The sequence below is a fragment of the Rosa chinensis genome, chromosome 2 (genome assembly GCF_002994745.2).
Source record: "Rosa chinensis cultivar Old Blush chromosome 2, RchiOBHm-V2, whole genome shotgun sequence".
Classification (NCBI taxonomy): domain Eukaryota; kingdom Viridiplantae; phylum Streptophyta; class Magnoliopsida; order Rosales; family Rosaceae; genus Rosa; species Rosa chinensis.
In genome coordinates, this window is record NC_037089.1 from 22,487,092 (window position 1) to 22,559,180 (window position 72,089).

Below are 72,089 nucleotides of genomic sequence, written 5' to 3' on the forward strand. Positions count from 1 at the left end.
AATTCTGACAACTGTTGGAGACGGTCAAGGTATCAATTTACATCTAGTTTATATGTATACTTATAGGATTAATTTCAGTTTACCCCCCCTGAAGTTTGGGGGTGTCATCATTTCACCCCCTGTACTTTCAATTTTGAATTTTTACCCCCTAAACTTTCCAATTTCAATCAGCCGTGTCCAATTTTTACTATTCCGTCCAAATTGGATGTTAAGTTTGACTTTTGAGGGCTAAAATGGTCATTTCAACATAAAGAAATTAAAAAATAAAAAAATTAAAAAAAAATTCTGTTTTTTTTTTTTTAGTTTTTTGTTAAAAAAATTTTTTTTTTCTGTTTCTTCGTTTTATTTATTCATTTATTTATTTTTTATTTTGTCTTTAACCTATTCACCACAAGTTATAATAGGTTTATAAAAACAAAAAAATACTCTAGGTAGTTGAAAGCCGCTAGCTGGTCTACGATATTTGTGACATATCTCCGATAAACTGAAGAATTTAGGATAAATCCCCAATAAAGTGAAGAAATATCTGTAAAAAATAATTATACACTTTATCTGTAAATAAATATCTGTAAAAAATGATTTTACACAAATATTTCTTCACTTTATTGGGGATATACAGATATTTACAGATAAAGTGTAAAATCATTTTTTACATATATTCATTTTTTACATATATTTCTTCACTTTATTGGGGATATATCATAAAATTCTTCAATTTATTGGAGATATATCACAAATATCGTAGACCAAAAATGATTTTACACAGCTATTTCTTCACTTTATTGGGGATATACAGATATTTATTTATAGATAAAGTGTAAAATTATTTTTTACAAATATTTCTTCACTTTATTGGGGATATATCCTAAAATTCTTCACTTTATCAGAGATATATCACAAATATCGTAGACCAGCGAGTGGCTTTCAACCACCTAGAGTATTTTTTTTGTTTTTATAAACCTATTATAACTTGTGGTGTATAGGTTAAAGTCAAAAAAAAATAAAAAAAAATTTAACTTTTTAATTTTTTTTAAAATTTTTTTATGTAGAAATGACCATTTTAGCCCTCAAAAGTCAAACTTAACGTCGAATTTGGACGGAATAGTAAAAATTGGACACGACTGATTGAAATTGGAAAGTTTAGGGGGTAAAAATTCAAAATTGAAAGTACAGGGGGTGAAATGATGACACCCCCAAACTTCAGGGGGTAAACTGAAATTAATCCATACTTATATTTCGATCTTAGTTAGGATATGTAAGGATGGTGTTTTGGAAAATCTTGGCCACCGCGTTTCCTACTCGCTGTGGCAATTTTGGGTCTTAAATGACCCATCTTCGACAATAATTTAGATCTTAAAAATATGCATTGATTCATAATACCCACAAATAGCGCCAACTGGTGCTGTCGATTTTTGTATACCGAGTACAATCTACATACAATTTTATTTTTAGGTGCAGTTGTTATCATCTTACTAAATACTTAGTTCACCCTACAATCAATTTTTTACCCATAAAATTCCAATTTTGCCCTCACAAGTAAATTGAAAATAATTACAGAAAGAAATGAAAAATAAACATTTAAGAACACAATCGTCTTCCACCCAGACCTCCAGTCTTCTCAAATCATATGATCCTTTCCTTTTATTCCTATATATGCTCAGAATTAGGGTTATGATAATCACTATTAATTATGGAAGATTACATAAGTAGGAAGATGATAGTGAATTAGAGTTATTTCAATCCTCTATTAATTGTGACAATCATCCAGACCTCCATTATTGAGTATGATGGATGCAATTAACAATGATAGCATCAATTTTCTTTGGAGCTTTTGGGCATGGCTATATATGATAGAAATGCCTCCATAGCAACCATTCACATACCATGCTTGACATGCACCTCAAACAACTCGACCTCATAGGCCAAGGAATTGATTGCGTCCTCCACCCCTGGTCACATTGATAGAGGTACGCCTGCGTGCGTTGGTTATGGCTACTGCAGTTCTAGTGTTGAATAACTAATTATCAATTGATTTGTTCAAATTTTTTTTGTATTGATTAGATATTTTACATGCACAAGGGCAACAACGGAATATTTACAAAAAAATTAAAATGTAGAGTGAATTGAGAAGATAATAGGTGGCAATAGCCTCACTTTTTTTTTTTTTTTTGAAAGGATCTACATACAAATTTTAGTAGTACTACAAGGGGATGTTTGTTTCACAGGACTATGATGCTCCTCCTTAATTTCTATAACTGTCCTGGACTCTTATAACCTGGGTTATGTTACTTTAAAATCTGACCCATGTTTGGTGTTGCCTAGGACTAAAGCTTGCAATCGAAATCCATCATCCTTGCACCTCCTTCTTGTGGTGCCACTGGAGCTATAATAATCAAACAATGCAATCACGCCTGAATCCATCTATAAACTTTTTGCAATCACACCTTTTAATTGAGATTTCAATTCTAGATCTACTGCTCATCTTTATCTAACCACTAACAAAGTCTTTTTCATTCACATTGGATAGAAATAAGCAACACAAAATGAGGCTACTTCTTCCTCAAACCGTGCCTCTGCCAGACGCCGCCGGACTTCCCACCGGTTCCCAGACCTGCCAGTCCTTTTTCTCCGACCTGCTGTGCAAAGCACAGTCGCAGTTGCTTCTGACCTTCGATTGCTAGAGATGGACAGCCTTCTCCGCGTGAAAATTGAAACCCAGCACTTCGGATTGGGAAGACACGGAGCTACGAGGAAGTATCCTTCTAACTGCCACTCTTGGAAACCTTGCATACTTTCTGGGTTTAATTTCTTGATTCTTCTGTTCAAAACTCTCTTGAAAGTAGACATCCACATGATGATGACTTTACCGGCGTCGGTGGTGAGCTACTGTTTCATCTGCTCTAACACTTCTTACTTCATCTCATCGTTGCTTCCCATTCTTCCTTGAGCTATGTTCTTCCATAGAGGGGGTGGAGTTGAATTGCAGGTTTAGGTGAGAATGTTGAGAGAATGACAAACTGAAAGGAAGAGTTGAACAAGTGAGAGAGGCTTTCACAATCCCATGGTTTTTGGTGTCATTGTGGTAGAAGGTGTTTTGGAGATTTTGGGACTCTATAGTCTCATTTAAAAGAGTCCATGTTGTTGCCAAACATGGGATAAGTCTTGTTTTATTATATAAGACAGTCCAATCCTATCCAATCCCACAAAACAAACATCACCCAAATGTTTTTTTAAGAATATGTTTCACCCAGTTAAGTTAACTATGAAGTTGGGACTTTAATCTGATTAGCCATCACTATGTAAAGTTGACCGAAATTTAGGGGCCCAATCCACAAGTTCCTCCATTTTCCGCACACACTTTTCTTACCCTTTCTTCATAATTTTTCAGCTGCTCTCTAACCTCTCTTCATGCTGCTCTTGACCAATACGGTGCACAACCCATAAAAACAAGGAAAAAATACAGCTTAGTCACTGAATTTTCACTTGATTGACACTGTGATCACTCATATTTATAAAATTTCACTTTATTCACTCAAATTTAACTCCGACTATCACTTTAGTTCACCCGTGTATTTTTCCGACAAAAAAATCATGTGACATCTCACATGCCATTTTTTCAGGGTCATTCTTGTCCAATTTCATTTCATCGTATTGACTTGTGCACTAGTCATCTAAAGATCAATTTCTCCATTCCTTCTAATTCGTTTGGTGCAAGGTTCCCATCCCATGTATAATTGAATCTCTAACACAGTACACTGGTCTGGTAGTATTCTTATTGGTTTATTGAGAAGATATTTAAAAGATACTGAGCGTGGTCACTTATTCTTGTCCAATTTCATTTCACCGTATTGACTTGTGCACTAGTCATCTAAAGATCAATTTCTCCATTCCTTCTAATTTCGTTTGGTGCAAGGTTCCCATCCCATGTATAATTGAATCTCTAACACAGTACACTGGTCTGGTAGTATTCTTATTGGTTTATTGAGAAGATATTTAAAAGATACTGAGCGTGGTTTATTGAGAAATTAATTGCTCTATAGCTAACTGCATAGCGCATCCTGCAGACTGCTGTAAATGGCAAAACCAGAAAACATATAACAAATTAACCAGCTGGGTTGTGTAAGTATATTGGGCTATTAGCATTCAACACATGCTTTCCCAAGGTCACTAGGAGAGCAGAAGGTGTAGAGGATTGGGAGAATATTTCTCCTGCCTTTCCGGTGACTCAAGGCGATAAAGGAAGATTGCATAATCGGATCACCAAGAGGAAATCAAGGAAATCTTGCTCACAGATCTTGAGATAAAGGTGTCTTTTAATTCATATCATTTTGCATTGATATGCATATCGGTTAGATTGATTTGATATACTTATCTGCATTAAAAGGTTTTTCAACATGCATATCAGATAGAGATATTGATTGCTTACAGTTAGAAAAGATTTGATTGCATATTAAAAACAGTTTTAAAACCTTTCCATATTTATCTTATTGGGTGTTAAGAAGAGATTTGATTAAGGGGGAGTCTTGCTCCTCTATATAAGGTTTTCAAACTGATTTATGAGAGTAGAGTTTTTTGGTATCAAAAGTTGTTTCCTTGTGTTGCAAATGTTTACACAAATCATTTTCTAAAAAACTCTCTTTGCATGTTATATGTTTCGGTTCCTTGCATACTCTATCACTTGCGTATTTCATTATCAAGATCAGTGAGATGTTAAGAAGAGGAAGATTGGAAGATAGGCTTATATTGATAGTGTAGTGATTAAGTAAGAAGTTAGATCAGTTATAAATCAAGTTAGCATTTGTTGCTAAGTGAAAGTGATTGTTGTGAACAACACTACTTGTATACTGTAAACTCATTTGACTTATAGTGGATTGATTTTCTCGTGTTGGCTACGTTACAAGCCACGCAGTGAAGTTTCCTCAGTGGAGAGGTTTACACTGCGTTAGCAAATTGTTGTGTTATCTTTGTGGTGCATATTTGATTATCAAAGTAGTTACATTTACCATTATGTTCTATCTGATATTTACAATTGGCATCAGAGCTGGTTCTAGACTTTTTCTAGTAGATCGCAAGGACGATGGAACAATCTCGAGATAGAGCTGCTGGTGGATCTGTTAACAGTCCTCCATGGTTTGATGGCGGCTGTGAAAAATATAATCAATGGAAAATATACATGAAATCATACATGTATGCACAAGATGAGCATGTATGGAATATAGTGGAAAATTGCTGGAAGACACCTACAGTTCCAGCTAAAGGTGAGGGTTTATCTGCTATTCTTCCTAAACCACGGAAGGATTGGACTGAAGAGGAAGTACGTGATCTTCAAGCTGACTTCAAAATAAAGAATAACATCTTTACTACTCTCTCTGAACGTGAAAAGCTGAGGATTAGTCATTGTGATACCGCAAAGCAAGCTTGGGATCTGCTACAGACTACATATGAAGGAAACAAAAAGGTACGTGCGCAAAAACTACAAGGTTTGATTTATGAATTTAAGACTATGACTATGGGAGATGATGAAACCGTAGATGACTTTCATGGTAGAATTTTAAAAATTACGGGTCAATGTCATAGTCTGGGTGCCCCTTTTGATGAAGATAAGGTTGTTAAGAAAATTCTTAGGGCCTTGCCCTAAAAGTTTCATTCGAAGGTCACGATTATTGAGGATTCTTTTGACATTGATGACTATCCACTAGATGAACTTATTGGAAATCTAAAAACTTATGAACTGAGGCTGAAACTTGAAAAGAAATCCAAAGGTATGGCCTTCAAGGCTGCAAAAGGGACAGAAGAGGAAGATGAATCACTTGATCTTGCTCTTCTGACTAAAGAGTTCAAAAAGTTCCTTAGAAATAAGTCCTCTTCTCGAAATTTCAATGCTCCCAAGAAAAACTTTGTTAGTAGTGCTAGCAATGATAACAATGTTAAGAGTGGGAAAGGAAATTTTAAAGGAAGTAATTCTGGAAAAATAAAATGCTATGAATGTGGTGGCTATGGCCATATTTCTACTGATTGTGGTAACAGGAAGCATGGAAATAGCAATAACAAATCTCTTCTCCCAACATGGAGTGATGATGAACATCAAGAGGTCGAAAATGTAGCTTTCGTGTCATCTCTCTCACACAAATCTGAAAGTGATGAAGGATTCTCAGATGACGAGACTACTGTCCGTTGCAAACAACTCTATAAATCATCAAAAGCCACATTGCTAAAAAATCCAAGTTTGGAAGATGAAGTTGTGATATTGAAGGCTGAGAAGGAGAAGTTGGAGCTTATGTGGAGGACTTCTCAAACCACATGGGAACAAGAAAGAAACAAGTTCACAGACGAGTTACATAACTCACCAAGCAACAAAAGTCCTCAGACTTGGAAGACTAAACGTGCTGAACTGAAGAACAAAGTCAAGATACTTGAACTTGAGGTAAAAGGACAACATGCCTTAAACTTAAACCTGTTAACTAAAAATGAATCATTGCAGGAAGAACTGAATTCCACTCAAGAGAAGTTCACAAAGTTTGAGATAAGCTCTGGAATTGCATCAAAGTTATTCAGTTCAGGAAAAGCCCATCATGATACATTCGGACTTGGATATTCTGGAGAAGGGTCCAAAAGTACATGTTTTATGAGAGAAACTAATCAAGTAGTAGAGAAAGGTAATTTAATCACTAAGGTCATCAAGAACACTACCACAAGACCTAGGACAAAAGTTGACAAGGAACCAAAACCTTTTCAGAATGTCACTCAGGTAAGGATGGATCAGGGAGCTCCAACTGATCAGAACAGGTACTCAACTTTTAGGTCTTTTATTCCTACATGTCATACTGTGGTAAATTGGGAAATATTAGACCTAGGTGTAATGAGAGACTTAGGTTGCCCTCATCTGGAGAAGAAAAGATATCAGTAGAGTCATTGCACTATGAACTCAAAGAACAAAAAGTCCTTATAAATAAACTGACTGATTTAATCACTAAGGCAAACAGGCACTCTGTAAATAAACTTGTCTGGATTAGAAAGGAAATGAATAATTGCTCTCCCAATCACATTGATTCATCTGATACCATTAATGCTAACTGTCTCTTGGCATGTGTAAGTACAGATATTTCTTCATCACATATTGAAGCAACCTGCCTGGTAGCACTTACTGCCTTGGCAGACAAACGAAAGGATTTCTGGTATGTTGATAGTGGTTGCTCCAGACACATGACTGGGGATAAAGCTTGGTTTACCTTGTTTCAAGATGAAAGCACTACTAGCTCAGTTACTTTTGGTGATGGGAGAAAAGCTAAAATTCTTGCACGAGGAACTGTCAATGCTCCTGGAATTCCTAATCTCAAAAATTTCTTGTATGTTGAAGGTTTAACTGCTAATCTGATAAGTGTCAGTCACTTGGCTGATGATTATGAGGATGTTTGGTTCAACAAGCAAAGATGTGTGGTCCTCGATAAAAATGGTGAAAATATTATTGGAGGTAAGAGATCATTAGATAATTGTTATCACATTCAAGCTAACGAATCTCTGAATGTACAAGCTTGCTTCTCTGTAAGATCTACTGAAGAGACCTTTGAAATATGGCACAGAAGATTGGGACATGTGAACTATCAGGATCTACTCAAACTATCCACCAAGCAGTGTATCAGGGGTCTACCAGCTCTAAGTGGTAGGACTGATAAGATATGTGGAGGATGCAAGACTAGAAAGCAAACCAAGTCTCCCCATCAGGCATTAAACTCTACAACTACCACAAGAGTGCTGGAACTGCTACATATGGATCTTATGGGACCAGCTCAAACAGAGAGCCTTGGAGGTAATAAATACATACTTATGATAGTTGATGACTTCTCCAGGTATACTTGGATTAATTTTCTAAAAGACAAAGTTAAAACTTTTGAATCTTTTAAAGGATTAAGCCAGAGAATGATAATTGAAAAACAGTCCACAAATATGTGCTTAGTAAGAGTGAGGTCTGATAATGGCGCTGAATTCAAAAATGCTACTTTTGCTAACTATTTCCATGAGTTAGGTGTTTCTCATGAATTTTCAGCTCCCATTACTCCACAGCAAAATGGAATAGTTGAGCGCAAAAATAGAGTATTGCTAGACATGGCAAGGGTAATGTTGCATTCTGCTGGTCTAAGCTCAAACTTCTAGGCTGAGGCTATTAGTACTGCATGTTACACCATCAATAGAGTCTTCTTGAGACCTGGAACTAAACAAACAGCTTATGAGCTGTGGAAGGGTAAGAAACCAAACATAGGTCACTTTCGTGTGTTTGGAAGCTCTTGCTATATCTTGAGAGATCGAGAGCAACTGGGCAAATTTGATGCACGAAGTGATGATGGTATTTTCCTTGGGTACTCTATTAATAGTCGAGCATATAGAGTTTATAACAAACGAACTAGGATTGTTATGGAATCTATTAACGTGTCTATTGATGATCATTACATTAGACAGGAGGAAGTTTTTGCAGAAACATCATCTTCTCCCAGTTTAGAGTCTGGAGACACATCAGTTACTGATGAAAAGGAAGAGAATGTTGACAGCATCTTCGAGCTAGCTCCTCAAATGAGAAGGGGGTTCAAGCAAGTCTAAAAGGATCACACTAGTCAAGATGTCATTAAAAAAAATTTCAGATGGCCTCAAAACTAGAAGCCAAGCTGCTTCACAGGTAAGTTTGGATGAGGTAAGTCAAGGCAACGCCTTATTGCTTTGTTTTATCACAGAAAATCCAATCACTATGAATCACTACAACAATTCAAGGCTTTTACTGCGTAAAATTTACGGCGTGCAATTTTTTGTGCCGTAAATGTTACTCTTTTACGGCGTGCAGTAAATAACCTGTCATTTACCATTTTACGGCATGCATATATAGTATGCCATTAATAACCCTATCAACTAGTCTTTTACGGCACGCAGAAATAACATGCCATAATTGTGTCATATCTTTTACGGCGCATATTTTAAGCACGCCGTAAAAACATACAAAAAAAAGTTTATTTACGGCTCGCAAAAAAGCATGCCGTAAAAACATCTCTAAAAATGCTTAATTATCGCTCGCAAAGAAGCATGCAGTAAATAATGATTTTTAAGGCGCAAAATTTTCACTGAAAGATTTGGTTTCCCTCTCAAGTTTCTCTTTCCTCTTTTCTCAACTATCCCGAAATTTACTTACTTTTTAGTTTTCTATTCCAAGAAAGTCATGCCCCTTGCAAACTCCTCACCAGTACGCAATCCCCCAAACCTAATAGTCAAAACCAGACCTTCCTGCGAGTTCTCCCCCGCAAGTTCTTCTTCCAGTCTAATCACCCAGTTTTCTTGCAAAAATCTCAACTCTTCCCCGCCCAAGTTCTTCTCTTGGGCTATCGGATTTCGCGACAGGGGTTGTGTGTTCAATCGAGGACGAATAGAGCATCTCATATTGTGATTTCTAATCATAAATTCAGGTATGGCCATATGATATTGTGGATTCATATGAATTTTGGTAAATTTGATTGGGTTTTTATCTCAAAAGTGAACCGAGTCTGTCTAAAATTTAGGATTTATAGCTGGGTATTTGGTTATCTAAGATGGGTGTCTGCTTGATATGTAATATCTGAAACTTTTGGTTTGATTGAATGTATTGAATTGGTTTGATAGATGCGACAGAGTTTCTAAACTTGGTAGATGACTCGGTTCAAGCATATCAAAGTCTTATGCACGATTTTGATGAGTTTCTGAAGAACTATGACAAGGTAGCTATACCTTCTAGCTAAAATCCCAGACACCCAAATCTAGCTATCTATGCCTTCTGTCTTCTCAAGTTCTCAGTGCAAATTTGTATTTATGATTGGCGGTAGCTCTAGACTCAAATCTATGCCCAGCCACCATTCCCTCAAACTTTAGCGAGAACCAACAAGCGTCGTCATCTCCACCCCTCTCTATTGTCTCGCACTGGTGAAATTGGTATCTCTCTTTCCTTCTATCTCTCATGGGTTTAATTTCGATGGCTCTTAATTAATGGTTTAGGTTTGACTCGAATGAATTTTGGGTATCATTTGGTTTAATTTTTTTTGTTGTGAATGCAATTTGCTTAGAGTTTGTCAGATTGCATTTGAATTTCAAGTACATTTCAAGATTTTGATTTTTCTTTATTGCAGTACCACACTATCTACTCTTTCTCAGCCTCACAAGCTTCTTTATGAAAGCTTCAATCTTTTGTGTGCCAAGCTTGTGTTTCATTGGTATGAGATCTGTTTGAAATTGTTCTTTTTGGCTTCATTGTAGGTAGAGTTGTTCAAGCGATGCCAATTGGAAGTACCATAAGTATTTTCTTGAGGTATATTAACACTCTTAGATTTAGATTTCTTAAAAGTTAATGTTACTCAAAACCAAATTTGATTAAAAGAATTAGAGCCTCGAGTTTTGTCGGGTGATTTAAGTTATGTATTGTTCTAATCCTTTACCATGTTAGTTCTGAGTTCTAACTCAAAATATTCTAGCTTAAAGTGTGTAGTTGTACACTTATTAAATATATTCTTTACTAATTGTTCTTTGTTCTCTTCTATAGTTTGCTGCAAAAACAGGAGTTTAAATGCTAAGAACATATTCTCTAGGTATGTTATTAAGCTTGATACACTCAATCCATATATAAAGTTAAAATTGAGGTAATATATTCAATTCCCATCTCCATCATTATTACAATCTATTCCACTTTAAATTTTCTCTGTGCCTCAGTAGAATATGATAGGTCAAGTATTATCTTGCAATTGGAGTTTTTCTTTGTTACCATCGGCATGGGTCCAATGTTTGGTTTATTAGCTAGATAAGTACTCCTCTAATTTCCTTGATGGTTGCTTTGGAAGATGATAAAAAACTTTTCAATTATATTGATATGTGTTGTTTAGTCATCCATGTTCAGGAAGACACTACTACAAAAATCGAAACACACAACACTCATCACACAACGGAACAAAAATCTGCTGTTGTGTGTTAACACAAACTCTATCATACAACGGTACAAATCTGTTTCTGTTGTGCGAATGCAAGCAAATTGAAAAAAAAAAAAATTTAGGAAGATATTGCACAACTGAGTTTAGAATTTTCTGTTGTGTAAATGTGAGGCCTAGAATGGAGGGAAATGAGCACATAATTCCCTCCCAAAACGAGCTCACCAAAATGGAATTTGAACTAGCACACAACAGTTTTTTGTTATCTGTTGTACAACGAATGTTGTATGAACTTTGAGAAATCCTACTTAGTACACCTAGTGTAAGATCCCCAAATTTGTACAACAGATTGTCATGGTTCTGTTGTCTGAGCATGGAAGCAAGTTGCACAGCGCGGCAAATTTTCAATTTGATGAAACCTATGTAGGCACAGGCGGCAAATTTTCCCTCCCAGCCTGCTTTGTTATCATGTACTCACACAACAGTGCTTTATTTATATGTTGTTGGAAAAACTTGAGACAAATTGAAGTTTCCCACCAAACAACTTAATTGAAACCTTTATCCCCATTTACTCCCACCAAATCCGATGACCACTATTACTCCTTCCAAAACAGCCCTATTTGCTCCCTCCAACCAGCAACCCATATACTTGAAATCAAAACCTAGCTAACCACTTACACCGTTTCGTTTCTCTTCAGCCTAGAAATCAAACCCATTTGCTGCGGATTTCTTGAAACCCTAGAAATCAAAATGGGAAGAATATATGCTCCGGCGAAGGTGGGTTTTGTTTTGGCTTCGTTTTAGTCAAACCCTATATTGGATTGGTTTGTGAGTACAATAGATTGGGGGTTCCAGTTTTCGCTTCCCACATGCCCAAGCGTGAGCGGCCATCAACAGATAGCCCGGACTCTCGACCAGATTGCTCTCTCTTGTGAACCCACTCTCTCAGTCCTCTCTCGTGAACCTCTCTCTCTCTCTCTCTCTCTCTCTCTCTCTCTCTCTCTCTCTCTCCCTTCCCTGACAAAATGTTTGTTTACAGAAATTGAAATGGGTTATGGGTTTGTCATTGCGAGTAATTGTGATTAGATTTAGGGTTCTGCATCTGCTTAGATTGGGGATTTGTTCTGCACTTGTGCATCTCTGTGATTGGGGCTTTGTCTTTACTTGAGATTTAGGGTTTGTTCTACATCCTCAATTACTCCAAATACTCAGCTGGGAACAACACTCCGGCCTCAGTCTATGATGCCCGTCGTTGACCTCAATATTTACTTCTACGACGAGCGCGAGATCGACAGCCTCAGGGCCTTGTTATTCGGCAGGGATGGCCCCATTGACTCCATGCCAACTCTTGCTTGAAAGGCCAGTGGGGCACTTAGGTAAGCATTTGTTATCTGCTAGTTCAATTGATGTAATTTTGAATAAGTTACTTTTGCAACTATGGAGGAATTGTTGTTTGTTTTTACTGTTAGTTCATTTGAGGATTGATTGGTGAAATTGAAATTTAGGTTTATTTGTAGAGATCCATTATTGAGAAGAGTGTTTGTATTTGGTTTATGCAGGTTTCAATTTGGCTTCCCTTGCCACCGTGGTAGTCCAGTTTGTAAGTACAGTTCAAACCTCATATGAACATTCTAAGTTAAAATGCCTCTCTGAACATTCTGGGACAACTTCTGTTGTATCTTTATACAGACTATAACTTCATAATTAACTGTAGTGGTCCTCAGGCTACGATATCCAATGGGACTGTGTATGAGAAGGAGATTGAGCCCCTTGGTCCAGCTACATATTATGTGACTGACACAAACAGATGGGGAGTTAGCAATGTCGATCTTAAAACACAGTTTGTAGGTAATAGTTCTTCATTTTTTTCCCTCCATAAGGAGGTTTAAATATATATATATATATACACACACACACACCATGTAATTTACATGAGCTAAGCTATCATGTACCATTTCAATAATATTAGTTGTCACTATGATAGCATAGTTTAATTTAAACCCTTAAGATTTTAATTAAACATTCTTAGTAATCAGACCAAGTTTCCTCATCAAGTTTGTGCATAGATGTCTTGACTGCCAAAATTGTCTAGTATAGAATAGAAAGTTCTATTTCACACTACCTTTGTCAAGATATTATCCACCTGTTGATCATCTGGCATCTTGTATGAAATGAAAATCTATCCTTGCTCAAGCTTTTACTTTTAACTTAATTCTTGTTAATCAATAATGCCAACAGCTGCATCATATTTGACTGGGACCAACATTCCAAAGTATATATACAATATCCACTTCATCTCCAATCGGAAATACTTCAAACCCTACGCTATTTCAGAGTGCAAGGATCTCTGCTTCATCACTCAGATACTATGGCTTGGGTCTTGAGAATGGAAACTATACCGTGAAGCTTGAATTTGCAGAACAAGCTATCCTAGATACCCTTAAAAGAAAAAGTCTTGGAAGACGTGTGTTTGATATATATATATATATATATATATATATATCCAGGTTTGTACCATCTCAAATTATTGTTATTATTATTTTAATAAAACCATGCTCTAGGAAAGATGCACTTTAAAATCTAATGGATATTGAGAATCACTGAATGAAAAGAATATCGATCAGCAGCAAGATCTTATTTCTGGTCTCGTCTATTACCTTTAACCATCACATATATCTTATATTGCCCAAAATGTCATATTTATCACCAGCAATATCTTATATGTTCCTCATCTATCTGTTTTCAGGATGTTCTTGTTGTTAAAGATTTTGATATACGGAAGGAGACAAATAAAGACATCTTTGCTAGCTATTGAAAAGGTATACAAGGCTCAAGTGGTTTCAGAGAATTACCTTGAAATCCATTTCTTCTGGGCTGGAAAGGGGACTTGCTGTATACCAAAGGAGGGTACTTATGGACCTCTTGTTTCAGCCATCAGTGCTACACCTAGTAAAGTAAATGAAAATTATAGTCGGACCAGTATATTAGTTTATGATCGATGCTTTCTTTCACACTGTACTCCATGTTGTTGACTAAAGAGCTTTAATTTCTATAGAATTCAAACCTACTGTCAGCAACAAGCTGCCAAGTAGTAAGAAGAATAGGACTGGGCTTATTGTGGGAATTGTTGTTGGTTGTGGAGTTTTAATTCTGGTGGTGCTGCTTTTATATACTGTTCAAGGAAGAAAGAGGCACAACACTGATGATGACTATGATGAAGGTAAACTATTTACAAAAGTTTGACTTCTCAAAAGACAAAATAATTATATATTGTATTAGCTAATAGCTATAAGTGGAATCTTCTACTTTTGTTGTTTTATTTCTGTAAACTAGGATATTTTATTTAACTTGAAAGAAAGCAAATTGATTGTGAGAAAAACATAGATGCATACTTTGTACTTAAGCAAAAAAAAAAAAAAAAAAAAAAGAATGCAATTTGATTGAGAGAGAAACATGCTAACAGACATATTCATTGTCAAAAATTTGCAGAGCTGTTGGGAATAGATCTTGGACCTCTCACTTTCAGTTTTTCTGAACTGAAGGCAGCTACAAATGACTTTAGTAGATAATAAGCTTGGAGAGGGAGGATTTGGGCCTGTCTTCAAAGTAAGTTACTATGCTGATTAAGGATTTTCGATTTTTCATGATGTGTCTACTTACATTTGAATGCTTTAATGTTTACTGCTTGATGCAAGAATATTGTATATCTACTTCATATGCATGAGTGTAAACCTTGACATCTTGAAACACCAGATTCTTTGTTTCCTTCTTTTTTCCTAATAAACTTTCTAAAATTTTTTCTTCATGTCCCTTATAAAATATGTTGCTCTTGTATTCATGAAATGGCAACAGTACGCACCTTACCGATCATGAGGTTTGACTTATAATTGGTAGGATGCCAAGCACTTCCATTTGTGAAAATTAGGATGATATGAGAAAAAGCATTATCCTTAAAACAGTTGAAGAGCATAAAGCACATGCATCTCTTGATTTATCTGAAATTTTGAAATCAAAGAGTGTTTGAATTAGGATCAATGAAGTACGAACTCCATCTGGAATGGTATTTAGATGCTTGAAGCTCTATTATGTAAAGTTTGACATATGTTCAGATATGGGACAGCTGTGGGGATGGGGATATGGAGGAGAAGGGCAGCTTGGTCTGGGCTCACGGATGCATATGGTGTCCTCCCCTCATCCTATACCTTGTATCAAGTCCTCTTCTTATGGCCTTGTATCAAGTCCTCTTCTTATGGGATCATGAATTTTCATTTTACAGATTTTAAATGCATCATTGAAGGTTTTAGCAAGTCAACACCTTTCTCTATACTAATACAAATCATTAGTAGTAGGTCGTGTATTAGCAGTTTCCCTTCTTGTTCTAAGCTTTCATCAATGATTGTAGTGAACTAGTGATGAACAAAAGAAGATAATTTTTGTTCTTTATTCTTAGGCATAGGAACTTGTCTTGGAAAAAAAAAGTTTATTTTTATTTAGTTTTTCTCTAGTCAGTGAGCAGGTTGTTAAGCTTCAGGTCTGAAGATGCTCAGACTTTGACATTACAAACCTTAAGGTTTCTCTGACCTATATGTAGCCAATAAACTTATATAGAGTTTGATGTAGACTAACTGGTCTTTGAGGTAGGATTAGATCTTTGTTTGAAATGCACATTTACCCTCATGATCTTGTCTTTCATGTATTTACATTTCCTAAATTTTCTGAAGTTTTATATGTTCTAGTTTATCTGGACAGGTCTCATACTAGCAGTCTCGTGAATGCCTTCAGAAGCAACTTGAAGGATGTTGGTTTGATCATATCCCAGAGGTCATGAGAAATGAATGGGCAGGCTGTAAAGCAGGTACTTTTGTCATATCTCAGTTATTTAGATATGGATGCATCATTTGTTTCTTTTGGGGATAGTGTTGGTATCATTGTCTCTTAAATTTTTCTAACAGTTTATCTATTAATCCTCTGTGTGCAAGCGTATGTTAAGAACTTCTTGTTTCCACACTCTTTCTTCTTGTCTCAAGTATGAATCTTAACTTAGGTTTCTTGTTACTTTTTTTTTTCTGGTGAACTAATTGCTTCAGTAGTTATCTTATATTGATATTTGTTTTGGATATCAAAAGAATTATTAGCTTGTATGATATCTATTTGTTTCATGGATTCTTTTAAGAAAGAGTTGAATCGATTTGATTGAAAGCGTCTATTAGTTGGAATTTGCATGAATAGAATGATGAAGCATATGGAATTGCATTAATATAGGACTAACAGAATTTGATCAAGCCCTTGGTGATGCGTTTTCTGTTACACATTTATATAGGACTAAAGGATATGAGGTATTGAAACCAATTAAGAATCTGATACTTCGTTGGATTTTTTAGAGAAACAAAAAATGAAGGATTTTCCTGGGACTTTGACTAGGCTTCTTCTAAGGATTTCACAATGCGTCTTTGCTAATACTTTATGCAGAAATATGATGCTGAAACAGCAGCAAAGGCAGCTGCTGCAACTGTCTTTGGCATCCAAGTTGGGTGTGGATTCAGGCCTAAGATTCCATGTAGGAGATGAATCTAGAACTAATACTGCACTAGATAATGAACTTTTCCATCAGAATCCTCAAGCATATGCTGCAAAAGATGGAAATTGGATTGCTCGTATTGCAACATTGCTTATGGGTGAGGATCGAACACAATCTTGTATAGCTTATGAAATTGGAAGGCTTAGTTCAATGAAATGTTTAAATGCTTATAAAATTGTATATAGTGAATCGATTGGAGTTTGTTTTGATGTATCAAAGTTACTTTTAGCATTAATATAAAATTATTGATCATTGGTAATAATCTCTAGCATTGATTTTGTATGATTTCACCTAGCATTGATCTCATACAACACAATACAAAATAATGTATTGTATGACTGTAAACGATTTCAAAATTAAGGCTTCTCCTACAACAGTAATTGACTATTACTCAATATGATTACAATATTCACACCACAGCTAACCAAATATAGTGGTTGTGTGAACTAACAACCAACAACAAAAGAAAACAAAGTTCTGTTGTGTGAGATTCGTAACACACAACAGAAATGAAATCATCTCTGTTGTCTGAGTAATCAACAGACAAGGGAGATAATTTCACTTCAGTTGTGTGTTGCATATCTCAGACAACAAAGAATGAGTAATATCTGTTGTGTGTTGCATATCTCAGACAACAAAGAATGAGTAATATATGTTGTGGGTTATGAACCTCAGACAACAAAGAATGAATTATATCTGTTGTGTGTTATGAATCTCAGACAACGGCAAATTCCTTCTTCTGTTGTCTGAATGTGTCGACACATCCCCGCGCATGTCATGGCAGGCACATGCCTGTGCAGAATTCACATAACGGAAACAGGTATTCTGTTGAGCAAAGTATTGTCACACAACGGTGAAATCACCGTTGTGTGATTTTTCAATCACACAACACTCGTTTAGACCACAGTGAGGCTGGTCATCACACAACACAAAATGTCTGTCGTCTGATTAACTTATTGTAGTAGTGAGACATACACTAAAGGGGCAGGCAATGGGATCCTCTATATGCTCTTTGCTCTCCAGGGTAAGATTTATGTTTTTGTATTTCTACAACAATCATGTAGTTATATTTTTCAACCCCTTATGTTTCCTACACTTTTTTGACACGTACTGGGTAGCACTAACAACCAAAGTATGTCTTTGGTGGGTATTATCTTTTCAAAAGAATGTACCTAATAGTTTAAAACTTCATATTTATATTAGAAGGTGCAGGGGGTGAATGGTTTGGTTTCGAAATGTGATGCCCCGGAAATTGGTATTTATTTTCCGAGGATTTTCCGGAATTTAAATTGTGGGTATCGGACGGTTTCGTGGCTCGTGGACGGAGCGGAAGTGTTTCGGACGAATTTTTATTCGTAAAGTGTGGAATTAGGGGGGTTTCAAGGTTGACTTTTGATACGTTGAGATTCTCCGAAAACTTCCTTCAAGAAAGTTGTAGAGCGCGTCGATACGAGTTTGTGGACATGCGGAATGCTAGAATCGGAGTTCGTATGAAGAAGTTAAGGGCTTCGGAAAAACTTTTCATTTTGGTATAAAAGGACGAAATTTTCCGGAAATTGCAAAGAAGGCCAGATTTCCAAACACGGAAACCCAGCACTCTCCCGAGCCCGCGCGCGGCCTCCACTTCGCCGGCGTCATTCTCGCTCCTCCGGCCACTGTTTGCTTCGATTCAAGAGTGGGTTTTGCTCGTCTCAATCCCCTCTTGAGGTCTGTCGAAGGATTGAAGAGAGATTCGAGCTGTGGAGGGAGCTACATCGACTGGAAGTGGCTGCTTCGGGGATGAAATCGCCTTGATCGGAGTAGGAGATTCCGGCCACCTTTGCCGGTGATTCTTGAGGGCTTTTGGAGCTTGGAGGACGTTGATGCTTCCCACAAGGTGGCTTGCATCGATTCAACTCGTGGAGGTCGAATTTTGGAATTGAAATTCTAGGGTTTCAATCGAGCTATTTTATTCTAAGGTAAAATTCGATCGATTGGTTCATATTTGGACTTTGTTGTAGTTATGAAATTTGAAATTTGGGTTGAGATGAAGAACTTTGGTGTTGGGAGTTTTGTCAAATTCCGACTTTGGTCCGGCGGCGGTGCCGCCACTGTGGTGGTGTTTTCCGGCGGTTTTCGGCCACCTCAGGGATAGTTTCGGTTCCTGAGTTCGATCTACTCGTCGATACGAGCATTTCAATATATTGTTTGTAATTTTTGGAGATCGTATGAATATGTTGTGATTTTTACGGTTTCGGACCGTTCAATGATTCGATCCGTGAGGAATTGAGCCTCCGATCGACATGTGAATTTGATATATCGATCGTGGAAGTATTCCGGAGACATTGGGTGGTCTTGGATGTGGTTTCGCCTCGATTGGCGTTACTTTGGGAATTTTGGTTCGATTTAGGGTTTTCGAATGTTATTCCTTGTGTTTCATTGACTGAATCAAGGCTGTACTTCCTTAGGTGCTTGACAGAGGACGTTCTATAAGCAGTCTAGTGGTGTGAAGACGCAGCAGGAGTTTCGAGGTGAGTAATCTCACAAGCTTCATTAATGAACAGAATTACCATTATCGTTTTGGCGTTAATTATTTAACTACAAACTATAGTTGGTATTAGTAGGCATTCCTGAGCGAATGACTAATATATATATATATTCTTGTGGATGATGTGTGATGAATAATATGCATGATAGGTTCATATTATTGTTGAATGGGACTTTTCATATAAACAATATCGTGGAAAAAGATGTTTTCTATTGTTTGAAAAGTATTGAGTTTAATGTTACATTTTGGGGTCAAGCGTGACTCATTTTAAATGTATTGGTCCTTGTACCAAGGGTCACAGATGGTGAGCAGGGATGGGGAAAGCCGGAACTAGATGGTCGTAACGTTTTTAGGTCAGGTGTGACTTACTTGACGTTGACTTGAGACCAGATGGGGTCTGAAAAGCATGGGTCGCAGATGGTGACCAACGGTTGGTTCTAAGACCAGACGGGGTATGAAAACCAAGAGTCACAGACGGTGATAGGTTGCAGATGGTGACCAATGATTTATCTGTGTTATGAGTCTAGTTACCATGTTGTCTTTGAGTTATGGAATTAACTGTGACTATAGATGATAATGGCATTTCTGAGTGAATGATTACGTGTGTGCATATATATATTATGGGATATATATATATATACATATGTATTCATGTATTGGTGGCATTTCTGAGTGAATGACTATGTGTGTACATATATATATTATGGGATATATATATATATATACACACATATGTATTCATGTATTGGTGGCTTCGTGGTGAATCTGTGTTGTTGTGTTGTGTGTCAAGGTTGGACTGATTTGTTGTTGGTACATCATGGGGGGTAGCGGGGAGCTATCTGATGCTCATGAGTGCGTGTTTTTAAAAGGGAGTTTCGGGGATTCTTTCTTTTAAATGTCCTGGGAGGACTTGTGTATCATATTTAATTGTCGGAGTTTTCAATTATTATGATTTTGTCACGGGGTGACTTGTGTTGATTTGAGTACGTGTTTTAAAAGGGAGTTTCAGGGATTCTTTCTTTTAAATGTCCTGGGGGATTTAGTTATCATATTTAATTGTCAGAGTTTCAATTTATATGATTTGGTCACGGTGTGACCTTTATTGTTTCTTTTGGGAAAAGAATGTACTGTTTTGGGAAAACGTGGTATGTTTTCCTTATTCTCGAGTTGAAATGTTTTCCTCGTGTTTAGCGTGAGTTGTGCGGGCTTTCTTCCCGTAAATTGGTGTGAGTTGTTTTGAGTTACTCGTACGGCTTGCAAAAGCTTACCGGGTTTGTTGTGTGGCAACCCGGTACACCATTCCAATGGTGTAGGGGTTATTTCTGCAGGTCAGGTTGATCGTGGCTGATGCTGAGGTAGCGTGCTTGCAGCTTAACGGTAATAAGTCAATTTTGTGACCTTACCGTTATAGAGACTTCCGTTTGTAGTGAGCTCTGAGGAGTATTTACGTTTTATTTTGTTGTTGATAATTTAATTCGTAAACTCGTGTGTTGTGTAACTCTGTGGGGCGAGTCAATATAGAATTTGTGGGTTCAGGGCATCAATATGTACTTGGGTTAAAAGGGAATAAGTTTCTAAGTATTTTGTATTGATGGCTGAACATTTCACGCATATATAATTATGGGGTTATATATCGATTTATTGTGTATAAAATCAGGGGCGTGACAGTTTGGTATCAGAGCGTAAGGTACATATTTGGTGATAATCAGTACTACCCGAGTGATGGCCCGTCTGCAGCGGATCCCCATCTTATGCTCTTCAGTCTTGATATAATCACTGGGTATGTAGGAGTGCTAGTTGTGAGTTAGAGTATAGAATTGTCAGAGCATTGGTTTGCTCTGTTGGTGAAGTTCTGAACCTAGGTGTTGGTTCTTTGAGTTGTAATCATTGAGGAATGGGAACCTCTAGATTGAACTCTGGTGGGGTGATAAGGATTGTTTTCGGAGAAAACTGTATCCTTTCATACGAGCTTAGTTGTTAGATTGTTGAAGTCATGTTGTTTGACTTAATGTGACCTCCTGAACTAAATTATATGCAGGGGTTACTATGAATTGTTTTGCTTGTTTTAAATTGTGATTACCTTGTTTTCTTCTTGATTTGATTGATTGTTGGCTTAATTTGTGTAATGGAACGCTAGTTGAGAATCTAAGCATGAGGCTGTAGTCACCAGTTGACTTATGTAGGCACGATATGGAAGATTAGGGAATTGATGACCGTAAGTGTGAGCTATGTGTATATCGTGTCTAAGTTACGGTGACTGATCACAGATGGTGATATATTGAGTCACAGATTGTGACTGATCACAGATGGTGATCGATATTGAGTCACAGATGGTGACTGATCACAGATGGTGATATATTGAGTCACAGACTGTGACTGATCACAGATGGTGATCGATATTGAGTCACAGATGGTGACTGATCACAGATGGTGATATATTGAGTCACAGACGGTGACTGATCACAGATGGTGATATATTGAGTCACAGACGGTGACTGATCACAGATGGTGATCGATATTGAGTCACAGATGGTGACTGATCACAGATGGTGATATATTGAGTCACAGACGGTGACTGATCACAGATGGTGATATATTGAGTCACAGACGGTGACTGATCACAGATGGTGATCGATATTGAGTCACAGATGGTGACTGATCATAGATGGTGGTGTATTGAGTCACAGATGGTGACTGATCACAGATGGTGATATATTGAGGCACATATGGTGACTGATCACAGATGGTGATATATCGAGTCATAAACGGTGACTGATCTCAGATGGTGATCGAGATTGAATCACAGATGGTCACAAATGGTGACAAAGGCATGTTATCGGAAATCACGTCCTTGGCCGGACAAGTGGTTACGATGTCAGTCAGAGTTCTTGTCTGTCTGCCATGCTAGTTTATGGGAGTAACGGTCGAGGTTGCTGGAGACTCATAAGTATGTAATTATAGGAGAATTCCGAGAGTATTCTTCTTTTATTGTCAAGATGAGACTTGAATTGCTTCTTGATGGTTAAGTTAGCAAATATAACATTGTCACAGTGGTGATTTATGTTGTCCTTTCGGTGGAAAGGATATGGAATGTTAGAAGGAATCATGGTTGCATGGTTTCCTCAAGTTGATATGTGTGAGGATAAGAAGGTACCTTATCTAATTCTGCTTGTGTGCTAGAATAATGTGTGATAGTTGTGTACTTCTTTCCATGTGTTGTGTTGTGTTAGGTTTTCCCTGTTGTCTAAAGTTAGACTTTGAGTGTGGTTTGTGGTGTGAAGCATCCTTCATTGTTGTGGTAGTAGAGGGTCTATACCACTTTGACTGTAATTACAATGACAGGTGATGATGTGTGTGCGGGTCAGGCGGGGCCAGACCTTAGCTTGATTTTGTGTTCCCAAGTTGGGTAGACACTTATTAAGTGGTGATGCATAGGTTCGAGGTGAGTTGAAATGAAGGTTTCATTTTCAATTCTTGTAATGCAAGGTTTGCATTATTGATGATATGATGCAGATACTGTTGTGATAACAGGATTCTGGACTCTTGTGTGATCTGTGTGTAGTGCTGCAGTCACAGAGCCTTTGTTGGATAGTGTACGAGGATGAGATCCATGAAATGATTGGGTTACCACCGAGCGGTGTAGTAAAGATTCCTAGTGTTGTGATACTAGGTAGGGTACCTGTATCCATTATTGACCTAGGGTATTGTACAGCGAGGTGAGAACAGGTTGTTGAGGAATGAGAATTGGATGTGGGGATGATTTATACGTATTGTGGGAGTGGTACGTGTAAATTTCGGGACGAAATTTCTTTAAGGGGGGTAGAATGTGATGCCTTGGAAATTCGTATTTATTTTCCGAGGATTTTTCAGAATTTAAATTGTGGGTATTGGACGGTTTCGTGGCTTGTGGACGGAGCGGAAGTGTTTCGGACGAATTTTTATTCGTAAAGTGTGGAATTAGGGGGGTTTCAAGGTTGACTTTTGATACGTTGAGATTCTCCGAAAACTTCCTTCATGAAAGTTGTAGAGCGCGTTGATACGAGTTCGTGGACATGCGGAACGCGAGAATCGGAGTTCTTATGAAGAATTTATGGGCTTCGGAAAAACTTTCCATTTTGGTATAAAAGGACGAAATTTTCCGGAAATTGCAAAGAATGCCAGATTTCCAACAAGGGAAACCCAGCCCTTTCCCGAGCCCGCGCGAGGCCTCCACTTCGCCGGCGTCGTTCTCACTCCTCCGGTCACCGTTTGCTTCGATTCAAGAGTGGGTTTTGCTCGTCTCAATCCCCTCTTAAGGTCTGTGGAAGGATTGAAGACAGATTCGAGCTATGGAGGGAGCTACATCGACTGGAAGTGGCCGCTTCGGGGATGAAATCGCCTTGATCGGAGTCGGAGATTCCGGCCACCTTTGCCGGTGATTCTTGAGGGCTTTTGGAGCTTGGAGGACGTTGATGCTTCCCACAAGGTGGCTTGCATCGATTCAACTCGTGGAGGTCGAATTTTGGAATTGAAATTCTGAGGTTTCAATCAAGCTGTTTTGTTCTAAGGTAAAATTCGATCGATTGGTTCATATTTGGACTTTGTTGTAGTTATGAAAGTTGAAATTGGGGTTGAGATGAAGAACTTTGGTGTTGGGAGTTTTGTCAAATTCCGACTTTGGTCCGGCGGCGGTGCCGCCACTGTGGTGGTGTTTTCCGGAGGTTTTCGGCCACCTCAGGGATATTTTCTGTTCCTGAGTTCGATCTACTCATCGATACAAGCATTTCGATATATTGTTTGTAATTTTTGGAGATCGTATGAATATGTTGTGATTTTTACGGTTTTGGACCGTTCGATGATTCGATCCGTGAGGAATTGAGCGTCCGATCGACTTGTGAATTTGATATATCGATCGTGGAAGTATTTCGGAGACATTGGGTGGTCTCGGATGTGGTTTCGCCTCGATTGGCGTAACTTTGGGAATTTTGGTTCGATTTAGGGTTTTCGAATGTTATTCCTTGTGTTTCATTGACTGAATCAAGGCTGTACTTCCTTAGGTGCTTGACAGAGGACGTTCTGTAAGCAGTCTAGTGGTGTGAAGACGCAGCGGGAGTTTCGAGGTGAGTAATCTCACAAGGTTCATTAATGAACAAAATTACCATTATCATTTTGGCGTTAATTATTTAACTGCAAACTATAGTTGGTATTAGTAGGCATTCCTGAGCGAATGACTACGTATATATATATGAAATATATATATATATATATATATATATTCTTGTGGATGATGTGTGATGAATAATATGCATGATAGGTTCATATTATTGTTGAATGGGACTTTTCATATAAACAATATCGTGGAAAAAGATGTTTTCTATTGTTTGAAAAGTATTGAGTTTGATGTTACATTTTGGGGTCAAGCGTGACTCATTTTAAATGTATTGGTCCTTGTACCAAGGGTCACAGATGGTGAGCAGGGATGGGGAAAGCCGGAACTAGATGGTCGTAACGTTTTTAAGTCAGGTGTGACTTACTTGACGGTGACTTGAGACCAGATGGGGTCTGAAAAGCATGGGTCGCTGATGGTGACCAACGGTTGGTTCTAAGACCAGACGGGGTATGAAAACAAAGAGTCACAGACGGTGATAGGTTGCAGATGGTGACCAATGATTTATCTGTGTTATGAGTCTAGTTACCATGTTGTCTTTGAGTTATGGAATTAACTGTGACTATAGATGATATTAATGGCATTTCTGAGTGAATGATTACGTGTGTGCATATATATATTATGGGATATATATATATATATATATATATACATATGTATTCATGTATTGGTGGCATTTCTGAGTGAATGACTATGTGTGTACATATATATATTATGGGATATATATATATATATACATATGTATTCATGTATTGGTGGCTTCGTGGTGAATCTGTGTTGTTGTGTTGTGTGTCTAGGTTGGACTGATTTGTTGTTGGTACATCATGGGGGGTAGCGGGGAGCTATCTGATGCTCATGAGTGCGTGTTTTTAAAAGGGAGTTTCGGGGATTCTTTCTTTTAAATGTCCTGGGAGGACTTGTGTATCATATTTAATTGTCGGAGTTTTCAATTGTTATGATTTTGTCACGGGGTGACTTGTGTTGATTTGAGTACGTGTTTTAAAAGGGAGTTTCGGGGATTCTTTCTTTTAAATGTCCTGGGAGGATTTAGTTATCATATTTAATTGTCAGAGTTTCAATTTATATGATTTGGTCACGGTGTGACCTTTATTGTTTCTTTTGGGAAAAGAATGTACTGTTTTGGGAAAACATGGTATGTTTTCGTTATTCTCGAGTTGAAATGTTTTCCTCGTGTTTGGCGTGAGTTGTGCGGGCTTTCATCCCGTAAATTGGTGTATGTTGTTTTGAGTTACTCATACGGGCTTGCAAAAGCTTACCGGGTTTGTTATGTGGCAACCCGGTACACTATTCCAACGGTGTAGTGGTTATTTCTGCAGGTCAAGTTGATCGTGGCTGATGCTGAGGTAGCGTGCTTGCCGGTTAACGGTAATAAGTTAATTTTGTGACCTTACCGTTATAGAGACTTCCGTTTGTAGTGAGCTCTGAGGAGTATTTACGTTTTATTTTGTTGTTGATAATTTAATTCGTAAACTCGTGTGTTGTGTGACTCTGTGGGGCGAGTCAATATAGAATTTGTGGGTTCAGGGCATCAACATGTACTTGGGTTAAAAGGGAATAAGTTTCTAAGTATTTTGTATTGATGGCTGAACATTTCACGCATATATAATTATGGGGTTATATATCGATTTATTGTGTATAAAATCAGGGGCGTGACACGAAAGTTGTTATTGTAGCAGTGTAAGAGAAAGCCATACTTGACAAATGTGAAGCATTAGTGTGGAGCAGCTCTGTAGGTATAATAATATGGCCATATATTTTAACAAACAGTGAAAATACTCTTCTTTAGTAACTCAATATTCAATTATATTTCAAACTCTAGCTTGTATATTCGTCAGTCATAACTATGAATGACTAATGGGATCAATAATAACATGTTTGCTTCCACGGGGTGGAGCAGGGCAGATCCTATTTTCCTGGGGGTCATGGATCTGATCAAGGGTCTTACTGGAACAGACTAAAATATAAACACAAGAACTTAGCGTGCAGCAACTCTGTAGGAGAATGTCCCAAGACATACTGAGGAACTATAGTAAATAATAGGTTGAGAATGATGTGGTAACGTTTGAGCATTGTTCTTAAATAATGTGGCAACTTTTGCTTATGTTATGCTCATTATCTATTTCCTTTAAGCTTCATAGTTAGCACCATCAAGAGCATCATTCACTTCATATAGTTCCTGGCACATCACGTAAAGCTTTCTCTATGCTTGTTTTTCTTTTTGTTATCTTCTGGAAGGTTAAGTATCTTATGTATGTCCATATGAGGTACAAACGCTTGAATATGTGACTCAAAGATCATCAAAGAAAAAATTCCTTGCAAAATGCCATTTTTCTTGTAGTGTAAAGGTAAAATTGATTTGTTGTTGATTATGGTTTAATTGTTTGAGTTCGGATTTGAATTGGGTATGTGAGATTATGATTGATTAGTGTGGTTTTGTGGGGTTGTGCTACTTTTTCTTGTGCAGGAATTTGATGGGGTATATGGACCAGCATGGCACTGCATTGTAGGAACAAATTTTGGGTCTTTTGTGACACACTCAGTAAGTGGCTTTATGTATTTCTCAATGGATCAAAAGTTGTACATCCTCTTGTTTAAGACCACAGTACAAAGAGCAGACTAAAAGTTTTTCAATCATTTTTAGCATAGGAAGAAGAAGTTCTGGAAAAGCTTTAAAAATAGGATTAAATTCTACTTACTACCTTGTACTTTCAAGGGTTCATCAGTTCTGTCCCTACACTTCTAATTTAATCAGAAAAGTCCTTGCACTCTCCAATTTCATCAAATCAATCCAATTCGTCACTATTCCATCAATTTTCGCTATTAAAATGCTGACGTGGGACCTTCTCACAGGGAAAATTCCCAAACTACCCATCGCTAGGCAGCCCGCCGACGCATCAGTGTTGTGAATGCAGATGGGTAGTTTGGAAATTTCTCTTGAAAATTGACAGAATAGTGACGGATTAGATCTATTTGATGAAATTGGAGAGTGCAAAGACTTTTCTGATTAAATTAGAAGTGCAGGGACTGAACTGATGAAACCTTGAAAGTACAGGGTAGTAAGCAGAATTTAGTCCTTAAAAATAAGTTGTAATCCTTTCTAGCTTGTACAGTGTTTAATGCAGCAGGAAAAAGCTAAAACCTTGATCCTTTGTAACTATGTAAAAGACATTTACTTGGTTGGTTGAAGTTGGGGGGCTTGGTAAATGTCTGATTCAGAAATCCTTTTTGCTAGTTCTGTAAGCCCATATGCATCTGTCACTTCTCATTACATATAATATAATCCTTATAAGTCTTTTTTGCTTTTCTGTGACTTTTTTTCTTGCTTTTGGCTTGATCAATATTTATTGCCCTCTGGCCTTGTTTGACTTTAAGCTTTAGTATTCATAGGATGATGGGATCAATTCACCTCAGAAGAGAATGAGAATGCTCAGTAAATGAGATAATATGTTTCTGCAGTTATATTGTTATAGTATTTATGTATGTGGTGGGCTGATTAGGCAGTGTAAATATGTGCTGCTTGCTATCTATTATTTAGTGGCAAAGACAATACTACTTTTGGTATTATATTGACTGATGTTATCTTTGTAGATATGGAAAGGATGTTGCAAAACTTGATCTGTAGAACTGCAAGAACCGGAATCGTTTTCTTAAGGTATAGCTTTTTCCTTATAATTATTGCGATGGTTAAGTAGTTGAAAGTCATTTTGATTTTGCAGGTTTAATTCATGACTAAGTTTTCATTATATTTGGCATGTGCAGATACGCTACGATAGGATTGGGAAAGATGAATTCTTTAGCCATAAAGAGATTATTGTCATATTCGTCCCAGATTTGTTTGAGTGTCTTCCTTCATTGGATACTAGTAGTTAAAATTTATAAAAATGGAACATGAACTTCAGTTTATTGAATGTGAACTTGTACTCATAAGATCTTTGAATCTGATATAGCTGAAATACTTGTTCACCATTTTTTTTCTTTACTGGATGAGCTTGTTGGCAACATTACCTTCAACCCTTTGCTGCAGTGGTGTGACAGATTTGATTTTGTACTCATCTTATCGAGTTAAGTGTAAGAGATATATGTAGTGGCATCTGTTGGGGATGAAAATTTTATGAAGTGTTTCTTTTACATTCGGCTTCTTATATATATGACATGAGGGTAATATGAATATGACATTTGAGCAATATAATTTTTTTTTTGTTTGAAAAAACCTCAGTTACGGCACGCAGAGTGCGCCTTAAATAGGAATTCAGTCACTTTTTTACGGCGTGCAAGGGTATGCCTTAAATAGGAGGTCTTTTAGGGCGTGCAACGTGAGCTGTAAATGACCTCAATAACATTTGTGGAACCACTTTAACGGCCCGTTAATTGTTCTTTTATGACGCATTTTTGCACGCCGTAAAAGACATGGGGTCTTTTACAGCCCGTTTTTGTGCGTCGTAAATAGGCTTTTACGGCACACATTGTGGGCCGTAAAAGACCATTTTTGGTGTAGTGAATGTCATATCTCAGTGTGGGTTTGTTTCTCTAATTGAACCAAAAAATGTCAAGGATGCCCTATTGGATGATGACTGGATTAGTGTTATGCAGGAAGAATTAAATCAATTCACTAGGAATGATGTGTGGTACCTAGTACCAAGACCTGGAAATTGTAATGTAATAGGTACTAAGTGGATCTTCAGAAATAAAAGTGATGAAAAAGGGAATGTAATAAAAACAAAGCTAGGTTAGTAGCATAGGGTTATTCACAGGTTGAAGGTCTTGATTTTGATGAGACTTTTACTCCTGTTGCTAGATTAGAATCTGTGAGATTACTCCTGTCTGCAGCTTGTCATCTCAGGTTCAAACTGTTTCAAATGGATGTCAAAACTGCCTTTCTGAATGAAATATTGCAGGAAGAAGTCTATGTGGAACAACCTCAAGGTTTCAAAGATCCACATAATCTGGACCATGTCTACAGAGTACAGACTCAAGAAAGCCTTGTATGGACTGAAGCAGGCTCCACGAGCCTGGTATAAAAGGTTTTCCACTTATCTTGTGGGAAAAGGGTAGACTAGGGGATCTATTGATAAAACCTTATTTGTAAAACAAGTGAAAAATGATCTTATTGTTGCTCAAGTGTATGTTGATGATATTGTTTTTGGTTCTACATCTAAATATCTTGTCAATGAATTTCAATCAGTCACGGAAAGTGAATTTGAAATGAGTATGTGTGGTGAGCTAACATTTTTCCTTGGCCTGCAAGTAAACCAACTTGATGCAGGTATCTTTCTCTCCCAAACCAAATAAGAATCTCATCAAAATTTGGCCTTGAATCTAAGAAGGTGGTTAACAATCCCATGAGCACCACTATAAAGCTGAGCGAGGAACCGAATGGGAAATCAATCGATTCCACACTCTATAGAAGCATGATTGGTAGCTTGATGTATCTCACTGCCAGTTGACCTGATATTTCCTACAGTGTGGGAGTGTGTGCTTGATTTCAAGCAAATCTCAAAGAATCACACTTAGAAGCTGTCAAGAGAATCATCTGATATATTTTTGGTACAGTTAACTGTGGTATTTTCTATACCTTTGACACTAACGTGGAAATTGCAGGGTATTCTGATGCTGACTGGGGAGGAAACTTGAAGGATAGAAAAAGCACTTCTGGAGGCGGCTTCTTCATTGGGAGCAATCTTGTTGCTTGGCACAGCAAGAAATAAAATTGCATTTCTCTAACTACTGCTGAAGTTGAATATGTTACTGCTGGGAGCTGCTGCACTCAAATGCTCTGGATGAAACAAATGCTCAAGGATTACGGCATTTCTCAAGGTAAGTTGTCCATCTTTTGTGACAACACAAGTGCTATTAACATCACCAAAAATCATGTTCAACGCTCTAGAACAAAGCACATTGATCTTCGATATCACTTCATTAGAGATTTAGTTGAACAAGATATACTCGAGTTGAGCTTTGTGCCCACTGACAGTCAGTTAACTGATCTGTTCACAAAGCCACTAGACACTGCGAAGTTTGAACTATTGAGAAATGCTCTGGGGATATGTTCTAAGTATTGAGGCACTATAATGTCTGTCCACTGTTGGGAGAGAAAATTGTGATCTTAGTGTACTTTGACCACTGTCCTTAGTGGATTGCATATATTTTCAGTTATGTGTCCTTTGTTGCCATGCCTTATCCTGGACAAAAATTGTGTACTAATGTTTAGTTTCTTAATCAGTTACATTTCTTATGCACTGTCACTTATACCTTACGTGATGGCATGTTCCTTGTTTCTTGTTAAGAGAGAATCGGTGAAGTAGGAGAACTGCCTAAAATGCTCAGATGTTTCATTCCCTCTTCTCAAAGTAATCAGATACTAGTTGTGATGAACTTTCTAGGATTTGTTGTAATGCCCGTACCTTAAAATTTTTACAAGTTACATTGTTACCGTCTTTGACCGAAGAGTTGACTTTTTCTTTTGTCTATTGAGTTGAGAAAATTCTTTGAGATTGTTATGGCATACGAAAAATCGAGTTCGTGGACACGTAGTTTGTTTAAATTGGAGTTTTATCAAGAAAGTTATGACCAAAAATAGAAATTACTATTTATAGCATGGTTATTTTTAAAGGTGAGTTTCTAATTGTGGAAAGGAGAAACAAAAACAGAAAACGAAGAGAGAGAAATCGGGAACCCGATCCCAAACACCCCATTTTCACCTTCCAACCCGCGCACCTTCTTCAGGCAAATTTGTCGCCTTCCGGCCACCCCATAACGCGTTGTTCATCATGGCGTGATCCTCTCTTCTTTCTCTTCCTAGTCATGTAAGTTTTTCACCTTGGGTATAATTGATTTTGGAGATTCAAAGGAAATTTTCCCAGAGATGGGAAATCGGAGATCTCTTCGATCTTTAGTTTCCGGTAGGTTTTCTTCGGAGTTTTGGTTGCTAGGGTGATGCTGATGATATCCCTAATGTTTTGCAGCTTGATTTGGCCCGTGGAGGAAGAATCGAAGGTGAACAGTGGTGATGAACAGTAGCTCGCCTGTTTGCTTGGTTTCGGGGTGATTTTCCAGCTAAACCGTGTGGATTTGTTTGTTGTTGCAGGTATAGAAGTTGATGGGTGTTTTGTGGAGATGATTTTGAACTCGTTTGGTTGGCTGGATTTGGTGGTTGGTGTGGTGGCGCGTGAAGCCACGCACTGCTACTGGTGGTGGTGGTGAGGAGGCTCTGTCAGCCCCTCCAAAACCCTTAATTTAAATTTTTGAGTTATGTTTTAGGCTTGAGGTTGTTTGGTTTGAGATTTCTTGGAAACTTGATGTTGGTTAAGGTTGTTTTGAATATTATGGTTTATAACTTTATGGGTGAAATCTCTTAGTTAAATGCTATTGGGGATATTGCGGAATTGAATATTTTTGTTGAGAATTGGAGATGGGAATGTGGAGATTTTGGAAAAGGAAATTATGTTATAATTTGGTGGTTAATTATGATTAAGGAATTGAAATTAAATTGATTAAGTTATTGAAACGATCCTTGTGAAGGTTAAAGATTAAGCGAGGGCGTTGAATTGTTAAGGAAATTCCAAATTGAGAATTGAAATCCTAAATTGAAGAATTGGTTGTTAGAGGAATTTTTGAGTAATGAATATTATTTTTTCGAGGGATCAAGTTTTGTTTCTTAGATTAATTCCTTATTGAGGTTAATTATATTCTGCAAATTATTACAGGACGTACTGATCCCTCGAGCGAGGAGGACACTGGCAGTCAGTAGGATTAGCTGTGAGATTCATCTATGAGTGGACTTTTATTTTATTTAAATAATGCATGCAGCACATTATTAAATTTATAATGGATTATTATGAGTAAATGTGGTTTTTGTGAAAAGAAAAGAATTTAAAGAAAGGAGTTGGCAAGGAGGCTAGTTTCGGTGCATGCATACATTACCTAGTCAGTAGTCCCCTCTAGGTAATAGTCTGGTTGACAGTCCCCTCCAGACTATATCCCGGTCGGCAGTCCCCTCCGGTGAGTTATCTGGTCGGCAGTCCCCTCTAACTACCTGTGGTTAGTCGACAGTCCCTTCTAACCACCACCTCCTAAATCTGGTTGGCAGTCCCCTCCAATGCGCCATCTGGGCGGCAGTCCCCTTCAGATGGCATGAGATGACTAGACAGCAGCCTTCTCTAGTCATCAAACGAGTTTTTCTTAAAAAGGATAATTCAAAAGGTTTGAGTTGGAGACGTTTTGTAAATCTCGCTGCATGTCAGATTTTGTTAATAAGAAAATGGGGAAGCATTCAATTAATTGTTTCATAACTTGTTTAAGTTTTGTCCACTCACTCTAATGGATTTTAAATGTTTTCCCCTGGGCCCTTCTGTTTCAAATGCCCAGATTTCAGATTTGCCGAGATCGCGTCCAGGAACTCAAGGCATAGGATTCAGCGCTTCCGTTTTGACCGTAGGTTAATACTTAACCTACTTTGTATGATATCAACTTAATTATGTAGAACTGCTCTGATAATCTTTTAATTTGGAGAACGTTAATGCTTGAGAATCTGTAACCATAATTGAAGTTAGGGTGGATTTCGTACTTCCTGAATGTAACTTATACACGTGAAATGTAAATATTGGAATGTGTATCTGAGCATGAACTTATTACTATTCATGTCCAGGTTTTGTGAAATTTTGGGTAGCCTATTTTAGGGGAGGTTTTACTGATTTTTTGGTAGGAGTGGGCCCCACAGGCTCGTATCAGGGTTTAGGGGTGAAACTTGGGTCGGGTTCTGTCATTTGTAAGAAACAAGAATGGTTAAATGTATCCCTCCTCTCAAAGTAATCAGGCCCTGGTTGTGGTGAACTTTCCAAGGTTTGCAAGAAACGAGTTGGTTGGTGACCTATGTACGTAAATTGTGAAAATACAAACAACAACTCGACACTCTCTATGGAGCATCCTTGTTATGCTTAGTAGCCTAAGATCGTCTGGTCTGGGATTTACTGAGATATGTCTTGTTACATGAGTTCCTGCTGTTACAAAATAAAGAAGTCTATTGACTCAACTAAAATAATTACTTAGGAACAATGTTTCCTATCTCTCCTATGAGATCTCCTGAGCCCAGTTCATATGTTCAGTTCTCTTTCTTCACTTCTCCTCTCTTTTTCTAAACTTGTTTCTAAGCCCCATGTACTACTTATAATCAGGTTTACTCCTTAAGGTCTAACATTGAGTACCAATCCTATTTGTTGATAGAATACATCATGGTTGATGCTTTGAAATATATTCATTTCACTAATTGATTTGTGCTCGCTGTGCTTCAACTATGCTATATTTTCTCCTTCCATTTTATGCCAAATACATTAAATGCTTCCATACTTGGGGAGGAATATATTGTGGGATATAATTGCAGATTTTGGGAATCCATATTTCTCTTGGTCTCTCTCCTTGACTGCCATCTGTTTGAATCTAATTTCCTTACCGAGTAAGCATGATTTGAGGGGGAGATTTTTGCATGCGTGTATCTAGGAACCATAACTTGTAATGAATTCTCTCCTTCTTGGAGACGCTATCTCTAACTGGTGTATCTCTTCGAATTCTCTAACCCTACTGGTCCGATATATATAACGTATATCATATCTCTCTCGGATTTCACTCGGGTTTGTCAAAGTGTGTAGGTTTTTCCAAAACTTTTCTTTTAATCATGGTTTGCACTAAGATCACCTCTCGCACTGGTGGACACCGGCGTCTTCCTCTTCCTAAGGAGGGTCGCCAGGCCGCTGCCAGAGCCAGCGTTCTCCATCCTGGCATGCATCGTGAAAGGAGCCGGAGTCCTCCTCCTCATCTTCATCAGTCTCCTCAGACCCAAACTGGAGAGACTCCTGATGCCTCTCGCCCTCCGGTTTCTCTGTCCAGCATTGCTGAATATCTTGAGGCCATGCACTCTTCTCTTCTTGATGGCATTCTGGTGGCTGACTGGAGGATCGCCTATCTCACCAACGACATGGATGACATGCACTCCTTACTTGTCCGCACTCACAGCACCCTCACCCAAAGCGACGCCACCATAGACAACGAGGAGTTTCAGGACACCGTGACCAAGCTAATGGAGCAGTTTGATGTGCCTTCCCATTCAAAGGGGGAGAAGTAAAATAATTTTTCATCTTTTTATTTTATTTATGTTTCTGCATTTTTATTTTTGTTGGACAATAATTACTTTGGTTTTTGGGTTGTAAGTGCATAAGCACAGACTATTGGGATGCTTATTATTATTACTATTTTATTTGACATTTGATTTGGTGGCTTGGATCTTGAAAAGAATGGAAACTGATTCCTAAATCCAAGTAGCACCTCTTGGTTCGTGATTAGTGTTTATCTGTGAAAATTAATATGTAGGGTAAAAAGATGAAAAAGTCATGTGTTGAATGCGAATGCCCAAAGGGGGAGATTGTAAGTAAATTGGGCTATTACCATTCAACACATGTTTTCCCAAGGTCACTAGGAGAGCAGAAGGTGCAGAGGATTAAGAGAATATTTCTCCTGCCTTTCCGGTGACTCAAGGCGATAAAGAAAGATTGCAGAATCGGATCACCAAGAGGAAATCAAGGAAATCATGCTCACTGATCTTGAGATAAAGGTGTCTTTTAATTCATATCATTTTGCATTGATATGCATATCGGTTAGATTGATTTGATATACTCATCTGCATTAAAATGTTTTTCAACATGCATATCAAATAGAGATATTGATTGCTTACAGTTAGAAAAGATTTGATTACATATTAAAAACAGTTTTAAAACATTTCCATATTTATCTTATTGGATGTTAAGAAGAGATTTGATTAAGGGGGAGTCTTACTCCTCTATATAAGGTTTTCAAACTGATTTATGAGAGTAGAGTTTTTGGGTATCAAAAGTTGTTTCCTTGTGTTGCAAATGTTTACACAAATCATTTTCTAAAAAACTCTCTTTGCATGTTATATGTTTCAGTTCCTTGCATACTCTGTCACTTGCATATTTCATTATCAAGATCAGTGAGATGTTGAGAAGAGGAAGATTGGAAGATAGGCTTATATTGATAGTGTGGTGATTAAGTAAGAAGTTAGATCAGTTATAAATCAAGTTAGCATTTGTTGCAAAGTGATAGTGATTGTTGTGAACAACACTACTTGTATACTGTAAACTCATTTGACTTATAGTGGATTGATTTTCTCGTGTTGGCTATGTTACAAGCCACGCAGTGAAGTTTCCTCAGTGGAGAGGTTTACACTGTGTTAGCAAATTGTTGTGTTATCTTTGTGGTGCATATTTGATTATCAAAGTAGTTATATTTACCATTTTGTTCTATCTGATATTTACAGGTTGTCTTTGAGATAAAGGTTGCACACAGTAGCGGAGCCAGGAATTTAAGTTTACTGGGGCACAAACAAAATATAAATATAAAAACATACAAAATCTTTAAATGTAATTTCTATCTATTACAATGGTAATTGTCCTCGACTAGATTTCATATTACATTAGGATGACAACTTGAAATTGGAGGGTGATTTTTAGGATCAGAAGGATATTTTTCATTAACGTTGGGATAAGGCTTTTCAGAATTACTATCATTTTTCTTTGTTTTTTTTACGCGGGATGACTCCAATGAGGTATTTATACTCGACGACTCCTCTGCACCAAGATTTTCTTTTCTTTTAAAGTATCTTAACATATTTGAATGAAGAATAGAGAAGTAGTGAGAACCAAAAGAAACGACTACATCAATACTCTTCACAAAAGAATTGATTGAGAATTGTTACTTGATGAGATATATATATATATATATATATATATATATATATTGATGTAATATAATATTTTGTTAATTGTTTTTCTATTGGACTTGAAAATCTGAAAGTAATAAAGAAATAGAAATCATTAAACGTAAAAGGATATAGGAAAGAAAAATATTATATGATTCATATAAAAAAAAATATTATATGATATTCATAGAAGGTCAAACATGGGACTGGTAAAGCCCATCAAAAAAAAAAAGAAAAAAAAAAAGAAAAGAAAGAAGAGCACGTGAAGATGATTGAAAGAGTACATTCATCAGGTTGAGAAAATAATATAAAAATATATAGTATAAACCTGATATTAATATAATATTAATATTAATATGTATATGTGTGTGTGTGTATATATATATATATACATATATAATATATTAGTTTTTTTCCTAAAAAGCTGAGTGGGACACGGGACTCAGTGGGCCCCTACCTCCCTCCGCCCTTGGTTGCACGCCTTTACTGGTTAGTGTGTGATTATGGTGCTGCATGCTAATTATTTTCACTGGTTGTGTTCTAGTTAGGGTGAAGAGTCTTGTTTAATCTTATCATCGGATAACTAACATAGATGAATGTACTATACTGATTAACATGGCAAGTCGAAGGGATGAAAATTAGAGGGAAGCCATAGATTTTCCAGGGAATTGTGAAGGGTTAGAGGCATATGAGAGGTAAATAGTGAAGAGACAAAAATAACTCTAAAAAACTGGCATGTGAGGTGTCATGTGACTTTTTTTGTTGGAAAAATGCACCGGTGGACTAAAGTAATAATGGAAGTTAAAGATGAGTAACTAAAGTAAAATTTTATAAATGTGAATGACTAAAGTGTCGATCAAACGAAAGTTGAGTAACTAAAAGTGTATTTTTTTCCTAAAAACAATTTACATTTGACTCGATATAAGGCCATATATCATAGAAGTATATGGAAAATGGAAAAGACTTTATGTGAAAAAACATAATTATGAGGCCATACAGTACTCGAAGAAGGAAAGAAATGAAGTATATATCCCAGGAACTTGATATTATTAGTACTTCGAAACTCATCTGCTGCTTAAAACTTAACCCAAAATAAAATATCTCACACGATCGATAGTAGTGAAAAACAGGTTCAAATCCAAAAAGAAATAAAAATATCAGAATTAAGAGAGAGATCAAACAAGTGCGTGACCATTGCTTGAGTTTGAATCATGCAGTAACGTGCCTTCATGCTGAACGACATCCAATCCTTTGTGGGTTGTGAGGTACTCCAAAAACTTGTCCACGTACTCGTTTTGCCTCTCCCTGTCTCCAAACAACGGCTTCAACTCCTTGGCCTTGTCCCTATAAACCCTCCCCTCCTCCTTCTCTATCACCATCCTCAGCGACTCCGCCACCGCCTGACCCGTAAACGACCCGTTTTGCTCGTCCCTCGGCAACTCATATCCGACCTTCTTCTCCTCGAAATACCTCGCATTCAACCCCTGGTCATTCGACATGGGTAACAACACCAGCGGTCTACCAAAAGTCAACGCCTCCACCACCGAGCTCCAACCTGAATGACTCAGAAACACGCCCACCGAGTCGTGAGCCAGTATCTTAACCTGTGGGGCCCAACTCCTGCACACCACTCCCCGCTCATTTCTCTCCTCGAAACTCTCCGGCAACTTAACCGCATCCTCGCCGTGTTTGGTTCTCAGCACCCAAAAGAAGGGCAAACCAGACTTCTCCAAACCTAGGGCTATTTCCGTTGCTTCCTCTTGACTCGGCATTGCTTCCGTTCCGAAAGCCACGTACACCACCGTGTTTTTGCTCTGCCGGTCCAACCAGTCCTTTATTGACCGCCACGTTTCATTTTCGTCGTCGGCTTTCGGCGTAGTGGAGAGTACACCAACCGGCAGAACAGGTTTTCCGTGTATAACTTGTAGAAGGCTCAACCATTCCGATTCGAACTCTGCACAGCTTCTTACAGCGATCAAGTCGCAGCCTCGCAGTGTCTCCATGAACCGATACACGACCGAGACGTTTGTTTCGTCTCCGGATATTGCTTTAAAGAGCCGAAGCACCTCAAAAAATCGCCATGCCACGGTGGCCGGGAATGGCACCCACTTGGGCGGGACTACGTAGTCCTCTGGTAACTTACGGTCATCAGCAGGTATTTCAGGCGAGGTGGGCCCTAAGAAGGTCACAGCGGCGGCGATCACAATGCTGAAGAAGGCGGTCGGGATCCCGAGAGTTTGGGCTATTTCCGGCACCCAGTAAGGCGCGAAGTCAAAGAGAAGCCAATCGGGGTTGGTAGATTTGAGGAATTGGGAGATCGGTTGGGTCAGACAATCGTAGGCATTCTTGAGATGGGGGACCTGGTCTTCGGGCAAGTCCGCGGTGGCCTCGGCACCTTCTGGAAGGTTCGAATTCTGGGGCAGTGGAAGCTTCACAAAGGTGATTAGGGCGGAGAGTTTTGGCGGGAGAGGCGGGAGGCGGTCTATGTTTCTTGGGGTGGAGATGAATGAGATTTTGTGGCCTTTTCCGGCGATCAACTTGGCGAGTTCGAGGTATGGGATCATGTGGCCAAAGGCTAGCCATGGGAACATGGCTATGTGTAGCTTAATATCCTTGTTATTGTTGGGCATGGTGGGGTGGACAGTGATGGACTCCATGGCTTTCTTCTACTCAGTATGCAGAAAACCAGGTCCCTTGCTTGGATTATATAGTTGTGTAGTCTTTATGGATGCTACACTGCTAATCATATTCCCAAATCTCCGTCCTATTAGCTTAGACTTGGGATCGGACACTACTAAACCACAGGGGAAGAAAAGCAAAGTCCAGTATAGACAATAAGTATTTGTCAACTTAACCATAACAGCTCTAGACTTTGATCAGTACCAAATTAGACTATTTACCCCAAAAAAAAAAAACACAATCTGATTCTGGTGCTCCCTGGAAAGAAAAATTTGTGGTTGGGATTTGCCAGAGATTGATAATAGACAATAATAGAGGTCAGTAGGACCTTACAGCGCCATTATTGGTCGACATAATGACTTTCTTGCTGCATTTTCTCAAATTTCTTAATGTGTGCTAGAATTCTTTACCTGTTTAAGATACATTAGCTTCCTCTTGTTACATTCCTACTTCTGTCAACTACTTGGTGTTACATTCCTGCTTCTGTTAATCAGCCTTTTGTTTTCAGATGGAGAGATTTAGTTTTCTTATGTACATGATTTTAGAGCTCAAATTTTAAGTTTGAGAGTTAACTTGTTTCCTCAAATGTGGGACTGTAGTTATACTCTGGGCATTGGGTGATATTCTAAGCTCCTTGGTCACCGTCAATTTCCCAATAGTCTATGTTCTTGTGGCAGTTGATTACCTAACAGTCAAATATCTAAGACTACAAAACTGATTGATGGTTAGAGACTCTAGACTAGTAGACTATAACCTTCAGACAACACAGACAATTGAAGCTGTTGGCAGTGGGCTTGAATTAGTTATAGACATTACTAACTTCAAATTCAAAATTGTATTTAATCATTTCTATCAAATTCGGTATTTCAATTTTCGATATTAATAACTTGACAATAAGTATTTCTTTAGAATATGAATTAGATAGAATCATACTAGCTCTTTTTTTTTCTTTTCTTTTTTTTTATAAATTATTGTAAATTTTGTGTTCATCTATACTTATTTTTCAATTTTCTTTGCACATATGACATAGAGTTTTACCCATTTTCAATAAAACTAGTGATCTCAAGATCTTTTACCGATATATTCAATAATATGACTTATCATTAAAATATATATGTACTATTAATCTAGTAATAGTTACAATGTTAATACTGTGAAAATTATAAAAGTATTTTACTTATATTTCTTAATACATGTGTGTGTATTAAAAACGAGAAGATATTTATCAAAACTACAAACTTTTTCGTTAATTTTCAATTACCAAAAGAGCCAGTTTACCAACCCTAAAACATCGATTGTTATTCGGTCGATTCAGTATTTACCAAACCAAATGACATCCTACTTATGGCAGAGACAATAACTCTAGAGAAATCAGTAAGGAGAAATCGAACGTAAGCGAGGTATTTCAGTCCAATTTTCATTGCAATAGCACTCATCTAACATAGAGGCGGATATCTAGTTTATACAAATGAAAGAAATTTAACACTTGCCACTTGATAGAAAAGTTTGGTGAGGGGATATGATTGATATAAAGATGGGAGCTAGATCTAAATTCTGATGCTACCAAGCTGACAGTGCCTATTTGATCAGTACATTGCTCCATGATCTTGTTAGGTATGTCCAGAAAAGCATCTGTCTCAACGTCTCCAGTCTCCACTAATGCTTGAGTGTTGAATATTAAATTACGTGGGAAACACAACGTGAAGCATCTGTGTGAACCTCTCCAATTATTCAACCTCATATATGACAAAATGTTCACAGATTCTTAAACAATAAAACTTTATAAATGGGTGAAATAGGAATTTAGCAAAGAAAAGATAAAAGGAACTTTCAAACTATATAGTGGTATATAAAGCAAGACTAGATAATCTTTATGAGAATGTTCATTTCTAGCTAATGTATCAGTCATGCAATTATTAATTCAACTAATAAGTTAAACACTTAAACCTACAACTGCTAAAGAAGTTCATTACTGTTACCAAACTATCAATACACCAAGCATGGGTTAGTATACATTGCGAGCATGCTTTTACAACATATGTAAGACATGACAAAGAAGGTCAGAACATGTAGCATGTGTTTGGACCAAAAATGAGCATTTTGGCCTGACAAGGCACGTTTTGGAGAAATTGAGCCAATGTCAGTGGCTCAAGCTATATATTGTCGACAAGTTCGAAATATATATTTAGAGGCTAAATAAAGCCTACTGTGGAAGCAGGGAAATGGAAAGTCAACTTTAGCACATTTTCCTACTTCGGCTAGGAGAAACCGAGCTAAACAGAAGGAGCGGCCGCCTGACCAAATGAACTCTAAATGGGCTGAAACTATGCAGAACCATTCTAGACATCCTAAGAAACATTTCTTATGAAGAGTGCAAGATCCAGATAGAAGTGGAAGGCCTTCAAAAGATCAGTCCATTGTTCTGCAGAAGCAAAATTGGAAAACTGGACCTGTAAGGGGTCCAACAGAATTTCCGGCCCAACCACTATACTAAAAGTTCTGAAATTTTACCAGCATGATCTACACTCATAGTGGAACATTTGTTATGAAGACGTCATGGCCAAAATATGAATTCCTGATGGAGATATACATGAAGGAATAAAGGAGCCGAAAGTGCTTCCTTATCTCCAAAATTCATCATTCCTTATCTCCTTATCTCCGAAATTCATCATTTCTATCTCCATTAATGCTCCATCTCCACCTCCCTTATCTCCAATTAGTGCTCCACTTTCATTTGTTTAATGCCAAAGTAGTTGGCATGGTAGCCTATAAATAGAGGTTACATTGAAACACCAAAACACACATTCACAACAACAACATCTCTAAGATGATCTAAGTTCTCTCTAGAGCAACCTCTCTAAAAGCAACTCCTCTCCTTCTCTTTCTCTTACCGGTGATCACACTCCTAGTCCTAGTCTTCCCAGAAGCCGACTTTCAGTGCCACCAAACCCTCTGTCAACGTACTTCGGTCCTAGTCTCCTCGGGAGCCGACGGTAGTTCCGCGACCACAACGGTTACAGAACCAGCCAAGCAAGGGTAACGCCCTAGCAACCCAGCCAAGCTAAAGTCACGCTTTAGCAAGTTCTCCTCACTTCCCAGTGGTTCTCGCTCTGCTCGATCTACAACATCGAGTATCGATTGTGATTTTCAAGAAGCTCAGCAAAAGTCCTCGCCACGAGGCACAAAGAATCCCATGACGAGGTTGGTGCTCTCCTCGTCCACAATCTCTTGAAAGAAGTCAGGTCAAGGGACACCCCCGACGACCGCACCAGAACGGTGCTAGCACGCCCGCGCAAGAAAATAGACTGTTGACCAGCTGCAACAAAATTGGAGCCAAACAGCATGCACAGATGCGGGGAGTGTGTACAGAGCCGGATCTGACATGAGACTCATGAGTTAGCCGTCTCAGGCCCAGTGTCTCATTGTGCATAATTTTTTTTTTCTGGAGGTATTTAAAAAAATTATTAAGTTAATAAAATGTTATGTTTTTAACTGAATAATAAGTTTGGTTTAGTTGGCAAGTTGCATTCTTTTCTTTTATGTTACCTAGGTTCAAATCCCCTTTCAGTTGTGTGTGTGTCTATATATTTATTGATGCAGAGCGGATGGCAGCCCAATTTGAGGAACAGTTATATCGTGCTAAAGGAGGAAAACGAAAAGTGACTAGTAGACAGGAAACAGCAGTTCGGTGTCTAATTGGGACGCACCTTACCTTTCCGAAAAGGGAATCGCGCCAGAAACAAGACTCATCACTTTGCCATGAGCTGTAGCATTTTTCGGGCTTTCGGGGTCGTTTAGGGCCTCAAAACTGCATTTTTCTATTTTACCCGTTTTTGGTTTTCTTAGTTATTTTTGGGTTGTTTTAGTTTTTATCCATGGGCCTTAGGGTTTCGTTGTTAGTCGCCCTAGGGTTCTTTTCTCTTATTTATGCGGCTGCAGAACACATCTTTTTCATCTTTTATCAATAAAATTGAGATTATTCTCTTTTATCTCTGGTGGACTCCAGAATCTTTTGCTTAGGTTTATTGCTGGTAAACCTAGATATCAATCCGTCTGCGTCATATATATATATATATATATATATATATATATTTTTTAAATATTTTATTTTCTATAAAAAATATAGGGCCATTTTTATTTTTAGCCTCAAGCCTCAAAATCTCAAGTCCGGGCCTGAGTGTGTACCGACTGTTCAGAGATTGGCAAGTTATTTACTTGATGACGGGAGCTATTTTGGGGATGTCAGCCTAATTTCGTCTGAATCATGCTTTGATGAAGCATCTCCCCCATTAATTCCTGGAAACCTTCAACCTTCATTGGTCGAGCCCAAAGAACACCGGCGTTCCTGCACACATGAGAGAGTTATAGAGTTTCAGTGAATCGTCATTCACATGAAGATTCAGGAACTTTATTTCTTCCATCAGATTTTCCTTACTGTGATTGAATTTGTGCAATTTGTGAAGAAGACATATGTCCAAACTTATTCCCTGACAGAGCAGGGACATTTTGCATTGTAGGATTCGACATTGCAGGAATTTGCTGCTGTCTGAACTGCAATTGCGTATGTCTGTTATTGAAATTGTTGAAGGCATTACTATCCATGGGTAACTCTGATGGAGCTTCAATCTTGACCTGGACCATTGGTCTATCTTGTACCATGTCCATACCAGCATGAGGAGTATATGGTTGACGTCTTCGCATTCTTTCTATCTGCTGCTGTTGCTGAAATGGCACATTCTTGGATTGGGCAATTTGCTGCATTTGTTGAATCTGTTGCATCTGTGGATGCATTTGTCTCGATATCTATAGATTTACCAGATAATGTTATAAAAGAAGCATTAGGAATCATGTCATACTAACATATTGTGCAAAGGTCAGCTTTTGGAAACTACCAAGCGCCTAGACTCTACAAACTTCAGTAGCAATTTGTGAAACTGTACGAAGAGATATGCAACACAGTCCCAAAAATAACAATCAACTATCCATGGATATACAAGAATTACTATTAAAATGTTATCAATTAATTGAAGGGATAATTACTTGTTGGGGTAGTCGAATAGGGTTCTAGTGTTGTGGCTGCAACTGCGACTGCATTCCAGGAATATGCTGCATTTCAAGCTGCTACCCAATTTACGGATATGACAGCTTAGCAACTGAGAGAAAACTTTTTGGTCGTCTTGCACTCTATTCATAGGTGGAAGTGCACTATCAGGAACACAGTTCAACGTAAACATTGTTTCTGGGAAAAAAGATGCTTCATGATCAATTGAACTACTATCATGATGCAGAACTGATCTTTCATCTTTTAATCAATAAAATAGAGATTTTCTCTTTTATCTCTGGTGGACTCCAGAATCCTTTTGTTAAGTTTATTGCTGGTAAACCTAATTATCAATCCGACTGCGTCAGGTGGTATCAGAGCAGATCTTCCATGTCTCTTTTATTTGCCTTAGTAGCAATGGGTGAAGTTACGAAATCAGATATCGAAGCTCTTACAACAGAGTTTACCGCTGCCATCAATTCCATGAATAATCAGATTGAAGAAATTCATGGATTGTTGGGTGAGAGGAACAACAACAACAACAATAATCGGCATAGAGGTGGGGAAGGAGGCCAGCGAGTTAGGGCTCCACATGGTGAAGTTGTTGAGAATACATCAGGATCTGAGCCTGAAGAAGAAATTTTGCAATATGAACAACAGGGACAAGCTGACCAGGATTACAAAGTCAAGGCCGAAATTCCTTTCTTTTCTGGCAACTTGGGTGTAGAAGATTATTCGGATTGGCAACTTCAGGTGGATAGATTCTTTGAGATTATGGAAGTGCCTGAACACAAGCAGGTTAAGCATGTTGCCTGGAGATTGGAGAGTACTGCTGCAGTATGGTGGGATAAGTTGCAGAACACTCAAAAGAAGCAGAGGAAGTAGGGTGTTAGAACATGGCGAAGAATGAAGCAACTGATGATGGAGAGATTTTTGCCGGATGATTATGAGCAGATTCTATACAGATTGTATATTGAATGTGTCCAGGGAACTAGGATAGTGGCTGATTATACAGCAGGGTTCTTACGCTACTCAGAGCGTAATGAACTAGGAGAAACTGAAGGCCAGAAAGTGGCTCGCTATATCAGTGGGCTGAAGCCTTCCATTCAGGAGAAAATCAGGTTACAAACTGTTCATACTATGGCTAAAGTTACAAACGTAGCATTGAAGGTAGAATTGTTAGAGAAGCCTTCACGAGCTTCTTCTTTCCAGAGATATAACTACCAAAGGAGCACAGATTTGGTTAACTCCTCAATTGACAAGGGTAAAACCACACTGCAGAGAACAGAAAACGTTTTTAGGGCTTCCAATCCTCCTTTTAAAGGAGCTGGCAGTTCTAACAGTTCTAGTGGTGCTCAAAATAGGGCCCCGAACCAGAGGTTTAATAATCCTTATGCTAGACCTACAACAGATGTCTGTTATCGATGCAACAAACCTGGGCATAGATCTAATATGTGTCCTGAGAGGAGACAAACTGGTCTTAGGGCAAGTTCACCGGGGCGTGTGGTGCCCGGGCACCACGTAAAAAGGTGACTGAAGTCACCAGAATATCACTGTTCACTGTTCCACCGAGCTGGGCTTCCCCAACAGTAGATGACCCAGGACAACAGCTCGGGCAACTTCCTCCCCGAGCCCGTGACCCAAGCCTCCAGCTGGCCCAAAAAGATGAGCTGAGGGGAGACGCGCCAGGAAGGTGGAGTAGCGGCCACTCGCTTGTCTTCTAGCGGAGGAAACGCTGCAACGCGTGGGAGGCCGGATTTTGTCCGGTTGTGGCATGTGGTCTTCCTGACGTGGCGTGTAGCCGTTGGTTTGCTTGGAAAATTGAAGCCAACGGTCCACAGATCTTGACCGTTGGTTTTAATTATGAATGAGATCTGATGGACATCAATTAAGGAGTTAGATAAATTGAGAAAAGGAAAAATATATATTGTTTGTAACCGTTAGATTACAACGGTAACAAAATAAAAAAAACCAAAATTTCCTATAAATACCTCACCTCCTAATTTACCTCTCACACCAAAAAAATCATCTATCTTACTTCCTCAAATTTTTTGCTCCTTCTCCTCATAGCTTTCATACTCTACAATTTTTTATTCGAATATGAGTGTACGAGGGAATACGATTGTCCAACCCGTAGGAGATCCAAGTATAGACGGGACACGTTGGCAGACTATTGAAGACATTCAATTGTGCAAGTCTTGGAGGGCTGTTAGCCAAGATCCGGCAAAGGGTACGGAACGAAGAAAAGATGATCTATGGTTAGAGGTACGCCAACACTATGCCGAACATTGGGATGGATATATCCGATCATTGCAAGCTTTTCAAGGGAGGTGGAAAACCTTGAAAGTCGAACTCTATGCTTGGCATTGTGCGTTAAGGCAAGCGAAACTTTGGTACAAGAGTGGTGCGAATATGATTGATGAGGTATGAATTTGTAGTGTAACACAAATATTAATTTTTATTATTCTTTTAGTGTATATTAAAATTTAATTAGTTGATACATCTTACTTTAAATTATTAGTTGAAATATTTTGTTGATAATTATACTTTAAATTATTAGTTCATATATAAAATTTAGTTGATAATTATACTTCAAATTAGTACTTCATAATCATACTTTAGACTTCATTTTATTTAAATTATACATTATACTCACCTTATACTTAAATAGTTGATACATTGTACCTCGTTTATATTTGTACTAATAGATTTATACTTTTTTGTTTAAATTAAATAGCTACGTCAAGCACAAGATTTGTGGAGAGCTGCGATGACCAAATCGAAAGGAAAACAAAAAAAAGGTGATTTCATTAATTTAGAATGTTACGAGTTTGTTAAGGGGTTTCAACAATTTGAAGACATTCCAAACCATTCCTCTTCGGCTGGAGGAACCTCCAGGGGAGAAACTGAACGGATGCACACACAACAATCCGATCCTGATTCTCACGTCCAGTTGGACATAGATGCAGATGAGGTAAACGCCGATGCAACTCCAAATCCTTCGGTGAGGCCTCAAGGAAAGAAGGCTGCCAAAGAAGCTCTTCGGAAAGGAAAGAAAGCATCTAATGATTCCAGTCCTCTGACAGCCGCTGTGGAGACTATAGCAACCAACCAAACATCAATGATGTCTGCCAAGGAGAAACGTGATGAGGAATATGCTCGACATCTCCGTGACCAACAACAACGAGATTATATACGCTTGCAAATGGATATGCGAAACGAGTCATTCAAAATTCAAGAGAGGGAAGAGCGTATTATGGAGATAGACACAAGTAAGATGACGCCAACCAAAAAGAATTACTGGCAAAGAAAACAAAAAAAAATTGCAGAGAAAGAAGCTGAAGATGCAACCCGTGATCTAACATCCCACAACCACCATTCCCCGGTGGGTATTATCCACAATCTCCTTTCTCCGGTGGCTATCCACAACCTCCTTTCCCCGGTGGCTATCCACAACCACCATTCCCCGGTGGGTATTATCCACAATCTCCTTTCCCCGGTGGCTTCCCACAACCACCATTCACTGGTGGTGTCCCTTCCCCACCCTTCTCTTCGGGTGAATCCACCAACTCCAACCATATGGATGACCCCACAAACACAAATTGGATTCCTAATGAAGATGAGGATTAGGAAAATTAGGGAGTTATCTATTTTAAATAATTGTATTGTTATGATTCCAATGCTTGGTTTTTTACTTATGTAATATTAGATTGATGAAATTAACATTTATTGGAATAATACCCTTACAAATGAAAAGCTAAATGAAACCACACAAACATAATTAAAAACATTAAAACTAAAGTAGAAACCACACAAACATAATTAAAAACATAAAAACTAATAGAAAACACACACAAATAGCAGATCTAGATACGCCTATTGCCTTGAAATTCCCACAAGTGTTGAATGAGGTCTTCCTGAAGGTTGGAGTGACACTGCTCAGATCTAATTTGTTGGTAGCGGTCCATGAATCCGTTCATATGATGAGCATCTCTACCAACAGAATCAAAGTCTCTACCGGTTAGTCCCTCCCATACCTCAGCAATCCTGGGCCTCATATTATTATCCTCCTCATCATCGGACTCCAACTCATCATCGCTATCTTCAGGTCGTTGATTTTCGACAATCATGTTGTGTAATATAATACACGTCAACATAATGTATCGAAGGTCCTCTTTATGCCACCCACGAGCAGCTCCTCAAATAATACCAAACCGTGACTGTAATATACCAAAACATCTTTCTACATCCTTCCTATACCCCTCTTGAGCCTTTGCAAACTCAATTTCCTTGGGGCGTGTAGGATTTCGAACAGTTTTCAAGAAAGTCGCCCATCGAGGATAAATACCGTCGGCGAGATAGTACCCTAGATTGTGAGCTCTGTTGTTAACTTGGAATTGGACAAGAGGTGCTCTACCGGCGGTAAGCTCATCAAACAATGGAGACTTTTCCAAGACGTTCAGGTCATTGCATGCCCCAGGCACTCCAAAGAATGTGTGCCAAATCCAGGTGTCGTAAGATGCGACTGCTTCCAGGATGATAGTGGGGATCTGTTTCCTACCACTATATTCTCCAGCCCAACCTGTCGGACAATTCTTCCATTGCCAATGCATACAGTCGATGCTCCCAATCATTCCTGGAAAACCTCTCCTCTCAGCTTTGGTAAGAAACCATCTGAGGTCGGCTGCAGTTGGAGCGCGGAGGTATTTTGTTGAGTAAAGATCAACAATTCCTCGTGTGAAGTGCTGAAGGGCTGCAACGGAGGTGGATTTCGTCATCCTACAATACTCAGCACATTGATCTGCCCCTGCACCGTACGCAAGCATTCGCAAGGCAGCTGTCATCTTCTGCTCCGGAAGCAGTCCGACTTTGCCAGTAGCATCTGACCTTTGAACAAAGTAACGATCATACTGGCAAAGGTCAGTAGATATACGCTGGAAGAGATTGAGACTCATCCTGTAACGTGTTCGGAACTCCGCATCTTTGAACACTGGCCGATCGACAAAGTAGTCGGCCAACATACCTTTGCCCCTTTCTTCTCTAAATCGTTCCTCATTTGGTGCACGACCCGGATGAGAACCGCGCCCTCGGTGTTGGTTTCCAGATTCTTGAGCGACTGCAGCCATGACAATGGCGTTGGTGGCCATCATCTCTTCATCATCCTCATCCTGAGACCGTCGAATTTGATCCCACAAATTGTTCATTGCAACGAGGGGAATTTAGGAAATATGTAATGCTAGAGATATGAAAAGGGTGAAGTTTTGTTAAGCTCGGATGGTGTGTGTATGTAGTGAAAACATCATGTCTATTTATTGAAATTTTCCACACATAAAAGTGTCGGTGGGTTATCACTCACTCATTTCAAAAAACTTGTCGGTGGTGTGCATGTGATAAAAGTGTCGGTGGATTTTAAAATTTGTTCACACTTTTCAAAAAACTTGTCAGTTGTGTGCATGTGATAAAAGTGTCGGTGGATTTTAAAATTTGTTCACACTTTTCAAAAAACTTGTCGCTTGTGTGCATGTGATAAAAGTGTCGGTGGATTTTAAAATTTGTTCAAACTTTTCAAAAAACTTGTCGCTGGTGTGCATGTGATAAAAGTGTCGGTGGAGTTAAAAAAAATTTCACACTTTTCAAAAACTTTGTCGGTGGTGTACATGATAAAAGTGTCGGTGGAGTTTTAAATATTTTCACACTTTTCAAAAACTTTGTCGGTGGTGTATATATGATAAAACTGTCGGTGGAGTAAAAAAAAAAAAAAAGACAAAAAAAGAGTGTCGGTGGACATATAATTTGTCTACCAATAAAATTTTCTTTGGTTGCATTTGCAAATTGTTTATCAATACTATTTATTTACATCATACATTTCTCATTTTCCAAAAAAAAATTATAAAATATTCGATGAACAGTAACTGACTGGCGACCCTGACCCAATGGGTGGAAGCAAAGATCCAGTGGCAGTGAATAGTTTCCTGCCCTGGTGCCCTGGTGACCCAACTCGTGAACTTGCTCTTATAGGTGAATATGAAGAAGATGAAGAAGAAGGAGAAAGAGGTGACGATTACGATGGGGCTGAGTTAGCGGAGGAGGAGTCTCCTGAAAAGGTTAATATTGTGTTGCAGCGGGTCTTATTATGTCCTAAAGAAGATGGGCAGCGACGCAATATTTTCAGGTCATTTTGTTCCATCAATAACAAGGTGTGCAATTTGATTGTGGATAATGGGAGCTGCGAAAACTTTGTAGCCAAGAAACTGGTGGAATACTTACATTTACCTATGCAGCCTCATGAAGCACCTTATTCCCTTGGTTGGGTCAAGAAAGGTCCACAAGTTCAAGTTACTGATTCCTGCAAAGTACCGGTCTCCATTGGTAAGCATTATAAAGATGAAGTTTTGTGTGATATTATTGATATGGATGCTTATCATATTTTATTTGGACGACCTTGGCAATATGATGTGGATGTGATTTATAAAGGCAGAGATAACGTGATGATGTTTATGTGGGATAGTCATAAAATTGCTATGGCTCCCGTGTGTCAATTTGAAAAAATCTGGTGGAAAGAAAGGAGAGAGTTTCTTGACCTTGTCTAATAGTGAATTTGAGATGGAGGAGGCCTTTAGAGAAACTGAAGTTTTCTGCCCAGTGGTGATAAAGGGGTTGTTGGCTGCAGAAAAGGAAGATGTGGTGATCCCTAAGGAAGTGCAGAAATTGTTGGGAGATTTTGAAGAGTTGATTTCAGATGAGTTGCCCAACGAACTACCACCTATGAGGGACATTCAACATCAGATTGATTTGGTTCCTGGAGCTAGTTTGCCAAATCTGCCACATTACCGAATGAGTCCCAAGGAGAATGAGATTTTGAGGCAGTAGATTGAAGACTTGTTGAAAAAAGGGTTCATTCGTGAAAGTATGAGTCTTAGTGCAGTTCCAGTTCTCCTTGTTCCTAAGAAGGGCAATCAATGGCGGATGTGTGTTGATAGCAGGGCCATAAATCAGATAACTGTGAAGTACATGTTTCCCATTCCTCGTTTGGAGGACATGCTTGATGAACTGGAGGGTTCCAAAGTGTTTACCAAGATAGATCTTTGAAGTGGTTACTACCAGGTTCGAATCAAGCCAGGAGATGAGTGGAAGACAGCTTTTAAGAGTAAGGATGGTTTGTTCGAGTGGATGGTTATGCCATTCGGGTTGTCTAATACACCCAGCACTTTTATGAGGCTTATGAACCAGGTTCTTCGTCCTTTCATTGGTTCTTTTGTCGTGGTGTATTTTGATGATATATTGATCTATAGCAGGACCAAAGAAGAACATCTGGTACATTTGAGACAGGTTTTGGGAGCTTTACAGGAAAGTAAACTGTATATTAACCTAAAGAAGTGTACTCTCTGTACCAACAAACTGCTATTTTTGGGATTTGTGGTTGGAGGAGAAGGCATTCAGGTTGATGAAGAGAAGGTGCGAGCAATAAGAGAATGGCTAGCTCTAAAAACAGTTTCTGAAGTTTTCATGGTTTAGCTACTTTCTACAGGAGGTTTGTGAAGAATTTCAGTACCATTACTGCCCCTATTACTGAATGTTTGAAGAAAGGCAAATTCCAATGGGGAGAGGAACAAGAGAAGAGTTTTGCCTTAATCAAGGAGAAACTTTGTACTGCACCAGTTCTTGCTCTTCCTAATTTTGACAAGATATTTGAGGTTGAATGTGATGCTAGTGGCGTGGGGGTAGGTGCTGTGTTGTCACAAGAGAAGAAACCAGTAGCATTCTTTAGTGAAAAGCTGAGTGAAGCTCGTCAGAAGTGGAATACTTATGACCAAGAGTTTTATGCAGTGTTCCGGGCATTGAGGCAATAGGAGCACTACCTGATTCATAGGGAGTTTGTACTGTTCACTGATCACCAAGCCTTGAAGTACCTCAATAGCCAGAAAACTGTGAATAAGATGCATGCAAGGTGGGTGAGTTTTCTGCAAAAATTCCCTTTTGTGATTCAACATAAATATGGTACTCTTAATCGGGTTGCAGATGCTTTGAGTAGGAGGGCTTCCTTGCTGGTCACTTTAGCTCAAGAGATTGTGGGGTTTGATCTCTTGAAGGAGTTGTATGAGGAAGATCTTGATTTCAAGGAGATTTGGGCCAAGTGCAGCAACAATAATGCAGTTGCAGATTTTTATGAGAATGAAGGATATTTATTCAAGGGCAACCGACTTTGTATCCCTAGTTCTTCATTGAGGGAGAAACTTATCAGAGATCTGCATGGAGGGGGATTGAGTGGGCACTTGGGCCGAGACAAAACTATTGCTAGCATTGAGGAGAGGTATTTCTGGCCACAGTTGAAGAAGGATGCAGGAACTATCGTAAGAAAGTGCTATACCTGCCAGGTCTCTAAGGGTCAGTCCTAAAACACAAGTCTTTATCTACCTTTACCTGTTCTTGAAAATATTTGGCAAGACCTTGCTATGGATTTTGTGTTGGGATTACCCCGTACCCAAAGGGGTGTGGATTCGGTGTTTGTGGTAGTTGACAGGTTCTCTAAGATGGCACATTTCATCGCCTGTAAGAAGGCTGCTGATGCTTCTAATATAGCTAAACTGTTCTTCAGGGAGGTGGTTCGTTTGCATGGAGTACCCAAGTCCATCACTTCTGACAGAGACACAAAGTTCCTTAGCCATTTCTGGATTACCTTGTGGAGGATGTTTGGAACAGCTTTGAACCGTAGCAGCACAGCTCATCCTCAAACTGATGGATAGACAGAGGTTACTAACAGAACTTTGGGTAACATGGTCTTAAGTGTTTGTGGAGATCGACCCAAACAGTGGGATTATGCTTTGCCACAGGTGGAGTTTGCTTATAACAGTGTTGTGCATAGCGCCACAGGGAAGTCACCATTCTCCTTAATTTATACTGCTGTTCCTCGACATGTGGTTGATCTAGTGAAGCTTCCTAAGGTTCCTGGGGTTAGTGTTGCTGCTGAGGGCATGGCTAGAGATGTGCAGGCTGTTTGGGATGAAGTTAAGGCCAAGCTGGAAGCAACTAATGCTAAGAATAAAGCTGCAGCTGATAAACATCGCAGAGTGAAATTGTTCCAAGAGGGTGATGACGTGATGGTATTTATGAGGAATGAGAGATTTCCTGTTGGTACCTATAACAAGCTGAAGCCCAGAAAATATGGTCCTTTTAAGGTGCTGCGGAAGATCAACGACAATGCTTATGTTGTTGCTCTTCCTGATTCCATGGGTATCTCCAACACCTTTAATGTGGCTGACCTGCATGAGTTTCGTGAAGATGAGGTTCTTTATCCAGATGAGAACTCGGGGTCGAGTTCTTCGGAGGTGGAGGAGACTGATGCATAACGGATCTTTCATCTTTTAATCAATAAAATAGAGATTTTCTCTTTTATCTCTGGTGGACTCCAGAATCCTTTTGTTAGGTTTATTGCTGGTAAACCTAGTTATCAATCCGACTGCGTCATATCATCTAAAACAGAATATGGATTCTGTGATGCATTTTCTAGGAGGGGGTTTCCACATCCCACATACTGATCTTCTTTGAATGCTAAACACCTTTTCTTATGCTTCACAGCAAGCTTAAGATAATCAGACATCTCCTCTGGAGTACGTTTCTCTGATTCTCGGTCTGCTGATGACAACCTAAGCGGTTTGCTAGCCCTATGTCTCTCAATAACCTGATTATACCAGGTCTCAAGCAGCTCTTCATTTTTAGACCTCGGTGGCTTATTTTCAATTTCAGATTCTCCATATCTTGATCCAAAACCAAAAGCTGTTTTTGAATGAATCTGCATGCACGAACATTAAATAACAATCATATCGCAACTCTCCCCAGCTTTTATGCTTAAGTTTTTGCTGGGATTCCTCCCACCACTCCCCTGATTTCACTCCTAGTCCTTACGAATCATTTAGAACCCGAAAGTTAGAAGTCATCACATCTATTGACAAGAATTCATTAGTTCATTTCAATTCATAAATCAATTCACTAGTTTCACATGGGATATTAGATTCCACAATCCATTTTATTATCCAACACCATTAGGTGCATTATTAGTTGTTTTACAACCCAATTCCTAAAATTTTACAACTTGAAATCAACCAGCTCTATTCCTAAACATGCATTACCCGAAACCAAAAAAAATGTTTTCTTCAGATATAACATAATTGAATCCCACATTTGCTTCCTACTGTCATTCCAACCATAACAAATGCTTAAATGTGTCTAGAACGATAAACCGATTTCCGATACTCAATCGAATAAACAAATATCAAAACCCAGAAAGAGCATACACCTTGGACGCGTCGCGCTGTTGAACCTGAACTCCTTCTGCGGAAGAATTCTGGAGAGTGAAGTACACGTCATCAGCATGCAACTGCAAATCTGCTAACGGAAATAGTCATCAGCAATCAGAAGCCAAGAACAAGAGGTGGGATTGAGCTTGGAAACGGCGAGCGAAGAAGAAGAAGAGGAATTGGAATTGGAATTGGAGTTGTCTAAAAAGTACCGCGATCAGCTCCCTGGAAAGGAAAAAGTTATGATTGGGATTCGGCAGAGACAGAGGTTGTCAGACCATATACCATTACGTTTGCTCTCAATTACAATTCTTGTACTGTTTATGTTTGCTACCCATTGTGAAGAATTCTGGAATGCCTCCTAACACCGTTAACGGCAGGGGTTATTTAGTAATCTAATCTCAGTTGGTAAATCTAGTATAACTCTTCTTTATTTCTAGTTAAAAATCTTCAAACTCTTCTGTCCCATCTCGGGGTGGTTGATGATATCGTCGGTGTATGCGCTTCTTTTTGGTTGATTCACCTCTGTGATCGCTGTTTTGTTGGAGATCCTGCCTGTGTTAGGCTGGATCTGTTGGGTGGCTGGGATAGTGATGCTTGGATTGGCACTTTCGCGACGTTTTGAAGTTGGATCTGGGCTGCAATCTCTCTTTCTTTTTATGTATTTTTTTTTTTTTTGTGTTTTGTTCCTAAAATTTACTAAATTATAAATTGCATTAGGTTCACACTGATTAGTGCAATATTCCATTCACACTGATGTTCCTAATGGATATACCGCAAATGAGAGATTGGGGAAGTAAACATACCAGGGCCACAAAAACAACAAATGTAAAGTGTTTGACTCGATATAAGACCGTATATCGATCAAAGAAGTATAAGCAAAGGGAAACAGTTGATCTGCAAAAATTTGGCATACAATTCGTTCTTAATGAAGTATCCCATGAACTTAATTATTGGTATTTCCACACTCATCTGCTTAATGGTTAACATTTAACAACAACAACAAAATCTCACACAACAATAGTGAAAAACAAGTTCAAATCCAAAAAGAAATACAGAAATCCCAGAATTAAAAGAGATCAAAGAAGTACGTACGTGACCATTATCATGCATTAACGTGCCCTTCATGTCGTTTTACATCCTCTGTGGGTTTTAAGGTACTCCAAAAACTTATCCACGTACGCATTTTGCCTCTTCCAGTCTCCAAACAACGGCTTCAACTCCTGGGCCTTGTCCCTGTATACCCTCCCCTCCTCCTTCTCCATCACCATCCTCAGCGACTCCGCCACCGCCTCACTCGTAAACGACCCGTCTTGATCGTTCCTCCGCAACTCATATCCGACCTTCTTCTCCCCGAAATACCTCGCATTCAACCCCTGGTCGTTCGACATGGGTAACAACACCAGCGGTCTACCAAAAGTCAACGCCTCCACCACTGAGCTCCAACCCGAATGACTCAGAAACACGCCCACCGAGTCGTGAGCCAGTATCTTCACCTGTGGGGCCCATCTCCTGCACACCACTCCCCGCCCTTCATTTCTCTCTTCGAAACCCTCCGGCAACTTTACCGCATCATCGCCGTGTTTGGTTCTCAGCACCCAAAAGAAGGGCGAACCGGACTTCTCCAAACCTAGGGCTATTTCCGTTGCTTCCTCTTGACTCGGCATTGCTTCCGTTCCGAAAGCCACGTAAACCACCGTGTTTTTGTTCTGCCGGTCCAACCAGTCCTTTATTGACCGCCACGTTTCATTTTCGTCGTCGGCTTTCGGCGTATTGGAGAGTAAACCAACCGGCAGAACAGGTTTTCCGTGTATAACTCGTAGCAGGCTCAACCATTCCGGTTCAAACTCTGAACAGCTTCTTACAGCGATCAAGTCGCAGCCTCGCAGTGTCTCCATGAACCGATACAGGTCCGAGACGTTTGTTTCGTCTCCAGTTATTCGTTTATAGAGCCGAAGCACCTCAAAAAACCGCAACGCCACGGTGGCCGGGAATGGCACCCACTTGGGCGGGACTACGTAATCCTCTGGTAACTTACGGTCATCAGCAGGTATTTCAGGCGAGGTGGGCCCTAGGAAGGTCACAGCGGTGGCTATCACAATGCTGAAGAAGGCGGTCGGGATCCCGAGAGTTTGGGCTATTTCCGGCACCCAGTAAGGCGCGAAGTCAAAGAGAAGCCAATCGGGGTTGGTAGATTTGAGGAATTGGGAGATCGGTTGGGCCAGACAATCGTAGGCATTCTTGAGATGTGGGACCTGGTCTTCGGGCAAGTCTGCGGTGGCCTCAGCACCTTCTGGAAGGTTAGGATTCTGGGGCAGTGGAAGCTTCACAAAGGTGATTAGGGCGGAGAGTTTTGGCCGGAGAGGAGGGAGGCGGTCGATGTTTCTTGGGGTGGAGATGAATGAGATTTTGTGGCCTTTTCCGGCGATCAACTTGGCGAGTTCGAGGTATGGGATCATGTGGCCAAAGGCTAGCCATGGGAACATGGCTATGTGTAGCTTAATGTCCTTGTTATTGTTGGGCATGGTGGGGTGGACAATGATGGACTCCATGGGGTGGACATTGATGGACTCCATGGGGTGGACAGTGAAGGACTTCATGGTTTTCTTCTACTCAGTATGCAGAAAACCAGGTCGCTTGCTTGGATTATATAGTTGTGTAGTCTTTATGGATGCGACACTGCTAATCATATTCCCAAATATCCGTCTTATTAGCTTAGACTTGGGATCTGACACTACTAAACCACGGGGGAAGAAAAGCAAAGTCCAGTATGGCAGTATATATAGACAATAAGTATTTGTCAACTTAACTATACTGTAGCTTTAGACTTTGATCAGTACCAAATTAGACTGTTTACCCAAAAAAAAAAACACGATCTGATTCTGGTGCTCCCTGGAAGGAAAAATTTATGATTGGGATTTGCCAGAGATTGATAATAGACAATAATAGAGGTGAGTAGGACCTTACACCATATGCCATTATTGGTCGACATAATGACTTGGTAGTACCTATGCTGCATTTTCTCAAATTTCTTGATGTGTGCTAGAATTCTTTTCCTGTGTAAGATACATTAGCTTCCTCTTGTTACATTCCTACTTCTGTCAACTACTTGGTGTTACATTCCTGCTTCTGTTAATCAGCCTTTTGTTTTCAGATGGAGAGATTTAGTTTTCTTATGTACATGATTTTAGAGCTCAAATTTTAAGTTTGAGAGTTAACTTGTTTCCTCAAATATGGGACTTTTTTAGTTATACTCTGGGCATTGGGTGACATTCTAAGCTCCTTGTCACCGTCAATTTCCCAAGGGAAAAATTCACCAATGATGTCTGGACACTTTGGTGACTTTCAGAATAATACCTGAACTTACAAAGTTATCAATGTGATACCTGGACTCATTTTTTCATATCAACGTCGTACCTACGAACAGTTTCCGTCATGGAGCCGTTAAATTTTGCACGTGTGATGCACGTGAGTCACTTAATGAAGATAAAAAGACCGATTTACCCAAAAAAAATTTTGAAAAAATTCACCAACGGTGTCTGGACACTTATGGGATTTTCAGAATGATACCTGAACTTACAAAGTTATCAATGTAATACCTGGACTCATTTTTTTGTATCAACGTCGTACCTACGACCAATTTCCATCACGGAGCCGTTAAATTTTGCATGTGAGTAACTTGATGAAGACAAAAAGACCGATTTACCCCTAAAAGTTTTTTTTCCTTCCTTTTCTTTTTTTCTTTCTTCTTATTCTTTTTTGTTTTCTTCTTCCCCTGATTTGAATCATGAAGATTCAAACCATCTTACTCGGCCGATTCCCACCTCCAATCGCTGATCAAACACCGTTGTTGCGTCTCAATCCACCTTCATGCATCGCAAATGATTCTAGTTCCTCCCACTTCAAATCTTACAGCAAATTGAAATTGTGCATTGAGGCTTCGCCGCTTACTCCAAATTCATCCCCGCCGTCGACGACTTATCCACCACCACTCTTGTTCTCTCCTCCGACCCCCTTTTATACACCATTGATCAGAAACTCAGACCCCGCCAGCCCTCCACTCTCAAATCACAGCTCCAATCCCACCTTGCCATCCTCTCCGTCATTCCTGACATGCAACACCACCTCCACACCATCCTCACCTACAACTTCACCAGTCGAGCCTGCAACTTCGGCCTCTAGCCCAACTTCGATCAGAGGCAATTGTAGGCAGACAAAGATTAACATTAACTTCGACCTCCACACCATCCTCACCTGCAGAAAATTCGAGCTGTTCTGATTCACCAGCTCTGCCACTCCGCTGCTGCCCACCATTGCGCCTCGCTGATTAGCAAACAAAGAACTCGGAGCCTCCACCATCGAGAAATGGAGGCTCGCGTTCTGTGTGTCTTGCGCGGAGGATATCGACACCGTCGGAGAAGATGTTGTCATAACAGAAATTGAGTTTGGGTTCAATGGCGGCAGCTCGTCGATTGCGGCCTTGGCTTTCTTGATGAGCCAATCGATGACCATGCTGGGTCGGTCGTATCCGAGTTGGTCTTGTGCGTCGTAGAATTGAATAGCGATGTGGGCGGCGAGCCGGACGCGGTGGTCCCTGGGCCTTTGGCGGTGCAAACCTTGCTATGGCAGTCCTTCCGGCCGGTAGCCTTAGAATGTGGCCTCGAGCCTCCACGATTTCGCTAGCGGTGGAGGAAGAAGCAGTCATTATCCCCAAACCCAATCAAGAAGCAGCGGAGGACGAAGTCATTGCGCGGTGGTGGAGGTTGTTGTGGCTCTCCCCCATTTTTCTTCTTGCATATTCAATGGTGGGTTCTCCGAAAGCAGTGGTGTTGGCAAGGAGAGAAGGAGAGAATAAAGAATCCGAAAAAGAAGAAGAAGAAGAATAAAGAAAGAAAGAAAGAAAGAAAAGAAAAGGAAAAAAAAAAACCATTGAGGGTAAATCGGTCTTTTTGTCTTTATTAAGTGACTCATGTGCATCGCAAGTGCAAAATTTAACGGCTCCGTGACGGAAATTGGTCGTAGGTACGACGTTGATATGAAAAAATGAGTCCAGGTATCACATTGATAACTTTGTAAGTTCAGGTATCATTCTGAAAGTCCACTAACTGTTCAGACACCGTTGGTGAATTTTTCCAAAAAATTTTGAGGGTAAATCGGTCTTTTTATCTTCATTAAGTGACTCACATGCATTGCACGTGCAAAATTTAACTGCTCCGTGACGAAAACTATTCGTAGGTACGACGTTGATATGAAAAAATGAGTCCAGGTATCACATTGATAACTTTGTAAGTTCGGGTATCATTCTGAAAGTCCCCTAAGTGTCCAGACACCGTTGGTGAGTTTTTCCCATTTCCCAATAGTCTATGTTCTTGTGGCAGTTGATTACCTAACAGTCAAATATCTAAGACTACAAAACTGATTGATGGTTAGAGACTCTAGACTAGTAGACTATAACCTTCAGATAACACAAACATTTGAAGTTTATGTCAAGAGTTTTCAGTGGGCTTGAATTAGTTACGGATATTACTAACTTCAAAATCAAAATTGTATTTAATCATTTCTATCAAGTTCGATATTAATAACTTGATAATAAGTATTTCTTTAGAATATGAATTAGATAGAATCATACTAGCTTTTTTTATTTATTATTTTATAAATTATTGTAAATTTTGTGCTCATCTATACTTATTTTTCAATCTTCTTTGCACATATGACATAGAGTTTTACCTATTTTTCAATAAAACTAGTGATCTCAAGATCTTTTACCGATATATTCAATAATATGACTTATCATTAAAATATATGTGTACTATTAATCTAGTAATAGTTATTATGTTAATACTATTATAAAAATATTTTGCTTATATTTCTTAATACACGTGTGTGTATTAAAAACTAGAAGATATTTATCAAAACTACAAACTTTTTCGTTAATTTTCAATTACCAAAAAAGCCAGTTTACTAACCCTAAAACATCGATTGTTATTCAGTCGATTCAGTATTTACCAAATCAAATGGTAGTCCTACTTATGGCAGAGACAATAACTCTAGAGAAATCGAACGTAAACTGGAAATTTCAGTCCAATTTTCAATGCAATAGCACTCATCAAACATAGAAGCGGATATCTAGTTTATACAAATGAAAGAAATTTAACACTTGCCAGTTGATAGAAAAGTTTGGTGAGGGGATATGATTGATATAAAGATGGGACCTAGATCTAAATTCTGACGCTACCAAGCTGATAGTGCCTATTTGATCAGTACATTGCTCCATGATCTTGTTAGGTATGTCCAGAAAAGCATCTGTCTAAACCTCTCCAGTCTCCACTAATGCTTGCGTATTGAATATTAAATTACGTGTGAAACACAACGTGAAGCGTCTGTTTGAACCTCTCCAATTATTCAACCTCATGACAAAATGTTCACAGATTCTTAAACAATAAAACTTTATAAATGGGTGAAATAGGAATTTAGCAAAGAAAAGATAAAAGGAACTTTCAACCTATGTAGTGGTATACAAAGTATAAAGCAAGACTAGATAATCTTTGTGCGAATGTTCATTTCTAGCTAATGTACGTATCAGTCATGCAATTATTAATTCAACTAATAAGTTAAACACTTAAACCTACAACTGTTAAAGAAGTTCATTACTGTTATCAAACTATCAATACACCAAGCATGGGTTAGTATGCATTGCGAGCATGCTTTTACAACATATGTAACACATGATTAAGAAGGTCAGAACATGTAGCATGCACAGATATGGGGAGTGTGTACCAACTGTTCAGATAGTGGCAAGTTATTTACTTGATGAGGGGAGCTATTTTGGGGAGGTCAGCCTATTTTCGTCTGAATCATGCTTGGATGAAGAATCTCCCCCCATTAATTCCTGGAAACCTTCAACCTTCACTGGTCGAGCCCTAAGAACACCGGCGTTCCCGCACACATGAGAGAGTTCTAGAGTTTCAGTGAATCGTCATTCACATGAAGGTTCAGGAACTTTATTTCTTCCATCAGATTTTCCTTACTGTGATTGAATTTGTGCAATTTGGGAAGAAGACATCTGTTTAAACTTATTCCCTGACTGAGCAGGGACATTTTGCAATTGTAGGATTCGACATTGCAGGAATTTGATGCTGTCTGAACTGCAATTGGGGATGTCTGTTATTGAAATTGTTGACGGCATTACTATCCATGGGTAACTCTGATGGAGCTTCAATCTTGACCTAGACCATTGGTCTGTCCTGTACCATGTCCATACCAGCACAAGGAGTAGATGGTTGACGTCTTCGCATTTCTATCTGCTGCTGTTGAAATGGCACATTCTTGGATTGGGCAATTTGCTGCATTTGTTGAATCTGCTACATTTGCTGCATCTGTGGATGCATTTGTCTCGATATCTATAGATTTACTGAAAATTCTAACAGGCTCCAAGCATGGGTTGCTCCGGCAATTACACATCAGCATCTCTTGTAACCGTCAATTGTTGTGCAATACTTGTGGCATAATCCTAGCCACTTATTCAATTAAACCAAAAACTTGCAAAGCATTTTTAAAACTTTAAGAAGAAGCCTGGGTGCACAAGGGTTTTGCAGGTGGGTTGCTACTTGCATGACTTGCATCTGTGTGAAAAAGTAACAATATTTAACTTTATAATTTTCTTTAGTAACGGTTTTACTGTCAAAGGGATTGACTGTAATTATGTTTTCTTTACAGCCAACCATAATAAGTTAACAACCATTTGATTCCACGTATCTACCCAACACGCATCCTAGAAATATTGTTAATTAACATTTGTTTAATTTAAGACATTTCCTTTTCTTTCTTTCTTTTTCAATAAAGAAGCAAACATCCCAATTTTTTTTTTTTTTACATGTTCAGAAATAAAGAGCAATCCTTCTAAATTTCGGGGTTCGCCAAACCCTACCATGAACACCAAAAAAAATTAAAAATGTACTTTTCGTAAAAGTAAAATTGAGATTGAATTGGTCTACTCATTTCATTTCATGGTCCCTTTATATAGGGATAGAATTACAACAGAAATATTGATTACATTAATGATACTAAATACTGATTGAGCTGTGATTGTAATTTCTTAATTCCCTCCTCGTCAGTTGCTTTGACGAAGGCACATAATGTGTTTTTTCTTTAACACTCCCCCTTGTGCCAAGTCAAAGATGAAATGGTGCATGAGTTGTTGCCTCATTAAAAACCTTGCCAAGTAACAATAAAAACCCTGTGGGACAAAAAATACACCTTGGTCGAAGGAAAAGAGCACAACGCACCTTCTACATTTGAGGATAACATGTGTGTGTTAGACTCCCCCTGACGTCTACACCTTCTCCTGATACTTGCATTAATCAAGAGAGTTTGGAAAGACTTCGCATTCCTATGTTTTTCACATGTTTCTCAAATGTGGCATTGGGCAATGATTTGGTGAACAAATCTGCCACATTCTCCTCAGACCTTACTTGATTCACTTGAAACTTGAGGAGAGTCTGTTGTTGCTGATTGTAGAACAACTTTGGCAATATGTGTTTTGTGTTATCACCCTTAATATAACCTACCTTCATCTATTCGATGCAAGCTACATTGTCTTCATAAATGCAAGTAGGTTCTTCAGTGGTAGAACTCAAACCACTAGTCCCTCTAATATGTGTAATGATAGCTCTTAACTATATACACTCACAAACCATCTCATATAGAGTAATGATCTCTGAGTGGTTCGAGGAGGTAGCTACAAGAATTTGCTTGGTTGATCTCTAAGATATCGCAGTGTTCCCAATGGTAAATACATAACCAGTTTGGGAACGACCTTTATGTAGGTCAGAGAGGTAGCTAGCATAAGCAAAACCGACCAAAATGTCATTTGGTGTTTTAGTGTAGTGAGTGGCGCTTTCGCCATCAACATTTCCTTTAGGGATTACAATTCCATTTGCGGTCCCTCTTGTCTCTCTATAGGGAAAGAACAGTCTCAAGTCAATGGTTCCTTTTAGGTATCAGAAAATGTTCTTGATACTATTCCAGCGACGCTGTGTTGGCACTGAGCTAAATCGAGCTAACAAGTTCACTGAGAATGCAATGTCTGGTCGAGTACATTGGGCCAAGTACAATAATGCGCCTATTGCACTAGATAGGGAATTTCAGCTCCCAACACCTCTTCGTCATCTTCCTTTGGACGAAATGGATATTTCTTTGCATCCAAGCTTCGACCGATCACGGGAGTGCTAGCAGGATGCACTTTGTCCATGTTAAATTGCTTGACTTTTGGACATACACAGACTGGTGGATTAGTATTCCACAAACTCGGTGTTCTAGTTCAAGGCCTAAACAGAATCGAGTTTTCCCAAGATCCTTCATCTCAAATTCGGATTTCAAATAGCTCGCGGTTTCTCTTATTTCATCAAGGGTACCTATTATGTTCATATCATCGACATATACTGCTACAATTGCAAATCAGGAACTTGTTTTCTTTATAAATACGCAAGAGCATAATTCATTGTTCTTATATCCCTTCCCAATCAAGTAGTCACTTAGACGGGTATACCACATCCGCCCGGATTGTTTCAATCTGTAAAGTGAGCGTTTCAACCTAATTGCAAACGCACTCCGTGGTTTAGAGTCACTTGACTTGGGTAATGTAAGGTCATCAGGCACTTTCATATATATATATATATATATATATATATATATATCTTTGAATCTAAATCCCCATAGAGATATGCAGTAACATTCATGAGCTGCATTTCCAGTCCTTCTGAAAATACTAAGCTAACTAAGTAGCGGAACGTTATAACGTCCATTATGAGAGAGTATGTCTCCTCGTAGTCAATTCCAGGGCGTTGTCAGAAACCTTGCACCACAAGGCGAGTCTTGTACCTCAGGACTTCATTCTTCTCATTATGCTTTTTGACAATGACTCATTTATGTCCTACAAGTTTTACACTTGGTGGGGTTAGCACTACCTGACCAAATACATGTCTCTTTGTCAAAGAATCTAATTCTGCTTGGATTGCTTCTTTCCATTTAGGTCGATCTGCTCTTTGTTGACATTTTGCAACAGAGCATGGTTCGATATCATCGTGCTCTATGATTTCTTGAGCAACAGTGTATGCAAATTCATCATCAATGTGTATGGAAGATCTTTCTATCAACTCATACGCACTCTCATAATCCATTGAGATTTCTTTGTTCTCTGGAATCATTTCAAACATCGGAGCGTCCTCCAGTATTGATTCATAGACATAACTGTAATTAGAGACAATCTCATGAGAAGGATTCTCTACATTGATGATTAATGGATCGGTTTGTGCCTTACTCACCCTCTTCTTCCTTGGGTGAGTGTCAATCGAACCAAGTGGCCTCCCTCTCTTCCTTTGGGGAGCCACAGCCTCAACAACACCTCCACTAAGTGTGGTTGCAGTGCCTCTATCTGCGGCACCGTGCCCCTTGTTGGGGACTTCTAACCTTGTAGGCACATTTGCAGCTAGTATATATGATCTGGTCACTTTTGCGATATCAGTAAATGCATCAGGCATCGAATCTAATACGTTCTGCAGATCGATTATCCTTTTCACTTCACTTTCACATTGTGAAGTGGGGGGATTAAAATGAGATAGAGTGGGGACAAACCATGACAATTCCTGTCGTTCCCTTGGAAAATCATTTTTCCTATCTCCCCCTAACGACGGGAAGACTGTCTCATCAAAGTGACAATCCTCAAATCTAGCGGTAAATAGATCGCCTGTCAAGGGTTCCAAATAGCGGATAATTGTTGGGGCTTCGTATCCAACATAAATACTTAATCGTCTCTGAGGACCCATTTTGGTGCGCTGTGGGGGCTCAATAGGCACATATACTGAGCAACCAAATATGCGTAAGTGTGAAATGTTTGTCTAGCAGACTATTATCCAGTTACAACTGGTACGCAGAAAATGGTTGGCTAGCAGTGGGTCTGAAACGAATAAGTAAAGCTGCGTGCAATATTGCATAACCTCAGGCAAATATAGGCAGGTTGGTGCGCATAACCAATGCCCTAACCACCATCTGTAGCCTTTTAATGGTGGCTTCTGTGAGACCATTTTGTGTATGCACATGGGGTACAGGATGCTTTACATCGATTCCGATAGACATGCAATAATCATCAAATGCTTTTGATGTAAACTCTCCAGCATTATCAAGCCTTATAGACTTGATAGGGTGATCAGGGTGGTGAGCCCTTAAACGTATAATCTGTGTTAGGAGTTTTGCAAATGCAGGATTTCTTGTGAACAATAAAGCGACATGTGACCAGCATGTCGAAGCATCCACCAGAACCATAAAGTACTTGAATGGTCCGCATATCGGATGGATAGGTCCACATATATCTCTTTGTATCGTTTGTAAGAATGGAATGTTTTGTTTTGTATCTTTAGCATAGGAATGTCTCAATCCTGTTTTTGCTAAAGAGCAGGCTTTGCGAAACGAGTGATGTGCCTTTGAAATAGTCAATGAGGCATAATGGGAGGGAGATAGTGCTTCTGGTACTTCAGAAAGCAATGGATGCATTTGAACAGTACTATGACCGACACCTTGCAATGTGACGGATTTTTGTCTCATTTTATTTTTCACTCGAAAGAAGAGATGTCTGTGTGAGTTCTTTTAAATACGGATTATCATGTCATGACCTAGGTGCCCTAGGCGGTCATGCCAAAGCCTGTATGATTCAGTGTTCCACATTTCATTGTTGATGATAGCATAGGATTCAATGATCCGAATCGTAGTGAGGTATAGTCCACTAGATTGACTCATAAGTTTCTCTAAAATGCATTTCCTTCCACATTCATTAGAGTTAATATCAAGGTATTCAGTTTCATTCTCACAGTGTGTTTCTACTGGATAACCTTGGCACAAATAGCTTTGAAACTTAACAAGGTTCAATTAGCTCTTGGTGCTTATAGAGCGTCTGTGACTTGAAATGTTGTGCCATTAGGTAGCAAAAATTTGGCAGTTCCTCCCCCTTTTATTACTTGTGATGATTCAATCATCGTAGTCACAGATGAATTATAGGCTATTAATTCAATGAATAATTGCCTATTTCTTAATATTGTGTGAGTAGTCCCACTATCAACTAAGCACTCAAGTTCTCCTCCATTCATTCCTACAAATAAATGGGAGGTATTTAGAAGATATAACTCATATTCTTTAAAGTATTTCTATTTGCGTAGAATGGTATTCTTTTCATTCTAATAATTTTTCCTTTTTCTAGATGTGTTGCGTTACATCTTTATAGTGCTATTTCGAATCATGTAAATATGTGTATAGTAAATAAATTTGAATAAATTCAGTGCTTCAGAATAAAATTCGAAATTTATTAATAAGCCAACGATAATCAAATCAAGGTCTTGTTCAGAAATCTTATTCATCAATCCATGATTGAAAATAAACTTTAAGACCAAGCAATAGTTTAATTAAAAATGAGGCATTATGCCTTCACAACTGTCTTTGGAAAATAAATATAGAAAGCAGATCGGTCAAAATCTAGTCCATCCATTGACTGAGCAAGTTCCTTGTTGCCATTGAAGTATGCAATTGTGAGGTTGACATCTGGGTCATGGCCTCCTTCTTCCATATAGTGAGCCTCTTGTTCTTTAGGCTCCCTATACCTCTTGTAAGTGGATGCAACTATGTGGCTTGCTTGGCAGTTCTTGTACCAATGCCCAATGACTCCACACCTATAGCATGGTTCATTGCCAAGTTTTTTCTTTTGCATCTTGTTTCCACGATCCCCATGTCCCTTTCCATGTGGTGCATTGTTGCCACGTGGGTGGGGATCAGCACGTCTAAACCCCTTTGCATTGGAGTTCTTTCCACCTTTCATTTTTCTATAATTAGCCTCGAGAATTTTCTTTGTCCCAGTGGGTCTGGCATTGTTATTCAAGAGAACCTCATTATGTCTCTCAGCCACTTGCAGTAGGCTAATCAGGTTATTGAAGGTTGTGATTCTTTTGTTGTCATACTCCAGCCTATACTGGTCCGCTAGTATAAGCGCTGAAGTAGAAAAGGTGGAAAGAGTCTTGTAGATCATATCATCTTTTGTGATTTCCCTTCCACAAAAATTGAGACGTGCCTTTAGGCGCAACATATCCTTGTTGAAGTCGTTGACCCTTTTGTAGTCAAGCAAGCGGATTCCATTCCACTGAACGGCCAGTTCGGGGAGCAAAGTGTCATGAATGTTCCCAAAACGTCCCTTAAAGGCATCCCACAGTTTTTTGGGTGTCTTCAACTGAAGGTACTCCCAGCGTAGGCTAGGATCAATATGTCGCCTTAGAAACATTAAGGCAATGGCTTTCACCTTATTTGATCGTTCATCATCATTGGGGTCAATAATGGTGGCAGTGTAGTCTTTTGCCACAAAGGCAGTTTCCACATCGGAAACCCAACGATGGTACTCAAGTCCTTCTGAGTCCAAGACAGGTCGAGTTGGATCAGCCATCTACATAAACAAGAGAGAAGATATAAATTACGCAATCATAAAGACATCCACGTAAATTATTTTCCAAAAATGTGAATTAGATTTCAAGACCAAGATTCGTAATGGTCATATTTTTTTCTTTCGATGCTATGTGAAAATACTTTATCACAGTAAGTGTGTATGGATAATGCACATGAATTTTCATTATCATGGAAAAACGGAATTGATATGTTGCATTCTAAAATTAACCATATAAAACATAACATATATAAAAATAAATTACATGGCATGCTCAAATTTCACATATATACAACAAATTATATGCTACACATAATAATTAGCAATAATATATCATGAGTAAAAAATAAAATACTAAGGATAGCATAATATAAAGGCATGCTTAGGAATAATTATATAGGCGTAAATAAAAATTCATAAAACATGCTCAAAATTGCATAAATAATATATAACAAGATATATATGGCATGTTCAAAATAAAGTATAAACTATAGCATAATTAAAAAATGCTTAAACATAATTATGTAAAACATAAATAACAAAACATGCTCAAAAGTTCTAATTATAAATAATGAAATATACCATAGTATGAAAATAAACAAAAGAGAACATACTTGGTTTCGAGAAAATAAAACAATCCTAACGCACGAGCTTGTTGATGCAGGCGTGCGTAGTGATGTTTTTGTGCTTGAGAAAAAACGAGGCCGCTTCCTCTTTCTTTATAGCAGTGGGCCACGAGGCCTTTTTTCTTTTTTCTTTGTTTTCTTGGCCTACTTTTTTCTTTTTTGGGCCACAGGGCTTTTTTTTTTTTCTTTGCTGTTTTTTCTTGGGCCGCAGGGCCTGTTTGTTTGTTTTTTTTTTCTTTGCTTCTTTTGTGTAGATAGACATAAAGTAGTAACAAATTAAATGGACTGATTATATTGATCAAGGCTAAAACAATGCGAAAGAGACTAATTACTAATATAATGGCAAAAAAAATTTATACTTCACAATAATCACATCCAAATGTCCTATTTCCATCTTTATTTTCTTCCACCTTGTTGGCCTGCAAAGGTAGTCAACGTTAATATAATGAGTAAAAAAATTAATAGCACACACATATGGATTTAGTATGATTTCAGAAAACAAAGACGAAAAAAAAATAAGGAATGAGAGAGGCTGCTTGTTTAAGGTGGAAGAATAAAAAAAAAAAATAATATCTTGCCCTCATTGAACGTCAGGATCAAGTTGTGAGAAAAAATTATCCATGAAGAAAGTCATGTCAACAATGGGCCAAATAAAGCGGTCAACCACTTATACAGTTATAACTCCCTAAGGGGAGCTTAACCACGAGTAGATAAACTTTTTGAAATTTTTACATTAATTGATATAGGTCATAGCCACGAGAGTGTGAGAGCTGACAGATTGAAAAAATAAGTTGCGAGTGAACGGTAATGAGCATATTAGTTCTATGTGGTATTTAGGGTTTAGGGTTGACCTACTAAATCGAGACCTAAACAACTTCAAAAATAGCTGAAATTTTGACCATAATTATATCTTCTTATCATGGTGACATCCAATGGCCGATTTTGATAAAGTCTATTTCCTCCACATTGTTCCTCATGGAAGATATATTTTTCAATACAACTAATTAACAAAGTTATACCATATTAGTAGGCATATAAGGATTTCGTGCGATCTAACCAATTGAAACTGGAAATCTAAAAATTTGACATTACCCATCTATTTATAGTGTATTAATAGGTATTGTGTAAAAAAAATTAACCTAATCCGCGATCATTTAGATGTCAAATAAAGCTGTCAACCACTTACACACTTATAACACCCTAAGGGTAGCTAAAGCACGAGTAGATAAACTTTCTAAAATTTTGACATTAGTTTATATAGGTCATAGCCATGAGAGTGTGAGAGCTGACAGATTGAAAAAACAAGTTGCGAGTGAGCGGTTATGAACATATTAGTTTTAGGTGATATTTAGGGTTTAGGGTTGACCTAGTAGATCGAGACCTAAACAACTTTGAAAATAGCTGAAATTTTGACCATAATTATATCTTCTTATCATGATGACATCCAACGGTTGATTTTGATAAAGTCTATTTCATCCACATTGTTCCTCATGAAATGTATATTTTTCAATACAACTAATAAACAGGTTAAACCACATTAGTAGGCATATAAGGATTTCGTGCGATCTAAACAATCGAAACTAAAAATCGATAAATTTGACATTACCCATCTATTTATAGCTTATTAATAGGTATTATGTAAAAAAATTAACGCAATCCGCCATCATTTAGAAGTCAAATAAAGCGATCAACCACTTACACACTTATAACTCCCTAAGGAGAGCTTAACCACGAGTAGATAAACTTTCTAAAATTTTTACATTAATTGATATAGGTCATAGCCATGAGAGTGTGAGAGCTGACATATCGAAAAAAGAAGTTGCGAGTGACTGGTTATGAGTATATTAGTTTTATGTGATATTTTGGGTTTAGGATTGACCTAATAGATCGAGACCCAAACAACTTTGAAAATAGCTGAAATTTTGATCATAATTATATCTTCTTATCATGATGACATCCAACGGTTGATTTTGATAAAGTCTATTTCCTCCATATTGTTCCTCATGGAATGTATATTTTTCAATACAACTAATAAACAAGTTAAACCACAATAGTAGACATATAAGGATTTTGTTTGATCTAAACAATCAAAACTGGAAATTGATAAAGTTGACATTACTCATCTATTTATAGTATATTAATATGTATTGTGTAAAAAAATTAACCCGATCCGCCACCATTTAGATGTCAAATAAAGCAGCCAACCACTTATATACTTATAACTCCCTAAGGGGAGCTTAACCACGAGTATATAAACTTTCTGAAATTTTTACATTAGTTGATATAGGTCATAGCCACAAGAGTGTGAGAGCTGAAAGATAAAAAAAAGAAGTTGCGAGTGAGCGGTTATGAACATATTTGTTTTATGTGGTATTTAGGGTTTGGGGTTGACCTAGTGGATCGAGACCCAAACAGCTTCGAAAATAGTTGAAATTTTAATCATAATTATATCTTCTTATCATGATGACATCCAACGGCCAATTTTGATAAAGTCTATTTCCTCCACATTGTTCCTCATGGAATGTATATTTTTCAATACAACTAACAAACAAGTTAAACCGCATTAGTAGGCACATAAGGATTTCGTTCGATCTAAACAATCGAAACTGAAAATCGAAAAAGTTGACATTACCCATCGATTTATAGTGTATGTGTATTCTGTAAAAACATTAACCCGATCCGCCATCATTTAGATGTCAAATAAAGCGGTCAACCACTTATACACTCACAACTCCCTAAGGGGAGCTTAACCACGAGTAGATAAACTTTTTAAAATTTTTACATTAGTTGATATAGGTCATAGAAATGAGAGTGTGAGAGTTAACAGATCGAAAAAAGAAGTTGCAAGTGAGCGGTTATGAGCATATTAGTTTTATGTGGTATTTAGGGTTTATGGTTGACCTAGTAGATCGAGACCCAAACTACTTCAAAAATAGTTGAAATTTTGACCATAATTATATTTTCTTATCATAATGACATCCAACGGTCAATTTTAATAAATTCTATTTCCTCCATATTGTTCCTCATGAAAGGTACATTTTTTAATACAACTAATAAACAAGTTAAACTACATTGGTGTGCATATAAGGATTTTGTGCGATACAAAAAATTAAAATTAGAAATCGATAAATTTGACATTACCGATCTATTTATAGTGTATTATTAGGTACTATATAAAAAATATTAACTTGATCCGCCATCGTTTCAACATCAAACAAAATGGTCAACTATTTATATGTTTATACTCCCCTAAAGGAAGCTGGATCACGAGGAGACCAACTTCCTGAAATTTTTACATTGGTTGATATAACTCATACCCACGAGAGTGTGAGAGCTAACAGATTGAAAAAAGAAGTTGCAAATGAGCGGTTATGTGCATATTAGTTTTATGTAGTTTTATCTTCTTATCATGGTAACATCCAACTGTCGATTTCGATAGAATCTATTTCCACCACCTTGTTGCTTATAGACGGTGTATTTTCTTATATAACTAATAAACAAGTTGGACCACATTAGTAGACATGTAAGGATTTTGTGCGACCTGAAAAATTGAAATTGGAAATTGATAAATCGATCCATATCGTCAAGCGATAACACCTTAGTAACACTATATTTGTTTATTACATTCCTCTAAGGGAAACCCTTTCAATACATAAGACTTTGGGAAAACCAACTGTTGGATGCATTGATTGAGATATTTTATACTCATTTTCATAATATTATATGCTTTCTACTTCGATTCAACAGTGATCCACTCTGTTAACTATAATGTCTTCATTATTATTGACCCTAAAACACAATTTGCCAATCCGAAATTAATACTATAAGAGCATTTCAAGACCATTTCTCATATGATATACCTCTATTACTCAATGTCCAAAAACTTGAGGGACTTGATCTTCACGGTTAGTTTTTCTAAACACTTAAATGTTAAATTTATAAATAAAATTTAATCAAGTACGTCAACGTCTTGTTAGAATTTTTTTTAAATCTTCTTTCTATTTAATTCTATGTCA

At 38.4% G+C, this 72,089-nt stretch overlaps 4 protein-coding genes and 1 long non-coding RNA gene across 10 annotated transcripts; 2 read left to right on the forward strand and 3 right to left on the reverse strand.

Moving 5' to 3' along the window:
• The first annotated feature begins 5,077 nt into the window (after positions 1 to 5,077).
• On the forward strand, positions 5,078 to 8,592 carry LOC112183918. The gene is made up of 6 exons (XM_024322231.1): positions 5,078 to 5,458; positions 5,654 to 6,424; positions 6,482 to 6,656; positions 7,100 to 7,807; positions 7,904 to 8,091; positions 8,152 to 8,592. Exons 1-6 carry the CDS (start codon positions 5,078 to 5,080, stop codon positions 8,590 to 8,592), a joined length of 2,664 nt encoding a protein of 887 aa, XP_024177999.1.
• A 648-nt stretch (positions 8,593 to 9,240) lies between these two features.
• LOC112185898 lies at positions 9,241 to 16,753 on the forward strand. Of its 6 annotated transcripts, none has more exons than XR_005806107.1 (12): positions 9,241 to 9,443; positions 9,637 to 9,942; positions 10,264 to 10,315; positions 10,547 to 12,301; positions 12,485 to 12,525; positions 12,640 to 12,773; positions 13,164 to 13,432; positions 13,672 to 13,879; positions 13,981 to 14,145; positions 14,415 to 14,531; positions 15,675 to 15,780; positions 16,395 to 16,753. It is a non-coding gene; the product is annotated as an uncharacterized LOC112185898 (long non-coding RNA). The 6 variants fall into 6 exon arrangements; XR_005806104.1 differs by having other exon boundaries at positions 10,547 to 10,592; positions 12,101 to 12,301; positions 13,672 to 14,145; XR_005806105.1 differs by having other exon boundaries at positions 9,637 to 9,731; positions 9,837 to 9,942; positions 13,672 to 14,145.
• Positions 16,754 to 36,910: 20,157 nt separating this feature from the next.
• Positions 36,911 to 39,038, reverse strand: LOC112188851 (UDP-glycosyltransferase 91A1). The gene has a single exon (XM_024328079.2). It carries the CDS (start codon positions 38,616 to 38,618, stop codon positions 37,137 to 37,139), a length of 1,482 nt encoding a protein of 493 aa, XP_024183847.1. The 5' UTR covers positions 38,619 to 39,038; the 3' UTR covers positions 36,911 to 37,136.
• Positions 39,039 to 42,825: 3,787 nt separating this feature from the next.
• Positions 42,826 to 54,203, reverse strand: LOC112190881. The gene is made up of 6 exons (XM_024330386.2): positions 54,189 to 54,203; positions 53,976 to 54,064; positions 53,153 to 53,471; positions 43,681 to 43,921; positions 43,076 to 43,443; positions 42,826 to 42,985 (listed from the first exon to the last, which is right to left on the reverse strand). Exons 3-5 carry the CDS (start codon positions 53,277 to 53,279, stop codon positions 43,347 to 43,349), a joined length of 465 nt encoding a protein of 154 aa, XP_024186154.2. The 5' UTR covers positions 53,280 to 53,471; positions 53,976 to 54,064; positions 54,189 to 54,203; the 3' UTR covers positions 42,826 to 42,985; positions 43,076 to 43,346.
• A 549-nt stretch (positions 54,204 to 54,752) lies between these two features.
• On the reverse strand, positions 54,753 to 56,908 carry LOC112190086 (UDP-glycosyltransferase 91A1). The gene is made up of 2 exons (XM_024329514.2): positions 55,072 to 56,908; positions 54,753 to 54,873 (listed from the first exon to the last, which is right to left on the reverse strand). The coding sequence occupies exon 1, from the start codon at positions 56,574 to 56,576 to the stop codon at positions 55,101 to 55,103; it is 1,476 nt and encodes a 491-aa protein (XP_024185282.1). The 5' UTR covers positions 56,577 to 56,908; the 3' UTR covers positions 54,753 to 54,873; positions 55,072 to 55,100.
• Between the last annotated feature and the right edge of the window lie 15,181 nt (positions 56,909 to 72,089).

Bases quoted from the DNA above. Each gene is read 5' to 3' on its own strand.
- LOC112183918 (XM_024322231.1), top strand. From the start codon at position 5,078: ATGGAACAATCTCGAGATAGAGCTGCTGGTGGATCTGTTAACAGTCCT. The intron at 5,459-5,653 runs GTACGTGCGCAA...TTTCATTCGAAG, and splicing joins CATATGAAGGAAACAAAAAG to GTCACGATTATTGAGGATTC. The intron at 6,657-7,099 runs GTAATTTAATCA...GTGTAAGTACAG, and splicing joins TAATCAAGTAGTAGAGAAAG to ATATTTCTTCATCACATATT.
- LOC112188851 (XM_024328079.2), bottom strand. From the start codon at position 38,618: ATGGAGTCCATCACTGTCCACCCCACCATGCCCAACAATAACAAGGAT.
- LOC112190086 (XM_024329514.2), bottom strand. From the start codon at position 56,576: ATGAAGTCCTTCACTGTCCACCCCATGGAGTCCATCAATGTCCACCCC.
- LOC112190881 (XM_024330386.2), bottom strand. From the start codon at position 53,279: ATGTCTGATTATCTTAAGCTTGCTGTGAAGCATAAGAAAAGGTGTTTA. The intron at 43,922-53,152 runs ATGATATGACGC...CAGTTCTGCATC, and splicing joins GAATCCATATTCTGTTTTAG to ATGATAGTAGTTCAATTGAT. The intron at 43,444-43,680 runs GTAATTATCCCT...GTAAATCTATAG, and splicing joins CTATTCGACTACCCCAACAA to ATATCGAGACAAATGCATCC.